Below are 61,307 nucleotides of genomic sequence, written 5' to 3' on the forward strand. Positions count from 1 at the left end.
GAGCGTGGGCATGGCCCAACTCCCAAAATTCGGTTATAGTATAACTTCAATTTGCTAGTATGGTCCACGCCCTATAGTTTGGAACGGGGGGGCGAACTCAGAGGAATTTGGGATGGAGTTCAGCACGGTTTTGAGCGTGTGTAGAACCAGGCCCCCAAAAGTTACAGGGAAGCAATACGTTGGTGAGCTTCGAAAAGATCACGGATATGGGTGCGGATGTATAAATGATGTGCTTGGGAGGTCCATCGGCCGAGTGTCTGAATGGTATGATCTGAAAGGCCTTGATGGTAAGCTGTAGAGGCAGCACTGATCCTGAAAGAGTGAGCGGAAAAATGTGATGGGTTAAGATTACTACGTGAAAAGGATTTGTCGTAAGTGGGACTGAAACCAGTGGCAAGTGGCGACCGAACCCGATTCGGTTGTAAACAATGGATCGGAATGGGAGGCACCTTGGGATAATCTAAGCTGGAGGTAGCGTGTAAGAGGTTCATAGGGGCATCCAGTCCAGTAAGTAGACAAGGTGTTTGGTGCCAGAGATTTCAGGATTAAATCCTGGGATCTTAGAGTCAGATTGCTGAGTGTGTGGGAAGATGGAAGATGAGGTCCGAAAATGGTGGAACGGGAGTAGGATGCAGGTCGGACTGTGGAGCCAATAGCTTGAACTTCTGAAATTGGAAATGAGACAGAGAGTCAGCAATAGGGTTAATGTGACCAGGAATGTAAACAGCTTTTAATAGAAATTGATGGACGACTGAGTGCCAAGTGAGGCGGCGGACGAATGGCATGAGACTGAGTGAACTGGAGCGTCCTTTATTAATAATATGAACGACTGATTCATTATCTGAATGGAGAAGGATAACTCGGCCAGTCCATTCATGTCCCCAAAGAACTGCAGCAATGACAGCCGGAAAGAGTTCGCGGAGCTCAATGGAGTCACCACAGTCTAGCGCTAGACGGGTGAATTGATCAGGCCAGGAGGATGCGAACCAGTGTCCCTTGTAAAAACCGCCACACCCCACGGACGGGGCTGCGTCAACGAACAAATCAACATCCTCTGGGTTAGCTAGTGCGTCGTTGTAAAATAAAGAGATGCCATTCCATCTGCGGAGGAGGAGCAACCAGAATTGTAGCTCTGAAGCGCAGGCTTGGTCCAGGGATATTAACTGAGAGAGAGAAGAGGCTGAAGAGGCTAGGTGCAGCAAATGAGAGATGAAGGAACGACCTTGTGGGACAACACTCATAGCGAAATTAAGATGCCCCAAAAGGGAGAGGAGTTGTTGTTTGGTGACACGTTGAAGAGAAAGAAATTCAGAGAGGAATTCAGTAATGCGGGCCAGCTTGTCGTGTGGGAGTGAAGCACGAAAAGAAACTGAATCCAGAAAGATGCCCAAGAACTCAAGTGAGGTGGCGGGGCCGATTGTTTTCTCGGAAGACAAAGGAATGCCCAGGCGATGGAAAGCAGCAGTGAGAGAAGTGATGCAGCGGGCCGGAGGGGAGGACGGCGAGTCAAGGACCAAGAAATCATCCAGGAGATGTATCACATACGGGACATCATAGACGTTAAGGAGGATCCATGAAAGAGCCTTGGCGAGTGTGTCAAATCTTGGGGCTGCTCTTACAGCCGAAGGTCAGTCGAACTGCGAAGTAGAACTGTCCCCGCCATTTCACCCCAAACAGGTGCCAGAAGTCAGGATGGAGGGGAATGATTTTGAAGGCGGAGACCACGTCCGCTTTTCCAGCCAAGTGCCGCGGCCAAGGAGCTTAATCAGTGATATGGCATCGTCGACCCGAGCATAGCAGAGGGAAAATTCCGAGCTGGGCACGGGACTGTTTATTGAGGGCACAGAAGAACCGCGCGGGGCTGATAAGTCGATGACGAGCTGCTTCTTGCTTGAGCGCAGTAGGTGCATACATGAAGGAACCTGCAGGAAGATGCAAAGCAGCCAGTGGAATTGAAATTATTGCAGATCATGGAGCCATTTAGAAAGAACAAGTGTCTACCGCGGGCATCACGGGAGCTAGGGATGAAAGTAAAGTTAGGGCCCGGAGTGGGCGCCGGGGTGACCTGGGAGCATGCAGAAGTGGGATGAGAAGGGTTGCCGCACAACCCACAGAAAAGTGCAGTTCGGCCAGCAAAAACGTGGCAGTAGAGCTCCAAGTCGAGTGCACCCCAGTAGGATGGAATATTCCACAGTTGCAAGCGGGCGGCGGCCCGTGCAGAGAAGAGCTGATGGTAATCATAAAAACAAGAGCCTCCAAAACGGACTGCGAGGTCGAGGACGATGGCGAGGTAATCGTCCAATTCCTGCCTGCGGGCAGGGAAGGAGGAGCACACCACGTCGCGATAGAGGAAAAATGCGAGTGCAAATTCGGAAGTTGTGAGGAGCTTAGAAGCTCTGTGCTCTGAAGTCTTCAATGAAAGGGTCACGTCCCCCACGTCAATGGAGCGGGGTGCTGTACAGAAAGCTGAGGGAAGCAATAGAGAGGACAGGTCAACGTCCGTACCTTGGAGAATCCGCTGACGAAGGGTGGGCTGCACCAGGGGTGGATTGAAGACACGAGCATTGGGAGGAGGAGGAGCTGGAGCAGTGGTGAAGAGAGAGAATGTGGCGTCGGGAGCTTGGGGCGCCGGAGCGAGAGGTTGACTTGCAAAACCTGCGGAGAGAGAATCGGTATGATAAAGAAAGGGATACTGCAAGCCCGTGAGAGGTAGGGGTTGGGATGATGAGGGAAAAACAGGGTAGGTGGAAGAATTAGTAGCAGGGAGAGAGAGAGCAGGAAGATCAGAAGCACGTAAAAGGGGGGACAAACGAGAAAAAACGGAAGTCGGGCCCAGTAGTGCAGACAGGAGCCAGATTTATGGCACCAGCAGGGGGCACTGAGCCGGGGAGGGAGGCCCTCGCGGGGCGTCCTCGGCGCCGCGTCGCAGGTGCAATGACGTCATGGCGCGATGGCGTAGGTTGAGCGGGAAAGGCCTCATCCTCCGGGGTAGGAGCCGAAAACAGGGAGAAAAGGGTCCTCTTGTTGGCTGAACGAGCGAAGGGGATACCGCGGTCTCGCAGCGCTCTCTGGAGGCCCGCCACGGTCCAGTCGGAGATGGAAGGAGAAGCCGGATCGGGCTGTACTCGTCCGGCGGTGAAGGAGGGCTGCCGAGCGCGCTGGTCGCGGCGATGAGGTCGCTGGGGAGGAGGCGTCCGCGCGCAGAACCCGTGAGTGTGGAGCGAGAATGACGAGAGCGTGCGGAGGAGCTTGGAGCAGCTGAAGTGGCAGGTGAGGCAGGCACGACGACTGCCGAACGCAGTCTCCTAGTGCTGATGACCGGGGTGGCGTTGGGCGATCGAGTAGGGGAAGGAGAGAAGAGCTCGTGGTCAGAAGTGAGCAGGTCGAGATCCATGGTAGCAGTTGGCAATTCAGTGACGCAAGCAGGAAGCGTGAGACTAGCGACTTGATTGTCACGGAGATTACGGGAGGTTGAAGGGTATAAATAGGCCTGGGGGGGGAGGAGCGTGGGCGTGGCCCAACTCCCAAAATTCTGTTATAGTATAACTTCAATTACACTAACAGTGTTATTTTACACTAGTAGATTTAACACTGGTGAATTGACTGTGCACCACTGCATTTTTATTTACATTTTGCACAACATTCCAGCTTTTATTATTATTATTAATAAACAATTAAATATATATGTAATATACTCTTTACTGTGCAACTTCTAAACCTCTAGGAACTGACTGGATGGTGCTTCATCACTCCAGAAAATGCTGCCCCATTTCTCTGCTGGCCAATACCCTGGTGGATTTATAGCCCTCTAGGCCACACCTGTCATTGAGCATATTGTCCTTATTTTCAGGAGCATCTGCCCCAGAGTGTCTTATTACATTGCATGTTTTTCTGTGGCAGTTTTACAAGCTGTGTGCGCACAGTAAAATATCTGTGTCCACACTAGGTGCATATTAAAGCAGCTATATTCACCAATTATAAAGAGGATGTGTCTACATATTTGTACATAGTATATAAATGAAGTAGACTACAACAATTTCTTGGCCTATGTTTTTGACCATTTATCTCTCTCTGGTCTCTTTTGAACTAGTTTACAAAGACTGTGGTCCCAGTACAGTTCAATAAATCAACAAGGGACCTAATCAGGCTATAAAATGCAGTGCCCTGGATGTTTATTTATAGAACACACACACACACACACACACACACACACACACACACAGTAGAGCCCTGTCCCAGTGTAGAAAGTGTAAGAGGATAAGTGTTGTGAAGCATACATGCACACAGAAGGAGAGAAGAAAAACAGATAGTTTTGTAGTTCAAAGCTTGTGAGCGAAGAGACTCCACATCCGCACTGTGATGTCAGAAGCCTGAAGGGCTCTTTACTGCACAAGGCCACAGCTCTCAGCCAAAGTGTAGAGAAATGTGCATCTGAAAACAAAACCTGCAAGAGCCCAAACACAGGAGAGATGATACAAACAAACATTTAAAAGATGCAAAGGCCATTGTAGTCTGGAAATGCAGACACTGACACAGGAGGTTATACTGTTATACAGCTGGAAATGGGCTGCTTAAAAACCCAGTAAAATGTGTTGATCCCCGCAGGGGGGTTGTATGTTTGTTATTCTGTACTCTCGTTTTAGTTATTTGCTTTGTATTGTATTGTATTGTATTGTGTGTTATTAACATGCAAATAATACTTGCAACAACAACACACAGACTCTAACTGAAAATGGTAATTTTGTCTTAAAATCTCTGTTCTGAGCCAGAGAGCCCAACTAGTTGTGATGTTTGATACCACAGATTTCCTTTTCCAATCCGATACTGAGTAAAACTCAGGCTGTTATCAGCAATACTGATCTGATACTGATACTTTGTGCAAATACACCTAATGTGTCTGGATTTCAAATCATAACTTCATAAAAAATGCAAGACATCAGAGTAATTATTTATTTCACTCTTAAGTATATTGAGGTAATTCACTTTAAATGATTAATTCTTTAGGAAACCTTACCTGAATAAATTATCTCAGTGATACACACATTATTACTCCAAACTGAACTCATGCAGCTATTTGTTGAAGCCTGTGTTTATTTTGTTACTTATTTCATAACCATATTTACTCATTTGAACAACTTCAACAGCAACAGTGCGTAGCGTCGCTTAAAGCTCCATATGTTCTCCCTCTGTACCTGGATAGTGCCTGCCTGCAGCACCAAAGGACTCAGCCAGAGACTGAAGAGAGACAGAGCTGGAATAGTTCCACATATGACTCCGTTCATGCTCTGTCATTGAGTCTGTGTCTGCAGACTGAGTGACTGACTGACTGAGCAGCGTGCCGCTGTGTTCGCGCATTACGCACTTACCCAGGCGGAAGAAAAAGTAGTTCCCACCAACCGCGTATTAGACAAGAGCTCAATAGTTTAGTTTCTTTCAACTGTGTTCCTGTTAATGATACACATTACTACAAATGACTGAAGTATCAAACGTATTGGTATTTTGATTTGATAATCAATTTTAGAGCATGAAGTTCCGGTAGCAGGTATCGATATTTCAGTATCGATCCGCACATTACTACCAGCTAGTCTCGACGTTTACTAGTTCAGGCCTGTTCCTACACATTTCTGCCCCTGGATATGCATTATTAGGGTGACCAGATCTGAGATGGTGAAAAAGAGGCAACGTTTCCCTGGGAGGGGGGACTACTGACGTGCAGACTGACCAATTAAATGTTTAGAGAGAAGGTTATCGACCAATAACGGTAGCTCTACAGTCAGACCGTCCAATCAGAAGATTTTAGGCCACTTCACCACTCCCCCTTCTCACTCAAGCGAACCAATCGGAGTAGGGGAGAGCGGGACTAGTTTGTGAACGAAACGCTTCTCGAAGTTCTATCCAAGCTAGAAAAACAAAATCCCGGACATTTGTGAAATTCCGCCCGGACTTTTTTTTAAGTCTAAAAAAGAGAACATGTCCGGGTAAAAGAGGACATCTGGTCACCCTATGCATTAATATTTTTATGCCATGACAATGCACCTAAAACATGATCAACAATAAACACTCCAATAGTTTTCTGAATGCTGGCTTGAAAGCTTTTCTAATAGTCTTAGAAAATATTGTGTAAGCTGTTTAAAATGTCACTAATTGTGTTTGCATTATGTAATTTAAATGTAATTGGTTGCATTACTTGTTAACAACAAAAGTAGTGGAAATACTTTGTGACTGAATTAGAAAGTCTTTTTTTGTGACCATGACTATGAACATAAGCTCAAAAACAGTCAGCTGCTCCTTCAATTGTTGGGATTTATAGCACCTGTACTGTCCTTTATATATGCTCATGTTGAGAGATTCATTTTACTTCCCAACTGCATAGCCCACACAACATTCCCTCCTATGAAAATAACTGAGCATAGCATACATTTTTGTTATTGCAAATCCATTCTAACGACCTTGGTAACCACCCATTTATAGCTACAGAAGCCCTGTATTCTACAGCCATGTGTGGTTGAGCAAGGTGATACAGCTACATCTCCATATTTACAACATATTTATCCACTACAACTTTTTTTTTTTTCAGAATTTGATTATGGGCAAAATAAAGCAGATTCTAGTGCTGACTGAAATGCTTGGCTCACAGGAAACTGCAGTGATTAAAATGCCTCATTATGAAACATGCAATCAATCATCTTTATTATTTAATTTTGGATTTAATTCTCCTTTCCTAGGAAAGTGTTTCACTTTATGAATACTTCTAAAAACAGCATTGGGCATACATTTTTTTAATTATAATTATTATTTTTTTAAACTAATATAAGGCTATTTTTTAAGTAATATAAGGCTGTTAGAAAAGCTTTCAAAAATGATTGGAGTGTTTATTGGTGATCATGTTTTATGTGAATCATCTTGTGTTCTGCTTGTTATTGAATTTATTGAATTATTAAATTTCTTTTTATTTCTCTCCTCTCTATCAATGGATTAAAAAAGGAAGTAGTATTAATTCTGCCTTTCTGTCTGACTCTCCTCTTAGGCTTATAGTTTGTGTGTGTATGTGTGTACATGCACAGTAGCTCTATGTTGTGTCTCTAACACCCCCTGTGTGTGACACTACATCTCAGAGAGCTGTGTGACCCCCATGACCCCTGATGCAAATGAGTGTAATCGAGGGTTTTAAATGCTCAGACAGGTGACATGGCTGACCTCATCACTGAGCTAGTGGACTGGGTCTGAAAAATTCATAAAAACTAACTGCAATACACAGCACCTAAACATAGCACACTGGTTGACTGTGTGTAACTCAGACTAACTGTGTGCTGGGATTGTTATTTTATGGTATATCTGTCTAACTTGTTTACAGTGCTATAGTGTATGTGTGCTTAGTGAGGAACCGTTTAAAATCATGGTTTTGTGAGTGTGTGTATGTATGTGCACTGGCAGTGTTTGTATTATGCACAATACATGTGTGCCGGTCTTTGCAATTACCTTTATATTTGTGATTTTTAACTGTACTGTCACTTTAAGAATTCAGCTTTAGAGTTGGGCTTGAACAGAATGTCGCTCTCAGATGTTGAGCAACACGGTTTTCTTACTATATTTTGTAGAGAAGAACTTGGCTTTGGATTTGCTTCTGTGAGGGAGAATCAGACAGTTTCTTTTGAGATATGCTTTAAATTGCATATTTTAAAAAACTTGTTTTATCCTTCTTTCACTGAGTGCGGTGGACAGGACATTATTCACTGAGCATTGATCAGCTCTCACCTCCTCTGTGTCTGGCAGTAAATACAATATTTGCACGTTGTGCTGTCATCCTTCAGATAGCCCCTCCACTTACAGCCAGTGAAATGCTAGCCTGACTAAACATCATCTCAAAAATAGAGCCTCTGGAAGGAATTATCCACTCCAAATATCAGTAGGGACTATGGTTTCCAGTCAAAAATATTGGTAGGTATATGTCCCTACTGTCCATATGCAAACCTATGCCCAAATGAGTTTGAAATCACAACATCTAGTCTAAATCCTTACCAAACTATCTGTTAATTATCTTTATTTCTGAAGAAGTGCTGAATGAGCATTCAAACTTTGAAACAATGGAATTGTCTTAACCAACTGTCAGTAGTGTGAGAGGATCCAGCTCTCTATTTTATGTTATACACTCACCCCAAGGAAGTGTGTTTGACTAATTATTACAGTGTGTGTGGGTGTGCAGGTGCTGTCAGACAGAACTCCACAACATTGCAACCGCACTATAGCATCAGCATCGTAGCTATCAAAGACACACAAATTGGATGTAGCATTGTGCTAATGGGGGAAAATATTTCTTGGCATAATTCATTTGCAAAAACTTAATTGCTATATTAAGGGCGGCTGTTCCCCACCGGCAAGTGCACTGGCCCTGATAAGAGATTTTTCATTAAGTTTACTTGTTTACAACACAATCAATTTAGCCTGGCCTATTGTCATGCAGGAGAGGCGGAGAAAACAGGAGGCGGCTGAGGCGGAGTTGCGCTTATCATTGCCTCAGCTCGCCCACAGATAAACAAAGCCCCCTTTTCTTATAAGCCACACGTAAGATTTCCTGCTGGGCTTGTGGCTCTGAGTTGTGTCATGTTGTTGATTTTTACAGTCAGTCTTTTGATGAGGACCAGCTCTGTGGCACTGCAGGGAGCTTGTGTTTAAGTGCAGCCATATATTCATGTCTTTCTGAGGACAAACATTTTGACCCTCTGGGAACCTTTGCTTCTTGCAAAGGAAAGATGGATATTTTTGAGTTGGAAATGCAGTATTTACTTGAGAGATGTAAGAGACAAAATATTGGTTAAGATATTTGGCTCTCTGTGTGTCCCCAGGATGAGGGAATACGTTTTATCCTTATGGACCGGACTCTAGAGCAGCACACTTCGTTAAAAATGCTTTTCTACAGAGATTATACAAAATGTGTGTGTGTGTGTGTGTGTGTGTGTGTGTGTGTGCGTGTGTTTGCAGAGTTCAACAGCTGTGCCCAAAATGGATGCACCTTAAATTCAGAAATTTTTAGAGAGGTGTCCAAAATCATTTATTTAGCTCTCTCACTATATATGCTTCTGGATTTATGATAGTTTGAAAAAGCTTGAATACCTCTGGTCTGGGTTGTTTACCAAACATCAGCAAAACAAACCTGTATGCATTTGTGTGCTTGAGTATTTTGATGAAGGTATCTGTGTGTCGTGACTGTTTGCTGGCTGGTATTGTGAGTGATGAGCCTCTATCTGTCGCTGATTCGCTCTGTCACGCTGACTGCTGAACACTAGAAGCTCTGTCAAACTTTATCTGTACTGGGCTAAAAAGAGCCAGACAGAAAACCAAGCAATTCAAACACCTTCACACACACACTTGCTGAGAAAAAGACAAAAGCATCTGGCAGGTATGTGTCAGCATATGTGCATGAGAGAGACGTAAACACTGATTTTATGGAGTTCTTTCATGATTTATTCTGCTGTTTACACACACTAGAAGAACTGATTTCTCTCTCTCTCTCTCTCTCTCTCTCTGTCGTTCATACATGTTTGAAAACTGATCAAATCTATATAATGGCCCTTTCATTGCAAACAAGCTGAATAAAGGCAGTATCTTCCCAAGTGGCAGGTTGAGCTATACCTTTAGATGAAGTGTCTCTAAAGATGACACTCCAACGTTGTGTGCTGAGAGCTCTTTGTGTCTGCTTGAAAGATGAAGTGAAGTTCAAAAGTAATTTGAGTGGCAAAGGGGCACTTCTATCATAATTATAAGAACATTGTATACCTTATACTACTACTACTATCAGTAGTGTTACAGTAGCTGCTGGTACTATCCAGATACTAAAGGTTTATTTTCCTTCAGCATAGGAGCAATATACATGTACCCTTAAAAAAAGAAAACTGTTTTATTGCCAATTGTGAGCATGAAATTATTTTTCCAGAGATAATATACTATAACGATCTATCATTAAAATGACCTCCTTGTTTCAACACTTACTGTCCATTTTATCACACAATACATTTTCACACAGAATACACACTTTAGTGGGGGGGGGGGGGGGGGGGTGGGCTGGGATGAGTGGATTTGGCACAACGGAGCTGCTAGAGGCTTTGGGTCCCTTAGTGTCACCCCCCCCCCCCCTTCCCATATTTTACTGTATCGTTTCTCTCTTTTCTTTGTCTAGTCTTTCATGCACTGCTTTTCTTTGTTTCTTTGTCGTTTCTGTCTTATCTTTTTTTCTCTCTCATTTTCTCTCTTTCACTAACTGTATTTTATTTATGGATGAATTATGGAGTGTGAACTGCAGAAGACTGTTTTAAGCCTAAACTGGTGATTGATGTCCTGCCTTTCAGCCCTTTTTAATGCTTTAAATGATAATAAATGACAGTGGTGTTGTAATTAGGAGCACATCTGGATTAAGTGTGATGAGAGCTTTTTTTTAATGTGTGAGAGAGAGAGAGAGAGAGAGAGAGAGAGAGAGGTGGGAGGGCAAGAGGGAGAGAACACACAGGGAGAAAGAGTAAGAAAGACAGAGTTGATGCTGCCTATCATGTATCTGCTACTAGGTGGGTGCATCAGGGTAAAGGCGCAGCATTCAGCGTTATACCTCGTGACAGTTATTTGTAGAGCGTATGTGACGTCCTTTAAAAAAGAAAAACAACACTGCCCTCCAGTGGCCTAGAGGATGGCTGCACCACTAGAGGTTTGGGTGTTGGTCTCTCTCTCTCTCTCTCTCTCTCTCTCTCTCTCTCTCTCTCTCTCTCTCTCTCTCTCTCTCTCTCTCTCTGTGTGTGTGTGTGTGTCTCACTCTCTCTTTCTCTCTCTCTCTGTCTCTCTGTCTCTCTCTCTCTCTCTCTCTCTCTCTCTCTCTCTCTCTCTCTCTCTCTCTCCATTAATCCATTTTTTCTGAGTTACCTCTCACACACACACACACACACACACACACACACACACACATACATGTGCACGTATTCAAGCATCCATTCCTCTCTCTCTTTTTCCTTTATATATATATATATGGACACAAACAATCAAAATCTTTATAAAAAATTAAACTAATCTTTAAAAAACACTATTTTCCTTTTTTTATCAAACACTAAAACAGAGAGCTAAGCTTTCATTGGAAGTTAATGCAGCTCCTATTGATTCAGATTCCTCATGAATTTTTAACACAATGCAAAGAGTTGCTGACTTTTTTCAAATAATGTCAAAAAATTAAAATAAAAAATGAAAACCAACGCAAACAGAGGGATGTCCACATCGTGATGAAAATCAGGAAACCCCTGCTGCTTTTTACGTAGCATTAAAGTTCCATAACTAACAGACCAATAGAACCTTGCATCATCTTTTGTTAAAAGCTCAAATGTTATTTCTCCTTTTTTCTGTAAAGGTTCTCAAATGTAAGGTTTCATTCAGAGAGTGACTTTATGTAGTATATTAAATCAACTATGCATCCAAAAGTGTGTGGACACTTATTATAATCTGTAAATTCACTTTTTTTTTTTGTCTTCAGCTGTTCTCATGCAGCTTGTAAAATCTCTATAGAACAGTATGAAATGAAATGAGAGGATATGGAGGAGCTGCACGTCATCCTAAATGCACTGTGCTTAGTGCCATGTGTAAGCTTGAGTGGTGTGTGTATATACTGTATATCCCCAGAGCATTGGGCTGTGGAGCAGTGGAATTGGAGCAGCAATGAGTACATTTGAGATGAGCTGGAGGATTGTTGGACAGAAAACAGGAGTAATAAAACGTCACTCTCTGTTGTCAGCTCGTATCTTCAGAATCAATGTTTAATAAAAGTTATGAACTTGCAGCTGGCCGTTGTAGTCCCCTACTGCAGGAGTGTCCATTTATGCCCTTGGAGGACCGCCGTCCAACACTGCATTTTAGTGGTGGGTAAAGCATAGTGAGGAACACTGCTGCCTTCCACACAGCAGGCTGAAGAATGAACAATGAATGATGAATGATACATAGCGGTTTTTTTAGACTCTCAAGGCATTTTATATTCTTTGGAACATTAGGGAGGATTTCAGCCACCCAAGCATTACTTGGCGGTCTCCCATATGGATGTGCATTCCAAATTTTTATATCTGAGTAACCGTAACTGGCAATGAACGGTTAAGCTGTGATTAGCTGTGATTATTTCAGAGTGTTTCAGAATTCGAATACTGACAGCTAAATGGTCGGAAGAGGTCTCTGCCTTCTGAGTATTAAGCCAATTTATGCTTCTGTGTTGAATCTACGCCATAGGCAGCACAGCCTGATGCACAACTGATGTAATATCTATGCAAACCACAATGACTGTGATTGGTCTGCAGTCAGACGAACATGATTCAAGTTGCTTAAGTTAAGAAGTACAGAAATAGTAACTCATCTACAATTAAATAAAAATAAAAATTAATACCACTGTACCCCTACATTGTGTACTACAATCTCTGTACTGATTTTTGGGTTTTGGAATATTTCTTCTGGTTTTGACCTTGCTTCACCTATTGTGTTTATTAAATTTCCAACTGACTCTCACCCTCGGTGAGTGATTTGTGACATCTATAGATATGTAAACCGTGTATATGAATGAAAATTAGTTACTGATAACTAAAACACAGACAATTACTAAACAGTACACATCATTTTGTTAAATCATAAAGGATCTAAGAACTAAAACCAAATACCAGGAAAGCCATGCTGCACCAATTAAAGTCCTTGGACAACTATCCTACCACTGCATTAGCCTGCAACATATTAACATATAAAATATGTCTGTAACATATTACAATCTTACCACACTAGATAACAGCATCCACCACATGAAATGAATTTACTTGTTGTAACCCCTACTCACCAGTTCTCAACCAGAAGCTCCAATCCAGTTCATCCCAGAAGTACTAGCTGGAGCTCAGTGATGCCAGAGAAGGTAATTCTACTGCTCCACAAACAAAAGCTGGTGGTAAATTCAAAGGTTTGTGGACACTCCCTGTAATCCGTGAATTCAGCTTTGTTGTGCTGACATGTTTAGCTATTCTCATGCAGCTTGTAATAACTATAGAACAGTAAGAAATGCAATGAGAGCATCTGGAAATCAACCCTGTAGTCCACAATTGGCTTTTACTTGACTTACTTGTCATTCACTCACTTGCATACTCACTCACATTCAGACACTGCTCCACAAAGGGTTAATATTCAGTATCTGTTCTGTTAGGTTGCCTTTGACAACATGTGAAAAATTCCAGATAAATAGAAAACTAGAAATGGTCCAAAGTCATTTTTCAAACTTTGAATTTTATATTCAAAATAAAGGGTTAACTGCTTAAAGTTTTAAGCAAATATGAGACACAGAGCCAAGATTTCATTTATCTACTCTGCTCAACACTCTCCACTGTATAATGAAAAAGATATTCATTCTTTTTTTCTCCAATCTGTTAGTGTTGCATCAATACTGATGCCGTATTGGTAACAGCACAAATACTGGGACTTAAACACAGTTTTGGTATCGACTACAGAGAGCACCAATACAATAGTTGTGTTGGAAATGGCCCACTATTCACCATCCCTACATATAGGACACGATACTTTTCAGGACACACCCAATGAAGCATATACCCACTATATGCTATATACCACTATAGTGGCATGCGCCACTAGTTGCAGCACAAATTTAAAGTTGGGGCATATAAACAGACTATGTATTTCACACTACACTATTGTTTATGTTGATTTTTACAGAGACTGGAAAAACACTACACAACACCAAACTCCCCATACAGACGTTCAGTTCGCTGTGGTTATTGTTTGCACTGCCAGTTGTGTAGATCCACCAATTAGAAAATTACAATACAGTTGCAATAAAGGCTCTAACAGGGTGTGGTGTGGGGCACCATGTTCTCCAACGGGTAACACTTGTTATTTGAGGACATGTGTATCAAGCACTATGTAATATATTGTTTATTGTATATTATGAACTCCACTGCACGCGCCTGTGTTGACTTTCTCATTGGCTGTTGAAGGGACTCCTTCAGCCTTGAGTATACTATGTGTTTTTTAATGTGCAGTTAATAAAGGAGTAAATGATGTTAATTCTTATTATATCTTATTAGCGATACAGAACACTGCTTTAACAAAATATAGCAATATAAATATCTGGATTTATAAGCACCTGTCTAGTAATTAAGATTCTTCTTCTATCTTCTATCTGTATCTCTTCTACCCCATCTCTCGCTCTTGCTCTCTCTCTCTCTCTCTCACACTCTCTCTTTCTCTCTCTCTCTCTCTCTCGCTCTCCCTCTCTCTCACGCTCTCTCTCTCTATCTCTCTCTCTCTCACGCTCTCTTTCTCTCTCTCTCTCTCTCTCTCTCTCTCTCTCTCTCTCTCTCTCTCTCTCTCTCTCTCTCTCTTCGTTTTGTCTCTCATGCCCTTTTTACCATATACAGCATTAAACGTGGTCTGGATGGTAAATTTTCCACTCCATACGCTTCCTAAGGGAGCTTTATCTGGAGGACTAAGAAATTAAAATCACGGAGAAAACTATCTTATTAAAGGCGTGAGTAAAACCTCAGCTACATGTTTGTCATTATTTACTAGTTTTAAGACACTAGTTGTCAGTTTCTTAAAAATCCATGTTAAAACAGCACTCAAAATAGAAACATGCTCGTCCAGTTGTCATTTTAATGCAGTCTGAATGTATGACTTTCAGCGCTGAGGAGACTTGTAAAATGCTTCATTACAAACATCCCCCTGATAAACTAATCCAATTCGAATAGAGCTTAAGTCTGATGCACACACACACACGTAAACATGAGCGAACATTTCTCTCTGAGTCTCAAAGCAATAAAAATGCTTGATAGTGTTTCTCTTTTAATAAGGCCCTTAGCCACTGTGAAAGTGCTTAGAGCATAAGAAACAAAGATTACCTCAAACAGCACGTGACTTCAGTCTTTTCCACTTGTCTCCATAGCCACACACTAAATTTAAAGAAATAATGTGCTGATTTATTTACTTATTTATGTATTTATTTTTTGCTTTGATCTGTCTTTAAATCACCTGGATTACAACATTATAAATGCAGCTATATCATATACGGCCCACATCTTACATTTGTCTTCTATTAATTTATTTTTTCAGGTGTGCATTTATGATGTTTGCGTGGGTTTAAGCACCAAAGCAAACATTTAATTTTTCTATGACCATATTACAGTCTCTCTTTATACCTTTAAAGAGGCTTGTTTTCTATTTGTGGTTTTTAAGGCAGCTCTGCTTAAGGCGAATCTGATTGGCAGCCTCATTGAAAAAGCTGATTGGAGTGAAACGCTCCTTATAACCTCAGTGCTAAGCAAGCTCTCATCCCCTGTTAGTAACTGAAGAGGAATTAAAGAAAGAGCACTGTAAACATTTGTGGGAGGACGTTACACAGAGGATGGCAAAATAAAATCTATAGGGTTAGGGTCAGGTTTGTTAAGGGTTAGGTTTGATTGCTCAATAACCATCGGAAATGAATGTGGACACCCACAGAAGGAAATCTTTGTTTTACACAGTGTGCAGATCTGAGAAAAATCTTTTAGTCAGGAATGTATGAAAGAATGTTAAAACCAGCCTGCCTGTTTTTGTTTTGTTTTTCTCTAAACCTGTTTAATCACTTCTTTACATTCTTTGTGTAAAGTACATTAAGTACATTCTAGGTTTGAGGTCTGCTGTATGTCCGCAAAAAAGTTGAGACAGGAGCACATTTAGCACTGTGTCAGCAGAGACAAACGGCACAGGCATTTGCAGAAATTGCATAAATTGGAGGTCAGAATACCAAGCAAGACTCCACAAATCAGGAGAAACTGAAATCAACAAACCAGGGGGCTAGGCAAAGGGCAAATCTGAATATACAGAGCCAAAATTTTGAAACACGAGTAAACAGGAATCCATAAAACTCTTCGTAATTAACAAACAATTCAGTGACAATACTATGTAAAGAGGTGTAGTGAAGACACTGTTAACATAGTCTGCGAGAAGTGCGCCATATCTGTACACAGACGAGGACCTCAAAAGCTGATCGGAAAGCCTGTCGTGGCATCGTCATGATCAGACAGGGTCTCCTGCTGGGAGCTGGAGTTGGCAGGAGGAACTGTGACAGGGAGTGAGACAGGTGTAACACTGTGCTGCATCACCTTTCTTTTGAACATTTAATCATCGTTTGAAGACTAAAAAAACATTATTTGATATAGTTTTGAGTGCTTTTTCTGTAATATGTCTTCAGCTTGGCTTTTGTCATTCTATTTTGGTTTGTGAACTTTATACACAGAGATCTCCCTGAATCTTTTGATAAGATTATGTTCTGTAGAGGGTGAAGTACCTGAAACCCCTGCAATCACTCACTGCACTTAAACTATTAGATTATACATATAGGCATTGTGTGAAGCCTTGACCCATTTTTGCTTACAAAACGCCAAGCCTTTCCAGGAAGCTGCTTTTATATCCAGACCTGAATATATCACCTGGTTAAGCTGGTTTTAGCCTAAAATCGGCAAATACTTGAAATGTGTAGTAGACATGAGTGTGTATGTATTAAACACAGATGTTGTTGCTGTTTTGGATTGTTTTCTTTGAAGCACTTTCCAAAGTGGAATTTCAGATTATTGCCGTTTGTGTTTATATTCATTTTCCCTTCTGTCACAACGTATTTGCATTGCATTCGTGAAGCTGTTTTCTCAAGACAGGAGCCCTTTAACAGTATCTGATTAGCTTGGCTATGTGGAAATGTGGTGTGATTGAAAGCAGTAATCTGGCGTGTTTGCATATATTCAGCGAGTAAAGCAGGAGCAGCGTGCATCATTGTGAGAGCTGTGGATGGAGGACATGGCGATAAACAGAGATTTATGGAGCGATTGCAGAGTGACACAAACACTTACTATAGCGCCCTGCTGAGCGGAGCACTTACATGCAAACATATTCCAACACATTCCCCATCCACATTCACTCTCACTCACACACATGCACTCTCTCTGTCTTCTGACTTTCATTCAAACTAACTGTGACTCACCAACAATGAGCCATAAACCTACCCAGCCAGTACAACACAAAACAATCAAACAAACAAGGGTTAAAAAAAAAATGAAAATATTTTCTGGCTGCAGTCTCATCTCGGAAGACAGACGGAGCATTTAGACACAGTTTAGCAGCTCACTCTGTCTCGCTCTTTAATGTCCCTCTCTCTGGAGAGGCGTAGAGCGGTTTTTAAAAATGCCTCTGATTTGCTTTAAGTTCTTAATGAGCCCCTTCGGGATTTAGAACACCTTCAAGAACAGCGTCTCTTCGGTCAAGATCCACTTTGTCAAATCAGTCGATGCATGATGCTTTGTTTCTGAAAAGCTTCTCTTTTAAAAACAATGCTTAAGAGGACCCTCAAAACTGTTTACTGTGTAAAATGTGCTTAAGCCATTAGGCAAATGGTTCCCAACACTGCTCCTCCCCTGGCCTGCCTACACATATAACACATGGCCAAAAGGTTTTAGATACCCCTTTAGAATAAGTGAAAGAGCTTAATTTAAAATGTAGATAGATACATACAAACATATATACTTTATTGATACTGATGATTGATACTCAATTACAATTCACATTATAAGGGTGTTCCAGAAGACTGGATAAAAAGAAAGTAACTGCACTCTACATAGCGATGGAAACAGTTTAATACAATGTTATGCAGAAATAAAAATGGTGTGTATACTGTAAATAAATGCAGCACTCTAATATATGCATAAATATGTGTAGACTACAAATGCTACAGAAACATCTAAAAATATAACTATGACTATAAATAGTACAATGATGACACCTCAGTAATGGGTTTAATTTCATCTAGGGTTGAGAATGCATTTGAGAAATAGAAAGGCTGAGTGTGTGTTGCCCTGTAAAGGACATATCCCTCTAGGGTGTGTTCATGCCTTGCTCCCAGTGATTCTGGGTAGGGTCCGGACCCACCCCAACCCTGAACTGGAGAAGCGGTTAGAGACAATGAATGAATGAATGAATGTGTATGTGGTGCTTTTCCAGTGCATGCCATTTTTTCTTGGACTGAACACCGCTCCACACCCTATTTCTCACAGCAGAGTTTTCCTTGAGGTATGTCCAGCTTTTGCTGGACTTTTTCATTGGTCACAAATCCAATGAGCATTTGAAGGTCTTTAAACCACCATGGGGTTATAATCAGGCTATGAGGTTAACAAAATATGTAATAGACAATTCCAATATTTAAAATAAACTTATATAATAAGGAATAAAACAGCTTTGTCACATGAAATCCTGAGTCTGTCTGTAGAGCAACTCTGTGACAGGACTGTGGTTTCTGACTGATCATTGTCTATTATACAAAGCAGTTGGCATACTGTCCTTTTCTCAGCTCCATGCTGACCACTGACCCTGCTTATCTGACCAGCTTGTCCTGTTGTGTCCCATTTTTAATGCTTCCTCCCCAGTACACCACCGCATTAAAAAAAGGCAGCTGGCAAGCACAGATTAATAGACTATCTGTAGGAGCTTCCTACAGATGTTGAAGGACCCCAGCCTCTTTAGGAAAAAGAGCCAGCTCTGCCCCTTCCAGTACAGGATGTCTGTGTTATCTGACCTGTACAGCTTGTCATCCAGTTGCATCCCAAGATACTTATGTCCTAACTACCTCCACTTCAACCCCCTCAAAGGAGATTAACTGTGGAATGCACTGGAGCATTTGTGCACGTACATTAAGATGAAAATGCTCAATGCCAAGCTATAAGAGCTAGAACGGTGTAAAGCCCCGCCAGCATCTGTGGAACTTCCAGAACAGAACTGGGCAGTTGGTGTTCTTTTAGCTTGTTTACTCTTTCTTGTTCTTACTCTGTCTATGTCCCACCCCATTTTATACACGCTCTCAGGTGCACAAAGTGCCTTTTCTTGGCTGTGGATATATTCTGTTTACTGGGTGTTTATCAGGTGAAAATGGGGAAGACATTCATTTGAAGAGAAAGAAACAGAGTTTTTAATAATTAATAAACATTGGGAGCTCACCCCAAACAATGAGAAAGTGAATCTCAAAAATCCAGGAGGGTTAAAACTATTAATTTTACTTTTCATAAACGTACCATGGGTTGCACGGTGGCGTGTTACTGCCTTGTGCCCAGTGATTCTGTGGGGGACCTGGTGCCATCACAGTCCTGAACTGGATAAGCAGTTACAGATAATGAGTGAAAGAATATTAATAATCATGATGGTAATAATTATTGCAAATATTTATTTAGAGAGTTAAATTATATTTACTGAGGAAAATGAAACATACATGAGTCTGTTTTGGTGCCTGTTTTACATTTCACACATACAAAGTAATAATAATTTCTGAAAAATAATTTCTGAAAAAGGCCACTTTTAAAAACAATATTTTGCAACTCATTCTCATTAAGGATTTACACTTTTTAAGCCTGAAAAAAAATAGAGCTTCATTCTTGGTCTATTTTGAGTTCATGAACTCAGGAACTTTCCTTTCTGTCTACTGCAGGTCAGAGAAGTTGTTCTGCTGTTCCTGAAGCTCTTGTTTCTTATTCTCTGTATTTCTTCTTCACACAAAGTGAAGTGGGCACAGAGGAGTGAGAGGTCATGTGTGATGAAACAGTGGAATGGTGATGATAAAAGCAGCCTCTTATAAACACAACATACAGGCTTCCTTCATATTAGCTGTGATTGTAATGTGTGTGTGTGTGGGGGGCACAGAATTGTGACATTAAGTGAAACGTATTGCTCATTATATTCAGTGCTATTGTGTAACAGTACAGGCAAATCAGTCTGAGAGAGATGGAGAGAGAGAACCAAGCCAAACCAAACTCATCTAAAGTCTCTTAGCACTACCATTTTATTGTCTGTGTATGTGTGTGTGTGTGTGTGTGTGTGTGTGTGTGTGTGTGTACTCCATCGAGGTAATCATGACATTCATGAGGTGTGACATTTGGAGCATTTTCATTTACTGGCATTTCCTGTGACATTTCAGCAGAAGCTTAGCACAGTCTGTTTGTGTTGTGTGTGTGTGTGTGTATGGGTGTATGTGTGTGTTACCTGAGGTATTTCTAACCGACCTCAGTGTTACTGGCCAGAGTTCAGTCAAGGCAGCACATAAAAGGCATCTCATTATCCCGCATTTATGAGTAATAACTGCCAACTCACTAGCAATGTGGTAGTTATTAACCAGGTAAGGTACACTGCATCATGTTCTGTCCTGTTCTTTGATATGTTCTTGCTTTGTCCTTGTTCTGTGTTTTGATCTGTTCTTGTTTGTCTTCTTACCATGCTCTGAGTGTGTGAGCAGTAGTGGGTCATGTGAAAAAGCTCACGGATGCTGCCTGTTGTCTGTATATATAGTATTCTTTATTGTCCGTACACACTGACATTTGTGTTGCATACAGTTTCCAAAATAAGACACATCTTCGGACATGTAAGAGGCAACACATTCACACACCAGGCATGCATATATAAGCTTTGCCTCTTCGTCTTAGTTTGTCTGTTATTTTCTGGTTATTTTGTGTTGGTTTGTTCATGTTGCTTAGAGTAGTTTCATCTTTGTACTTTTTTTTTTGCTTACCTCATGTTTTGTTGATCTGTGGTCTCCATTTTGTTTTATATACCTTCAGAATGGTGCTCCCTCTGGGGTGTGTCCACGCCTTGCGCCCTGTGGTTCCAGGTGGGTACCTGCTGCAACCCTGAACTGGAAGGGCAGTTGCATACAATGAATGAATTAATACCTTCACCTGCATATTTGCTTCTTTCTCCTCATCCCTCACACACCACTGTTTAAATATGACACATTTTTAATGAGTAATGTTATAGCTCCATTCAATACCTTTTAGTTGGAGTGGGCTTTGAGATGACTGATCCAAAACTGATCATCCAATATCAGTACTCACTGATGTTCTCATGGCTGAATTTCATTTCTGTCTACCTTTATAAATATTAAATGTTGTTGCTTTCCAAAGAAAAAATATTTAAACTATAGTAACTTTAAAGGAGAAGGGACAACGCATTGTAAATTTCAACAGAAAATGTAAAACAATTTATTTTATGTATTTTTTGAGAATTTCTATTGGTTCATTCATCATAACATTTTAACACAATGTGAAGGACAGTTGTTGTGTACAGATGATGTAGTATTAAAAAAATCAGCAAAATTGGAGATGGTTTTCCCTGGACAAAGACCATGAGAGTTTTAACTTAAGTGGGGATTTAGGCCTCTCTGATAATGTTGGAAATCCCATAGTGAAAGACCACCATGAGAAAAATAATCCAGTGTTATGTAACAAAATCCTGCATGTGATTTTTTTTTGGGGGGAAACAGGAATTATTATTTCCTGTCATTTTTGCTGAGGTTGCCTTCACTTCTGTCAGCAGTTTCTGAATGGCATCATGTGACCTGAGTCCTCCAATCAAAAGAGATCTGTCCAAGCTGTAAGAGTCCACTCTGATGGTCTGTGTCTTCATTTGAGTTTGAGTTAATAGTGAAGTCAGCATGGCTAGGGTAGCTATATTTTTAGCAGTCGTGGCTTTTACCTTTTTGTGTTTTGAAGAGGTCAATGGTGTGACCCAGCCAGGGTCCTGCAGGCTTGTGTGTGACCCTTTCCAGTCCCAGAGTGGAACCCATGACCTGGGGGCCAATGGTGTGGTCATCCCCCTTGGCGCATCTGGAGGGGGACCTCCAGGTCCAGCGGGACCCCCAGGGAAAGCTGGACCTCCTGGCCTTCCAGGCCCTAAAGGAGAGCCCTCTATAACCCGGGGTGCAGTGGCCTTCTATGCTGCTTTGAAAAATGACTTTAGTAAAGAGGATGTACTGAAGTTCAGTAACGTCGTAACAAATCTGGGCGGCCGATATGACTCCTCTACCGGCACTTTCACCTGCCAGTCAGCTGGAGTTTACCACTTCAGCTACAACATAGTGAAGACTGGAGTCAGCCTCAGGGCTGACCTGGTGCTTAATGACAACAAGGTAAGCAGAGGAACTGACCTCTAAAATTTCTTAGCCAACATGAGAATCAATAAAATGCATGAAGAAACTTGAGCATGAGAAGTGATATAAGAGCCAATAACTTTTTTGACTTTAATTCACAGAAGTGAATGCCAACCATATCATTTCATGTATTATAAACCTTAGAATATCTCTGCTTCTGAGCAAAGAGTGAGGAATAATAAAGAAAATACAACATGCTTTTGTAATGTTCATCAAAGATAATATAAAGATATTTGATTGCAATTGTTATAGATAAATTAATAAAAATTATGGACAGTAATATCTCTAAAACAGTTGTTAACCTTCCTTCAGAAGTCCTTCCTGCAGAGTTTCTTCTCCAACTTGAACCTAGCACTCCTTATTCAGTTAATCAAGGGCATTTAAAGGCAGTAATTAGGTGAGTCATGTTAGGTTGATTAGCTAGTTCTTATGTTTTTGAGTACGTACATTCATGGGCACTGGGAACACACCCACCTTTCAGGAATGTTGAACTGCAACCGCTAAAATTAATTTTAAAGAGAATAAAAAACTAACTGTTGTGAAGACATTTTGGGAGAACAGATGGCGTAACATATTGGGAAATATTGCTGTGTACTATGTTACACTGGGATTTTGTGCCCCGCTTGGGCAAGCACACAATGACAGAACAGTGGGAGTCTGCAGAAGGGTGATGAACAGCTACAGTGTTGGTGAGCAGTGTTTTTGACCACATTCAGATGGTTGTAAACAAAACACTTCGGGAAACGAATGCGTGGTTGATGGAGAGCAGGAATTAATGTTCTGAAGCAGTGAAATGTTGGCAAATTTGATAAACTGCAGCTCAAAGTGCCCAAGAATTACAATTAAAACAGAATAGAGACACAGTTAAGATATATATGTATAATAATAAAAAAGTAGAATTATTACTTAAAAAAAATTTCCAAAACTATCCAGTGACTATTATACATAATGAGATATTGTAAATGGCTGTGATTGTTGTGCTGATTTATAACAATTCTTTATCCAAAAAATGATTTGCTTTTGTTGGACATGAGGTAAATTTGTCCAGTTTTTTCCAGTGTGGTATTCTTGGGTTCAATGCTCCACACATATCTCCAGACTTTTCAGAAACAGTTCTAAAGGAAGAACTGGTTTAGTAACTGCATGTATGTGTGTGTGTGTATGTGTGTTTTTAGATTGTAGCCAGCGCAGTGGCAGTAGATGCGCTCCACACTGACACGGCTAGTAACAGTGCAGTGTTGCAGCTGAGAGCTGGAGACCGGGTTTACGTTCGTCTCAACAAAAGCGACAGCACCCTCAAAGACACACACAACCTATTCAGCACCTTCTCTGGACACCTGCTCTACGAGCTCTGAAACCTCCACCCACCCAGTCACCAAAATCACCACCAGACCACTGCTCTCCAGCTATAAATGTATCACACCGAAACCAGTAGGAATATTATCTGATATTGCAACACTGGGGTCTGTCACTGAATTGTCTTTTGTATTCTGCCTGTGCATCTGTCAATGAATAAAAGGAAAGCTCTGTTACCAAGTCCCTGACTAAGACATTTTGTTGCTGTGGTAAAATCAATTCTTCAATTTAGCCGTGAGGCCAAGACCTTGGCAACACATTTCATGTGGCGTTGGAAAAGATGTCACACATAGATTGCAATGCCAACACAGGAGATTTCTATCTATCCATCTCTTGCTCTCTCCCTTTCTCTGTCTCTCTCTCTCTCCCGCATACACAGAGTTGCTGAAGTGTTACTAATGCTTTCAAGCCTGATTCATTGATCAAGCTTCCTGCTCCATTTTTACACGGTGTAAGTAAAAGCACCAGGTCCATTCCAGGTCCTGAGCACAAGCCCAAAGGCATTAAAAGCACACATTAGACAATCCATTTATGGCAAGATTAGACAGTGCTAATCAAGAAATGGCTTCTTCACCAACCTTTGCTTGTAGTGGATAAAACTAATGCAATTCCATTTTCATAAAATGTAAGTAATGTACAGGTACAGCTTTTTAACACCATGTGTGCCCTCAAAAGAACTTCCTTGATCTTACGATACATTTGTTTCCTCATTTTGTATCGTGGGCAACACAAGTAAAAAAAATACAGTCACTGTCAGTACCAAACCTCATCTTCAAAAACACTGAAATACTCTTAGACGTCTTCTCTTGATTGGTTAGATGTAAAATTTTGACAGAGCAATCATATTCAGAGGTATGCCATTTCATTTTTTGCCTTTCAGTGGATATCATGACATTTCTGCTTGCATCACTGACCAAAATGGGTGGACCCAAAGTAGCTGAACTTCCTAATTATGAGGACATTCTCTGTATCTATGACATCTGAGGTTAACCATGGTTAAAAATATCTTTGCTTTTCTCCAGTCTTAATAAGCTCTTCTGGGATTCTTGGTTTCAGCCCCAAAAATAGGGCTCTAACCTGTATTAATGTAAAAGCTTATTCCTGGAATCTAATCCACCTCAAGTCTGAGGTGGTGTCATCTTCCATTCCATACTTGATATAAAAACAGCACTATAAACCAAAGGCATGGCTTACAACACCAGCAGTGGGCCGGAATTTGCACAGAGTGGACATTTCTTCGATAAACAGCGTTGTTTAAACCTCCATTAGTGTGTGGAATTATATTGTGCACCAGCTTAGATGTAGCTGGAGAACAATGCTACACAGTCTGTCTATACACTACCTGTTGCAATCATCAGTTCCATTAAAAAACACCAACTACCATACGTTTGCACAACATTCCTGTAAGTGATGATAAAACACAGGAAATGGACTCAGATTTTTCTGGATTTCATAAGAGTTTTTTTTTATTTCACACTTTAAAAAGCTGCAAAATTTGAACATAAAACAGGTGAACAAAGCTGTGACTTTAACAGTCTGCAAAGATTTGGAAGTTTTTGGTGCGACTATTTGGTGACTTCCATTGATTGCAATTTAATTGTACCATAACTTGAACCAAGAGTCCCTACATTATTATTATAAAAGATATAACATCCAGGTTTTCCCCTTTTTTAGCAGTCATTTCATGAAAAATGAATGTCTAAGAAAGCATCCTAATAGACACCAGCACCAGATTTCCCAAAAGACAAGCCAAAGGATTGCAAAATATTTCTAAAGCCTGTCTCTCGAGTTTTACATTCATCCCAGATATTTTATTAAAAAAAACATACATGCATATTTCCTTACAAAAACATCTAAAAACTTACAATCTACAGTAGAAATGCATCATCAGTAAAGGAATTACAGTGATTTAGAGGCCAGATAGTTTCAGCTTGGCATAAGTAGTGCTTTGATGCCCAGTACTAAAAAGCAGCATTCACATTATCCCTTAACAAAAGAATTTGCTTGGGTTTGGACCAGTCACTGTAGTTCAGATTTACAGACTGTGACACCATCATGCACTGACCAGCAAACTATTTCCTTACCTCCTGCTGCCATTTCAAAATGAAAATAGTAAAAACAGTAAGGCCTTTATTATGATGAGTTCCTTTGATGAGTGGCTGAAACAGTTGTTTAATCTGTCTGCTGGGCAAAGCAGTATGAATTTTTCTGAATGCTGCTTAGGTTTGTAACACTGTCAAGGCCTGATCGGGGCTGTGCCGTCTTCTTGGTTAGGGTACTTACTGTTCTGCAGGTCATTTTACAGGAGAAAAATGATCATGTGAGAAACATATATTTTTGAACGGACTAAAGTATATGTACTGCTTTGAAATTGAAAGAGCCATAGTTATATGTAAGAAGCTAAACATATACAAGTCAAGAAATGGGTAAAAATCATTACCATTTTTAGTCTGGCAAGTACATGATAATTACAAGCAATAATTTAGTGTCCTAACCTGTCAGTACACACTCGCTATCGGTGGGCTTCATTCATTCTTAGCTTACTGAAATGAAGCATAGTAGGTACCACGACTGCACCAATGAGTCTGGAAATAATACTGAGAACAGCCCATGGGCTAGACTCTGAATCTACTATTTAAAAAGAATCTCGCAATTAGTTTCTACAAACTAATGTAAAATATTTAGATTAATGTTAATGCTTACAAAGGGTTGTGATCACAAATGTTTTGTCCTTGTTATCTGAAAATTAATAGTTATAATATTAATGTAACATCAGTATTACTAATTAATATTGCTGTCCAAAACCTCAAAAAAAAAAAAAATATAGAAAAAACTTGCACACACACACACACACACACACATTCACTCTCACACATATGAATTTTAACACAACAGCTCTTTTTCTTGAGTCCTCTCATAGAAAAAGCATGGATAGAAAGCTCCAAGCTGTAGAGTGCTGGTGACATTTTCCAGTGACTGCCGATTGCAACATCCAGTGTTTCTGCTTCTCTCCTTATCTTCTCCTTTTTCTCAGTTTCTCTCTTTCATTTTTCCCAAAAGCCCGCTGGCCATCCTGTCACACTTCTCACTGTTTGCTCGTACACACATCTGCAAGTGTTCTGAATTTGGGTCCAAGTGAATCAAGGAAATCCAGTGTGTCCTGCTCACTGAGGACACTGCAGCACCCAACAGACCCTGCAGGAGAACCCACTCCCTCGTACCCATACACCCTCAGGAGATCCGCTGCAAACCTCCCATCTTCCTCCTCACCAAGAAAGGTCAGTTTCTGCCACACAGAAGAAAGGAAAGAGTCAGAGTTTAAGAACCTGATAGCATCACTCAGTCAGGACAGAGAAAACTTTGAAAAATACTGCAGAGATGTGCTTCAAGCTGCAGAAGAGAGCACTCACTAGAAAATGAAAAGTGTAGGGAAAGTGGCCATTTATATGAAGTTTTAATATTAAATTCTATATGGAGCTTTTCCTTTAAAACAAAACTCTAGGCTAGGACTAGGCTTAATCCATGTCCAGGAAATGGATCCATGGAGATCATCTGTGGAAAATAAGCTTTAAAAATAACACAAAAAAAGATTTTTCAAACATCTACCAGTGTACCACTTTAACATGTGTCGATGCTATAAGAATTGTTTGTGCCCAAGCTGGTTTTAGGGCTTTTGCAGTATAGAACACAAGTATAGTATATGGCCTCTATCTGTATTTCTTAGAGTGATCCCAAAGTGTTATCCCTCAGAGCAGAGAAGTGGCGAACAGAAGAAACAGGAATTGATCTAAAAGAGGGCATACAAGCCACAAAGTCACCGGCTCCACTTACATTGTCCAGGTACAGCTCATTGGTTCTCCATGTTTCCAGGTTAGACATGTCAGAGAATTTGTTGTACGAGGAGGTGCTATAATGGCCTCCGCCGAACTGACCAGAGGCCAACGTGCTCTGGTTGGTCATGTAGCCCATTGTGCCACTCTGATATGTGCCTGCTCCATGGACGGCTTTCTGTCCATAGACACCTCCAGCTGACGCAGACATAAACTGGCGCTCCAGGGTGGCTCCACCTTTAAAGCTGTCCACTGTATCTAACCCACTGCCAGGCATCATCAGCAGAGGATCTTTCTGTTGGAGGAAATTTTATAATTATATTTATATCATTCATCGCTGTGCCTACAGCAGATTTTCTGGAGGCTTGGAGGAGAAACGTGAGGCAAAATGGATACTGTGTGTCATGCTTTTGCCCTGTATAGTGTATTTCTGCTCTGTCTGTCTCTTGTTTCCTTGTTATCGTTTTGTTCCTGTCTCCGCCTTAGCTCCACCCTCTTGTGTTGCCTCTTTTGTGGTCGTGCCCCCTCATCATCTATCCCAGGTGTTCCTTGTCTGTGGTGTGTATTTAAGTTTCTTTGTTTCACTGTTTGGTTGTTGGACATTTTCCTTTTGGGTCTGTCTGCTTCTTACTCTTCTCTCAAGTCTGTCAGTTCCTGTTTGTACTTTTGTTCTACCGTTTCTACCGTCATACCAGTCTGTTTGTATCTCTCTCTAGTCTGTGTGTATCTCAGTAGCTGTGTGTATCTGTCTGGGTTGTTCATACCTTTGTTCTCCTCTGTTCTGTTTATGCCTAACTGTGTCTTGTTCTACCTGGTTAGTCTCTCTATCTTAGTCTGTGTGTCCAGGTCTCTGTTTAAGTATCTCTGTCTAAGTCTTTGTCTAAGTATCTCTGTTTTGTTAAAATAAATGAGATGTGTTATAGCGTTTGCGCCCGCATTTGTCAAACCACCCAGTCGTGACACTGCGATGAGCAAGAACAATTATGAAGATCTTTTATTTCCAATTAAAACCTTGAAAACCAGTCAACTATTCTTTGAAATGGCCATTCTTAATCTCTAATTGCATTGTTTAATCATTCATCTACTTCTGCAATAATGTTTGATTATTCTGCAGAAAAAACAAGCATCACTAGTGCAAACATATCAGCTAAAGTTTTAAAAACTGCAGTATGCTTTCCCTGTAGAAATTGCTAATTTATACTGTGCATATTTATGAGGTTAAAGCACAAACTCCACTCCTTACATTAACCAAATATTAATTTGCTAGAGTAATCTGGAGTGAAAGCAACCCTCTGACTAACAGTAGAGATTTTTATATAATTGATCTGGGATTGAAAGTCTCTGGCCAAGACCAATTACAGCCTATAAACATTGCAGCTCTTAATTCACACTGGGTCACACACTGGAGAATAAGAAAGAAATCTTTCTAAATGAGGTGAATTCATTTTAAGGTCTGGAATCAGATTAAGTCATTCCATTCCCACAAACATTAAACTCTGTATGCTATTTAGGGAAGCCAAGTAGAATACAAAGGCTGCAATAAATAGAGAATAATAATGAAATGAGAATAAACCAACACCCCTAAACCTTTATGTTTTTGTTCCTGAACACATTAAGCCAGACCACTGCTTTGTTTTATTCAACCTCCTAACACTGCTGATCCAGTGCTGACTGTGTTTATTTAGGTGCATTGGAACAGGAACAGAACAAAAATGTGACCTAGCTGGGGTTACTGAGCATGTTACTGCCACAGGCGAAAAACGGACTTTAAATACTTTCTAACAATAGACGTTTAAGACCTAGCATATTTATTACACTGTTCTTTGTCTGCTAAAAGATAAGGTTTAAAAACACATTCTTACCACTTCCTCCCCAGGAGCTTCTGTGTTAAATTTGAGCAGCATTCCGCCAGTTCCATCATAATCATCAGTCATTGGCAGTTTCTCTCCCTTTGTGCTGCACACTAAGACAAACAGCAGACCTGCCACAGCGAGAAAGCACATCGTACAAGCACTCCGTTAAAAAAACCTGTGCATGTCTTTAAGAGCCTGGTCATGCATATTCTAACTAATCCTGAAAAATATGATTTTGTTAGACTTTATTATTCCGGCACATATATATTAGGGTTATCACTATTTATTTTAGAAAATCAATTATTATTTTTCAGTATCACCTTGACTGACCAAATAATAATAAATTAACACAAATATAAATAAAATATTATTAATACCAAACCATACATATGGTTTCAAATATTTAAAAATATATATTTGAAAAAGATACTAGGGAGCCTTTTAAAAGTATTTTTTATATAAATAAACATTACATGATAAAAATACATCAGGGGGGATGCGCTCTTTCTCACTCTACGGCCAGCAGAAAAATGAAAACATGCAGTACCATCACTGCATGTCAAATAATTACTTAGGATTCTTTGAGATCGGTTTTAATTCAGATTATATTTTTAAACAAGTAATGAAGTGGAACTGATAAAATGTGACAGCCATAATAAAAATAACACTCATTAATATTAATAATAAAAATGTAAACTTGGCAAGCTTCTTACTTTTGGCAAATCAAGTATTTTTGAAATTTTAACTCAGAAATCATTTGAATGGCAAAAATACTGACCTGAGAAAGACACGTACATAAATCTGTGCTAAAACTGTAAAGATGCATATCCCCAAAGACTTTCATCAGTGTACTAGAGCAATAGCAGAGTAACGGTATTATTAATTCAGGACATGGCCAGCAGAGGGCACTCACAGAGCAATAGGAGCAGCAGCAGGGCAAGCAGCATGGCGAGGATGGCCCACACTCCCAGTTTAGAAGAAATCTTCTGAGGCACACACACTCCATCGCTCACACAATCGCACACTTGGACAGTCACAGTCTGCTCTTCCCCTTTACCCTGGAGGTCCTTCACTAGCAGAGGGACCTTGTACACACCATTGGGCAAGTCCTCAGCCTGCTCCAGGACCACTGAGTTACCTTAAAAATATATGAAAAATTCCTTAGCGCAGAAAGTGAAATTCTCTACTTTTCCTTTCTAAACGTAAATATAACTCCTGTTATATGAGAAACTTCCCCACCCATTTTTTTGCCTATTTGGCCATTAAAAAATTACAGCAGCACTTTACACTGTGTGAAACATTTCATGACACAACCACAACAGCAGAGTAACTACAAGACTTAATTTGTGTAAGCACTGGGTCCTTTGAACATACCTGGCTTGAGATTTTTTAGCTTCCATTTCCCTTCTGCTCCTTTGCCTAATTCAAAGGAAAACGGTCCAGAATATGGAGTCTCATCATAATCCACAGCTTCAACCACAGTGGAACCACGTATACCATCTTTTGCACACACCACCAGGTTCGACGGTGGGATCACTGGCACGTTATCATTCACATCTTCAATCAGGATCAACACTGTACCAGTACCAGTCTTCTGACCTAGGAAGAGGACAGCATTAAATGTGTGGCACCATTTCTACTGTTACATGCAATATTGATGCAGTATCTTTTAGCTATGTATATAAACATGGTTAAGACACACGTAACCACAGTACTTCAAGACATTTACAGGATAGACAATGTGCATCACAGCCTTTGGCTTGTGAAAACACTGGAAACAGTTATTTAAAAACAATGTAATTTATTCAAATGTTTACACACAGGATTTATTTGTTGGAGAAAGTGTGGCTCAGATAATGCTAACCGTTTTCATAAACTTCTGGGAGTGTACTATTTTGTTTAATTATTGGAAGGATATCTATCAGTCTGTATTGTAATGCAGATGGACATAACATGTAACTTTGATTCTCTCTGTTTGGGTAATCTCCCCTTGGACTTGGACCAAAAGGCCTTGCTAGCTGCAAGTAGGAAAGGAATCACTAGAAAATTATTGTCTACTGACCCCGCTAAATTACAAGACTGGCATGACATTGTACACAATATTTATATAATGAAAAACTAACATACTGAGGATTTACTGAGGATTCAGAGTGACAGCTGTACCAGATTTGGTCAAAATGGTGAACTGATATAAGACCCCGGCGACCTGATTTTGTGCAATGTGTTGTTTTTTTGTTTTTTCCCCTCTTGATAGGTTAAGCTTCCCCTGTTGAATTGTAAATAGTTATTAATTAAAACTGATCATCTAATTATAAGGGAAATGTCAAACACTGTTGCTTAATTATGTATGGAAAATGTATCTTAATATTGTATTCTATGTACAAAAGGAGACATACTTTTTTTTTCCTACATTTACTCACTGTATCAAAATGGTTAATGGATGTAATATTACAGCTGACCTGGATGTAATGTGAATTTTGTAACTTAAAGGAGCAATCTGTAGGATATTTACTGTACTTAGTCGTAAAACGTCCAGGGCGCGTGATCTTTGATTAAGGAAACAGTCAAAGCTAAAACACCGATGCTTCTCACAGCATTGCTAAAGCAGTATATTCCCCTTGAGAAGTGCCCGGTCCGGAGCGGAGCTCCTATGATCCCAGCCTCTGTACAATTATTTTACAGTCAGATAGCTCTCTCCACTGTTTTGAAACTGTATTCCGTTGTTCCGATATTAAACGCTTGGTGTTAGCATTAAATATTGCTCCTTTAAAAAAAAAATTATGTAATGTAACTGTACTTGTAATGTAACACACAGGTAGTGTTCTTTAAGTACTGATGATATTACATTTAGATAATTTAACATAATTAAGATAAATACTCTGCCTTGCGACCAGAGACTCCAGGTTAGCTCCGGACCCACTGCGCCCCTGAACGGGATAAGCAGTAACAGACAATTAAAGAACGAAAGAAAGGATAAATACTGCCCATCCCTAGACATTCGTATGATAAATACGCCCAACAGCTCTTTGAACCTAAACATTAGCCTGTTTAGAACAGATTCTTTCCACACAGACTGAATGTTTCTTTCCTTACCCACTGAAATTTCAAATGAATTGCTACAGTATCATAAATTAACATCAGGTGAAAGTGAGCAGCACACTACCATAGCCCAAAGCACTTCTAATCTCCATCTACCCATTGAGGAAGGTAAACTAAACAAAAGCCAAAATCTCTTCAAGAATGTCATCCTACAACTATGTGACACTTAAGTTTCAGTGAGAGCTATTTGTCAAACATGTAACACATTAGTAGTGCTCAAACCAAAGCAATGTTTGGAACACAGTGAATCCAAAGAAACCATACCAGATTCCTCAGGTGTGCTAAGATGTTGCAACAGCACACTAGCAGTGATTCCACAATATTTAGCACTAACAAGGCCTCATAAACTTACAAAATACTTGGCTCATTTCTCTTTTTTTGCACAGATTAAATCTTTTAGGGGTATATATGTGGGTATATTACTCATATCTGTCATTGATTCTTGTAGTTTAAAAGAGCAATGGATTACGTACTGCAAAGGGAATGAGGAGGGGTGGATTTGTTTGGGCTTTCACCTCACACACATCTGTCTCAAATGATCTCTTTAGCTGTATAACCAGCTGTGTGAAAAATGAAACTTGACTAGATAACTTATCTTTGTTGTGAATTGCCTCGTGAAAATACTCCACCAGATATCTTTAAGAAGAACTAAGTGGAGATCAACGGTATTACAATACTTCTCAAGAAAAGCCTCGCACTGAAATGTAGTTTATGTTTCAGCTTGTGATGTTATGCTGACATACTCACTCTCATCCACCGCTTTGACAGTGATGTTGTATGTGTTATTGTACACAAATGATGACTCTCTGTCAATGATGTTTGTTGTCTTCAGACCACCAGTAGTCTCGACCACACTGATCCAGGAAGCTGGGTCTGTCAACTCGTAGTATCTAACAGTGGAAAATTGCAATGGGTTTCTTTCTCCTCTTAATATACACAGTGGCCTCAAAAGTATTGATCATAGTATTCCAGTATTTTAACTTTGATATAAGTTAACATGAGGACTAATAAAGTGGCCTAATGTATACCAGGTTCACACAAGATTTGACCCATTTGTGCAATTTATTTACATTATTACAGTGAATACATGTGTAACACATGTTCTGATATCTTGTACACCAAGCTTAATTTCAATGTGATGAATATAATCACTTTATTAGGACTTGCTTAACTGTAGTATCTGATGTTGGTAGAGTAAGAGCCAAATTGATGGATCAATTGTGTTAAAATAACTTATACTATATGAAAATGTACATACTATCCTCTGCTTTCTCACACCTGCTGCTACCATCTCCAAAAAACACTTCTGGATATCTGAGCTACAGGCAAAAGTGCTCATAATTTTTCTGTTACTGAAGGCTGTGTCACATTCACTTTACCAAAATTCAAAGTGGATTATTCAGTGGCTTCACTTAATAGTTTACTAATTTTGTTCTTTCTTACTTTATGCCCTTGCTGCTCTTAGTCTCTGGATCTATAGCCGTATATGTTCCGATGAGAGTTCCATTGGCTATGTTCTCCTTGACTTTGAGCTTCAGTATAGGAACTGAGAACTCTGGTCCCTCGTCCACGTCTTTCACACTGAGCTCCACAGGGATCTTCATCCAGGAGGAGGTGCTGCGTACTAGAGGAGCCTCGTTACGAGCCATCACCTCCAGGTTTATCTTATTCTGCTTCTCCCGATCCAGAGGCTGTGGAATAGAGTAGAGTTGAAGCAAAATATGCAGCTTGTGGAAAACAGCATGGAGACTGGATGAAACACACAACAAATTAAAAAATAAAAAAAGAGTGACACATTAAACTGTCAAATTTTATTCGGATCCATACACTACTGATGTAACTGCAATCCCTTTTCCTTTTATACCTGTGGTCTTTGTAAAGTTCACTCCGTGTAATGGTAACTTTTAGTCTTTTCTTCATATTTGAATATGCCCATAAGAGGACTCAACAAGTCAGCCAGCAATCAGAAGTCAAGGCTGATTTATGTGTCATTAAACCCTTTCAGTTTCTAGTCCAGTGCTTTGTTATACTCCACTTACTTGAGCAGCAGAGAGAGAGTTAAATATTTTTCAGGCCCAAGATAGATGAGACTGCTCTCACAACAATGAATCACTCTTCTCAGAGCTCTACCTGTGTTAGCTTGTGGGTTTTAGGGCAGGGTGTGCCTGCAGTCACTGCATATGAGGCACACAATACGTCATAGGAACTAGCACTCAGTCTCTCACACCATGTTCATAGATACCAGGCTAACAGTTACGCTGCTATAAATAAGATATGCAGAGGTTTACCACCGATAAAACTCCACTGCAATTTCAGGACAACACCACTCCACGTAAAAATACTAAACCACTGCTAAAAATACACTTCCATTTAAAACTAATATTTTCAATGATTAAAAACAAGTTATTTTGGTGTTTGAGTGTGTATAAAATGTTATATTGCTAGTGATGTGTAAGTTGATGATTTTTTAATAATTGGAGCCCTTAGACTTAAGGGAACAATAAACAGAGCTGTAGATTCTTATGGTACAATAAAATAACTAAAAAGAAAATCTTTTATATACTAAGGACATTACATCTGGTTTCACTTTAAACTTATTTGAACTAACTGAGGAGTGGAAGAGTGCTGAATCTTGAGCTCAAATGTGCCTTTTTTATAGGATAAGGAGGAGTCAGAGGTGAGGTCAGCTCAGAAGTCTTTCAAACCTACTCTGCCTTCTTTCTAAAAACCATGTCTTACAGCACACATTTTTTACCCCATCATTTTTTCTGCACCTCCTGTTTCCTGTTGTATTACCTTTGAGACATAAAGCAGTCCATCATTGGTAGCGGGGTCTGTCTTGATCCAGAAGTTTCCACTCTCATTGCCCTTGGTGATCTCATACACTGCTTTCCAGTTTGGGGTTCCCTTTTGGTCTTTATCTTCCACTGGAATCCTGAGAACCAGCACATTTGCCTCGTTCTCCAGCACCTCAGCCTTGTACTGTCCCATAAACATAACACATGGTTATAAATGATAGAATCTCACACTTAAAGAGCAATTATAGGTAGATACAGGCAAAAAAGCCCTGGGGCAATACTGTTGAAACTGAGGGTGCTGCTTTAGAAGGTTGAGTTAAGGTCACACAAACAACTCTTTCAGTTTTTTGTAACTTGAGCAGATAAAAATTTTAACTAGACTTTGACATACAAGAAACTTGCTGTTATGAGTTCTTTTAAAAGCCTTAAACTGCAATTCTGCCCACATAAGCATACAATTTACAAACTAGAGGTCTGCATTTCCAGGAGGAAACGCGAGATGTTGCGCCGCCTAAACCCCCGTCCCCCGATCCGCGTCTTTACCGCTTAAAGCGAGGTCCTCGGTACGGTAAACCCGCGTGGGTCACTAGGCGACGCTTATGGTGAAGGAGTTTACTGCTAAGCTGTTGGTAGGTGGATGTTAAGAGAGCACTCTCCCACAGCAGTTTACATTGGACTCTATGGAGCTCAGTAGGGTGTGAATAGAAAACGATACATTCTGAATTCCACCTTTAAAAACAATTCCACCTTAAGAAACCCAGAATTGTATTGAAATGTCCACATCACAGGCCAAAAGAGTCTTAAAAGCAAAAAAAGATGGCCAATACATTTTAAATACCACCTTAATAAAAATTCCACCTTAAGAAACCCACAGTTGTATTGACACGTCCACCTTTAAAAATGACCACTTGAAATAAAGCTTAAAATGTCGAAAAGACAGGCAGTATATTGTGAATGAGGTATTCTTAAAAAATTCCACCTTAAGAAACCCTGGATAATTAAGACGTCCCCCTTAAAAATGACCTTTAAAGTGTTACAGACTGCCTGTGTATTTCTGTGGCCCTCACAGCTCTTCCCCTCAGTCTCTGCTTCTGCCCCTCCCCCTCCCCCCTCTGTCTCTCTCACACGCACGCTCACAGAATACAACTGACAGACTCATGATTCAATGAATTTCGACCGGGGAGCACCCTCCAAAAAATCACCCGTAGCTCGAAAACTTTTCCCAACCAAAATTGAACGAAGCATACCGTAGCGACAAGGAGAGTCTTGTGCTCGAGATGGTGTAAAAATTTTTTCAGTTTGAGCGAGAATTGATGGTGTAAAGATGAGTTAAAAAAGGGCAAATTTGAGAAAATTTGGCTTTCTGAAAATACATTGAACTCTATGGGAGCCGAAACGTCCTACTGCCAAACAAATCTTCATAACTCCAGAACCGTATCTTCAAATGATTTAAAATCTACATATTTTAGAAAGGGGAAGTTTCTCTACCATTTGAAAGTAAAATGAAGTCTGTAGGTGAAAGTATAAGGAAGTTATGGCAAAATTTTGTTAGTTATGGCTAAAAGTTGAATATCGAAAAAGGACAGGCATATTCATTTCAATGTATTCCTATGGGAGCGTACCCACCCTCCGAACAAATGCTTATAGCTCAGAAAAGATATCCCAAATGGCTAAACTGCATATACCGTTGCGACAAGGAGAGTCCAAGGAAGAAGCTGGTATAAAAAATTAGCAGTTTGAGCGAGAATTGACCATGTTATGACGAGTTAAAAACAGGAGAAAAATTTAGAAACCGCACTCTGAGCCGCTCCAAAAATACATTGAACTCTATGGGAGCCAAAACCCTCCCTAGTGCCGAACAAAAATTCATAACTCAAAAACCGTATTATCGATTACGTTCAAATTTACAAATGCTAGAAAGGACAAGTTTCTCTATCATTTAAAATTTAAATGAAGTTTTTAGGTGAAAGTATGAGAACGTTATGGTGAATTGTTCGGGTGAAAAGTGAAAAAACGGTTTTGGCCAGTGAACCCAGAGTGTCTATGATGTCACCCACTCTAAATGTCTTCCATACAAGTGAATGGAGGGATATTCAAGGAGGAATAGAAAGAGAGGGATGAGTGCGAGAGGTCCGAAAACGGAAGTTACGGGTCACGGTGCGCCCGGGTCCGACCGTCTGAAATCTCGTGTCCGTAGCTTGAAAATTGACCGAGTTAGAGCAGTTCGAAAATTAATTCCATAGAAATGACTGGGGAAAAACAGAGCGAAAAACGAGTGTAGCGGACGAACGAGTGCGGGTATCGGAAAGCTGTATACAAGCCCACATCGTCGCTATAGGACGCACGAATTCCAGGTGGAACGGAGTCGATAGCTCGAAAGCTGCGGGACTAGTTAGGCGGACAAGGAAACGCGGAATAATAAAAATAATAATAAAAATAATAATAATAATAATATGACTTAAGAAGAACAATATATTGCGCGCTGCTGCTTAAAGCAGCAGGCGCAACATAATAACTTCATAATATTTACCAAAAGATTCACAAGTTATTAGGCTGAATGATCCTTGATTAAATAAATCAAAGCTTAGAATCTATAATAAAAGTTTTGCTTTTATTTGTCCGTTTTAAACACTAGAAGTTGTAACTTGCAGGTTGTCTATAATAACAGATTATATATTGCATATAAAAAGCGTTGACCAGAAACAGACAAGCTTGAAAGCACTCTCACATTAATGACTATGTAAAACTAATAACACAATTAATAAAAGTTACTATATGAGGACTGGAAGTGCAGGAAATATAAGTAGCACAGTACACTACTGCTTGTGGAGTTGAAAGGCAAAAAAAAAGAAAAGTCATACCAATTGTTCTTTGAAGGTGGGTGGATTGTCGTTGATATCTTTCAGGACGACAGTGGCCAATCCCTGGTTTGAAAGCCCATTAGCCTGTCCATTCATGTCTCTGGCCTCTACTCTAACAAAGTACTTTTCCTGAGTCTGAGACAAAAGTGTACATTCAGCAATTACAAAATGTATACAAAACATGTAAGACTCAGAAGGGCTCTGCCAGGGATCTCTATTTCCTGTTAACCGAAGCCACAAGATAGGTGGTCTTCTTCACAAAAAACCCCAACAACTAGTACTAGTATTATGACATACTTATTCCCAGAAAAGTTGGACATTGTGTAAAATGCAAATAAAGCATGGACATGTGATTTGTTAATTCTCAAGCTTTTTCTTTGTTTTTTTAAATATAACAAAAAGAAATATTAGCAATGTTTTCATTAACCAACTTAATAATGCTTTGTAAATATAAACAATTTTATAATGTGATGCCTGCAAAACACTCAACATGAGACATAGATCAAATATAAGTGAAAAATTTATAAAATATTCAAGTTACACTTTTCTGAAACATTCCAGTCTACAGCAACTGAATAAAATAAGTATAAAAGAATCATCCACTAATGGGGTCATGGCTCACCACACTGTGCCAAATCTGTGAATTGAGAAGAATTGCCAAAGATAAAATGATAAAAGACAGCAAAGTATTCAGGTCTTTCAACAACTACTGTACATAATACTGTAAAAGCCTTAGGAAACATCACTGCATAGGGCAAGGTCGAACACCACTTTTGAATAAGCATGATCTTCCAGTCCAAGAAGGCACTGCACAAGGAACGGCCTTGCATGATGCAACTGTTATATTTATAACATTATTGACTAAGGAGATCACTATATACAGTTTTATCAAAAAATGCAAGCAGAAAACAGATCGTCAGATGTTCTGTGTGGTTTGATCTGATAGGTCCATGTTTCAGCTTGTTTTTGGGAGAGGAAAAGAAAAAGAGTCTTCTGTGCCAAAGAGGAAATGAATCATTTTGAAAGGCGCAAAAGCCAGCATCCATCATGATTTGGTGATTTGGGGTAAATAAGTGATTTGCATATGTGTAAAGGTCCTGTTGATTTGAATAAGTATATTCAGATTTTAAAGACATATTTGCTGGTACCAAGGCTACATCTTTTCCTAGTTTTCCATGGTTATGGCACCATTGTGCACATGCTATAAGAGCAGGGCTCTGCAGATGCAATATGAATATTATTGACTGGCCTTATTGCAGTTCAGACGTCTTACTGAAAATGTATGGTGCATCATGAAGAAGAGAATCCACAGATGGTTGAGCAATTGACATTTTGTGTCAAGCAAAATGGGCAAAAATTCCACTTGCAAACTGCAATAACTTCATATTCTTAGTTCCCAAGGATTTTTAAAAGTAGAATTAACAGGAAAGGTAATGTAACATAGCAGCAAATATGCCACGATCCCAGCTTCTTCAGAGTGTGTTGCAGAAATCAGATTATGAATTTGTTCATATATAGAAAATATACAGGTTGCTTAGTAAACCATTGGAAATATTTATTTAGCATATCTGACATATTAACCTTCAAGAGAATTAACAGATCAGGTGTTTATTTTAATTGTATTTTGCAAAATATATACACTTTTCTGGATATAGGGCTGAATTAGTAGTAGTAGTTGTAAAGGCAGTATAAACACTGAAATGATATATTACTGTGTAAGAAACATATCTACAAACCCATTTTCAGAAAAGTGGGGACACACTAAAAATGCATTAAAAACTGAAATCTGTATTGTGTTAATTCATTTGAACTTTATTTAACTTTTATTTGTTTACCAGTGAGTACATTTCTGAGGAGATTTTACAAATGGCTAGGTTCTCTCTATCCAGTCAGCTTTCTGCAAGATTTACATGTCTCATTTTATTTGCAATGCATAAAAATTTGTGGAGATTAGATTTAAGGAAAATTAGTTATTGTGATGGGCCACTAATTTTAGACCCCTGCTTTGCCATAAATAAAACACACACACAAACGCGCGCACACACACGCACGCACACACGCATGCGCACACGCACGCACACACACACGCACACACACACACGCGCACATAAATGGTTGAACTGAATTTACCTGATTAAATTCCATACATTTCTATGTACTTAAAACATACTACAGAAACACAGTTTCTAATTTTATTTGCTTATTACTTAATAAATAGATTTTATTAATAGGAAAATGTGTACACATTTGGAGCATATTGATGCATTGCTTTATTCTACCGTGCTGAGTAAGACTTGGTAAACAAGGCAAGCATGGTGTTTCTGTGCATACCTCTCTATCCAATGTGTTGGTTCTGGTGGTTATAACTCCAGTTATACCATTGATAAAAAACAGGTCTGTGCCGTTTAGTAGACTGTACTTGATTGCGGTGTGATCGGTGTTGGGCTCATCTCTATCTGTAGCATTCACTGTTCCTACAATAGTGCCTAAACATGGCACAAAAATATATATACTACATTTTCATGAAATGCTCAATGTAAATTACTGAATGTACGTATATTCAGAGACCAGAGTTAGACTATTTTTTGATGCCTAACACACCAACAGACTATTCAAGACCTCATGCTCTAGCTTTCACATCTAAAACACAACCAAACAGTTAAATTAATCAGTTATGACATGTTCTGTATCCAAAGAATGCTTTTTTACTGACTCAGTAACAATGAGTCACATTTTTATCTAATCTCATATGACATCTCTCATCTATAATCTCTAACACAGTATTTGGAATGTACCTGACTTGTCTACATACACTGATACTTGATCAAAATACAGATGTCCGTTTTGTATTGTTTTAAGCAATTTGCATGTTAACATGTGCATAACATCAAATCAACTCACCTTGGTCACACTGTTCGTCCACAATATAGAACAGACGGCTGGAGAATTGGGGAGCATTATCATTCTCATCCTTAATATTCACAGTGATAGGCAGAGGCTTGTCTGTCTCAGTATTGGTGTATTTGTTAAATGCATGAACTGTGAACTGAGGAAAAAAGAGAAATTGGTAAAAGTAAAAAAAAAAAAAAAAAAAACAGTAGGCAATCTTTCTATTTGACGTGCTGAAGGACATACATGCTTTTGTTCAAGTGCTAAACACACACTCACCTGAAGTCACTAAACAATGGTGTAAGACTAAGGTCATGTTGATCTAATGTTTGTAACACTAATTTCAGTTACCGTTGTAAGAACTTTTCACTGTAATGTAGTAAAATTCAATTCTATCTTTTTTTTTTTTTTTTTTAGAATAAACTGCGTATAGATTTACTGGGTAGAGTAGTACAGAACAGAAGTTTAACTTACTATAATCTGAGGATACTGCTCACGGTCAATGGGGTAGTGGACCCTCAATAAGCCAGAGTTGGGGACGACCGAGAACAGGCCGATAGGCTCAGTGGTAACGCCAGGCCCATCAATCACGTAATAAATGGAGAAATTTACGGAGCTATCAGATGAAATCTACAAGAAAACAGACTTGGTGTGAAAAACTGATTCACAGGCAAAACATTAAAAAAAAGTGTCTGGTGTTCATGAAGTGCAAGTACAACAAACCAAAAAGATGACAGTGAGAGGATGGTTAAAGAAGGAGCGTAACAGTAGATGAAATAAGGCTAGATCAGCCACTAGAGGAATAAGACAACCATAACCTTAAGACAATAATATCAGACTGTATCAAGCTTAAAAAGGTTTAAAAAAAAGAAGACACTCAGAACTCATGTGGTCAAAAACTGGTACAACGTAGTGTGTAATGTGTGATATAGTTTTCTGTAGTTTTTTTTCTTTAATAGTTGTTTGTTATAAAGAATACTGGACAACACACAGGAGTATAACATGACAAATTGAATCATAATGTTCCATATTATCTTATAGATACAATACACACAGGTTCTCATCTAAGTACAATAAAAATTTAACTAGAAAGCTCACAATGATGGCAGATCCTTCTTCTGGCAATATCATTCCCCTTTTACCTCAAATTGAGAGCAGAGTTTAAAAGCAAGAGGCCCTAATTTGAGTAAGTATGTGTATGAATGAGTGAATGATCAAGTTGCAAAAGAGGCCGTTTGTGTCTTTAAAAAAAAACACCAAAGTGAGATAATGTGAAAATATTAGATAAAGTATTTTTTGCACTGAAATCTAGATTTGTTTTGTACAGTGATACCCACTTCTAGATATTAAAAATGAAATAGTGTAAGAATCTTACCATTTCCACATCCTTGGGAAAAGGAGGCTGCTGATTCTCCATGACACTGAGTGGGGGAGGACTCCATCTCCTCTTAGTACGTCTGAGAACTGCATTGCTGGACTTCTGAGACATTAACAAACATGAATAGAAGAAATACTTTGTGCTTAAAGAGAAGAAACAATTTTCTAACAATTTTAAAACTTCTTATATCAGACCTCTGTGAAGAAAATGGATCTTGAATATATTTAAACCTTTAACAGCCACAATGCATTAGTCATTGAGTGGAATTACCTGATCAACAGGGGAAAGGTTGACATCCACTTTCCATTTATGACCCCTCTGATCCTGCACCCAAACCCAAAATGTCTTGCCATCTTCTGGTACATTAGTGTCATCCACAGTGTGGACGGTGCCATCAGTGTTCACAGTGAAATCTGGGTCACTGGAGGACAAATACACATGTCTGGGCCCACAAGCGTCCAGATTCACTATGAAAAGATCAAGAGAATAAGCCAACAGAGACTAGTAAACCTCTCAAATCAATAAATACAATTATTATAGAACATATATATATACACACACACATACACACACACATACTAATCAACAGCTAAATGTACCTTTACAGATGGTATAACCTGCTGGAAGTTTCTCAGGAACCTGTGCTTGTACATATCTCTGAACACACGTCTCCCCTGAATAACACAACACCTGAGAGAGGGGGTAAAAACAGAAGGCTCATTCCCAGCTGACAACTGATTTCGTAAGACGTGTCTCTACTAAAACATGATGTATCCACAATATAATTATGTACAATGTTTTAGATTTTCAGATTATTTTTTTAGCATTATTTGTGCAGAACATATAACAATATATGCGTGCCAAAAGGGTGTAGTTATTTACGAAAGAAGAAGAGTTACTTTATTAATGCCCTTTGGGAAATTGATTCTCTACATTTAGGCCATCTGTAGCAGTGCACACACAAACACACACTAGAGAGCAATATTTAGCCACATACACTAAGGGCAGTGAGTGCACACACACAACTGGAGCAGCGTGTAGCCAGCCATAGCACCCAGAGAGCAGTTGGAAGTTTGGTGCCTTGCTCAAGGGCACTTCAACTGTGGATGAATTATTTTTGCCGGAATGCATAACCTCCCTAACCTCAAGGCCACAGCTTGACCAAAGACCAAAGTACCTTGTTGTGAATCTGTGCTCATTATTCAAATATTGCACTAGCAACAGTACAATTCTCTCTCTGGTTATTAACCAGCCACACAAATCTTTCATTAAACTCTTAATCAGACCAGAATCTGCTACTGCACACTAGTTTCAGAATTATTACCTCAACTTTCTTAGCATTAAGGTGAAAAACAGAATAATACAGCAACAATTCAAGATGTAAACAAATGCTGTAAACAAATGCTGACATAAATATAACGTAAAACCTCATTAAAGTGACAATATTTTTTAAAGCAGTGCTGAAATGATTCTGAAAACACTGTACATATCTTTAGGATTATCATGATTTGTTTCTATTCTATTCCCATGTTTTGTTGTTGTATTGCGTGCAAGTGCTTCTGCTTTAGCTCACTGTGAATTGTGTGCTTTAGTATCTGTTTCTACACGTGTGTTGTTTTTTTAAAGAATAACCCTTACTTTTCTCTACATATGCTTCTCCCACCTTCCTCATGCCTTGCATGACAAAATAAAAAGAACACACAAAGCAGACAGGATTCACACGGAAGCAAAAGCATTTTCACATTATGAAATGCAACAAAACATAGGTACTGCATTTTAGCAATATTAACCCCGCATTGCCTAGATATTGCCAGAAAACAGCTATAAAATCTATTAATAAACCATTTTCTGACGATACCAGTATGACTCCAGTATCATTCAGCATTCCTAGCATAGTGTAGGAATGAAGCGTTGATGAAAAGCTACAGATACTGGGTTAAAAGTGGGAGAGGTTTCAAGAGTTAAGAGAGCATGCTTTTATAAGGAGGGACTTTCTCTCTTTTGTTTTCCATTTCACTTTCTGTGGCTCTAAATCCTGCAAACATACTGTGGTCTGGAGGCGTTACAATGAATGTGCTAGGGATTTTTTTTTTCTTTTCTTTTCTTTTTTTTTAAATTATAATAAGAAACAGATGTTGAAAATGAGCAGAAGCACCCCACCCAATGTGAGCACAACTCCATTCACCACTCCCTTCTCCTTTCCCACACACCCTATCATAACATTCTCTCTGTAGGAGCTTTGCAGGATGGCGCAAGCTTTTAGCTCAGTAGGATAATGATGGGAAATACACTCAGAACATGAGACACTTTTAGACATCCGACTTATCATGAAATATGTGTCATCAAGTTTTTTTTTTGGCTATGTAAGACTACAAGAGAACATTTCACTTAATGCATAAACACACTTCTCTCTATTGTGCCCTAAGCCTTTAAGAAAACAATGATTCTTTTCGGGGGGTGGCACGGTGGCGCAGCAGGCAGTCACACACGACCTGGAGGTTGTGGGTTCAAGTCCCACACCGGGTGACTGTCTGTGAGGAGTTTGGTGTATTCTCCATGTGTCCGCGTGGGTTTCCTCCTGGTGCTCCGGTTTCCTCCCACGGTCCAAAAACACATGTCGGTAGGTGGATTGGCGACTCAAAAGTGTCCACAAGTGTGAGTGAATGTGCGTGGGTGTATCGCCCTGTGAAGGAATGGAGCCCCCTCCAGAGTGTAGTCCTGCCTTTTGCCCAATGATTCCAGGTAGGCTCTGGACCCAACTGGATAAGCAGTTACAGATAATTAATGAATGAACGAACGAACGAACGATTCCTTTTCTTATAGATCTTATAGGTTTTTTTTATAGATATCCACAAAAAATATTTTTTCTTTCTGGCCTAGGTCCTGTTGTTGATCTAGGTGTGAAAAAAGCATCAAACCATAAATGAAAGCAAACAGAGTAAATGACAGGCCACTAAGGAAAGCCTTTGTAAAATCGTAACAACACCAACAGGTAGTTCAGCAGACATAAACTCCTAAGTGATTTAGCTTACAAATGCACTACATGGAATACCCTGATGCTACAATTTGGAGTGAAAGTGACAAAACTGTTAAGTTCTGGGCCTGTGAACTGTGAAGTGTTCTGCTCATTCCAACACACCAGTCATGGCCTCCACATTTTGAGTATGAGCTACTTTGTAATACTTGATTTTTCTTCATTATTACATTCCTTTTCTGGGCAATGAGATGCCATTTATTGCTGTAATTTATGTTGCAGAATGCATTTCTGTTAATTTTGTGGATTTGGTGAAATCTTAAATATATAACATGTTTCATTACAAAGACAGCATAATTAGGCATGTTTAAACATTATAATATAATTTAAATATCGACTTTCATCCAGCCCGTCAATCAGTTATTTATTATTGGAGTGTTGTACACATCTGAAGCCACAGGCAGTTACTGCAACTCAAGTGTATACAGTTGTATAAATAACGGAAGCTCGTTTGCATATTGCAATACTGCAAGGTGATAATGACTGAGTAATTAATACACAAGTCGTACTGTGTTTACAAACAAAAAAATGTAAATGAAACAGGTATTGATGATAATAACACTGTTTTATGAACATAGTTTTAATAGTCTTTTATGCCATTGTCCGTTGACACCACATATACCAATTATTTATTTTTCTTCTAGCACTATTTGGGCATAACCCCAGTCAGAACAAGCCCAGATTAAAAAGTGATTCCTCCAAAACAATGATTACTGCAGGAAACTTTGATACATTAAAAGAGACTGGGTTTCAGCACTGGGCTTATGGCCCATTACTATCAAACATATTACCAGCGTTTTTGCTCTGTAATATGGATGAAACCTGAAATGTGTGTAAGCATTAAGAAAAATTCAAAATGAAATCACAGATACTGTTCTTCAAACGTTACACTGCCGTCCTGTAATTTGCACCACCGCCTGAAAACTGATTTTTTTTTCTGGTGAACAGAATAGTGTCTTTGCTCCCTTTGCTCCCTGGCACTGCTTTAAAGAACAATAAAATGTTCTATCAAACCGCTTCTGGCGTCCTTTGGTAGTTATTAACCTGAACAGGATCGAGGTATGTCTGCAGAGAGAAGCCGTGGAGGATACTCGTGTGAGTAAACCAAAGATAACCTCAGTTTTAATCCCCTACAACGGCTGCAAATTCATGGAAAAAAGCACATCTCCTTCATATTCCACTGCCACATTCCTCAAGTGGACCTGGCAGCTTCAGAAACCCCTACACCCACCAGAAAACCCGGATATCCCTCACAAAACAAGAATGCGATTGTCGTCGTCTTTTTTTCTTTTTTTAACAAACACTGTAAAACGGTTGCGCATTTTTCATAACGTTACGGTTACTTTCCTTTCCCTGTTTCGCGATAAAGCAATCCACTGTCGACCACTTTTCGACAGAAAATAGAAGAAATCGCCAAATACGTAATAAAAAACGTTTAATGAGGTACACTTACCGAAAACAGCAGTCCGGAGAAAATCCTCAGCCGCGACATGCTGTGGAAGAAGCAGTAGTTTGTTTGGAGCAGATCGCAGCAGAAAGTGTTAACGGTGGCTAAAGGCTAAAGTTCTCCGGTGAGGTGTTGGATAGGAGGAAGGGTGTGGAGGGTGTGTCTGGGCGTTAGCAGTCTGGAAGCCTTACGTCTGTCTACCTACCAATGATATATTTGTGTTGCAATTACATGAGTAATATTAGTGAAACTTCAGAGCTATTGTGTGTGTGTGAGTGAGAGAGTGAGAGAGAGAGAGAGAGAGAAAGAGAGAGAGAGAGAGAGAACCAGAAAGAGAGATATCCCAACTATGTTATGGTCACATTAGGTGTAAGTCCCCTCCCGTCAGTGTGAGTAATATCTGTGTGTGTGTGTGTGTGTGTGTGTGTGTGTGAGAGAGAGAGAGAGAGAGAGAGAGAGAGAGAGAGACAGACAGACAGTGAGAACAAAGACAGAGAGGGAGGGAGATTAAGAGAGAGAGAGAGAGAGAGAGAGAGCTGTAGCTGTATGAGCAGAGTGAACTTTGTCCTGTACAGGAAGTGCAGTAGTGCATGTTTCTGTTTTTTGGCAGTGAGTTGATAATCTCAGAGATAGTGCTGAAGACCGTTTTTCCCAAAAGCTGAAAAGTGAAACTCCTAGTCTATTTCAAAACGTCTCTTTTGAAACTGTTAACACCCAAGAAAATGAGATTTAAATTATATTACAGTTTTAAAATGTGACAGATATTGCCATATACATTGAGTCTAACATAACTGAAGGTGACATATTGAAATGTTACCAGAATGGGGAGTCTCCTTTGAAAAATTCTGATTTTAAATAAATAAATACAATACAATCAATAAATAAATAATCTAGATGGACTGGATTTACTGAGAATACTTGTTGAGTACGTAGCTTGTAAGATGTAAGTACAGTCATAAAACAGATGTGCTCTGATACTTTCCATCATTGGGCATAATTACAGGTCTAAACCAGTTACATAGTACTTGTCACTAAAGCTTCAGAATTATTTAAGCTACAGTCTGTGAGATTAGAAAGAATTGGAATTTAGATTTACATGATCTGCTCAGTTGCTGTAGCATCTGAATTTCCAGCTGTTTGATACAATATACTGTCAGTCTCTCTTAAAGTAATGAGTGCAGACAAGTCATTGATAATCATCTAGTCATCACAGCCAGTCATCATCATCTGATCAGGTTTTTGCTAAGACCTGTTTTCAAATAAGCATTCAGTATTATTCATATATTTATAGAAATTCTGAGCAAACATAGATTTAAACAATTAGCCTTTCATAACACTTGACCTCATTCATCAGCACTATAAGGCTCAGGAACAGAGTGAAGGCAGGGTCAATGGGAGAGTTTTTTTAAAAGATGGGAATATGATGCAATCATTAATTCTACAGTAAAATATCACATACTGCTGATGGCTCGACCAGAGGAGTGAAGCAGTAGGTGTTAAAATACGCTAAGTATTTAACAGTGTCATGCTCGGTCAGATGGAGAGAATGTGGTCAGAAAGCAGGGCAGGAATTTGGGACTTTACTGTGAGTGACTATAAACTCTCTGCCCCTGAGCTCTTGTTCTTCTGGTCAAACGGTTTAAAGGACAAGGATCTGCAGAGCACTGAAAACAAATACAGGGCCTCGGCATGTCCAGCTCATCTCCAGCAAAAGACCATGGGGATAAAATTAATTAAGATATAAAAAAGGGAATTAAAGGAGCTTTTCAGTGGTGTGTATACTTATGAGGAGAAAGCAAAGGAGCTGTGGCTGCAATGAGATATTCCAACAGTGAGTAAGATAGAATGGCAAATGGATGTGAGCCCAGCAAAACGGAGTGAGGTTTAAGATGTGGTGTGTCATAAAAAGGCAGGCTCTGCTCCAGGGCCTTAGTGGGTGCTGTATTAGGTGTACAAATACACACCTGACATCCTGAAGTTTTTGTGAAGCACGATGGTTGTAGTTTGGAAAAAAGAGATCTATTCAAATGTGTAGGGGACAGCAGGGGTACCCCAAAGGAGAAGGATGCTGTGGGTATACATCGGTTTAGACCTATAAGTCTTATTAATGTGGAAGGTATAATTTCTTTTAATGTGTCATAGCCCAGAGGCTGACTGCATACTTAAATGTTTTCAATACATCAGTACAAAAGGCAGGGGTTTCTGGCTTTGCAGATTGTTTGGGACATAGCAATATTATCTGTCATCAGATTCAGACAGCAAAGAAAGAGGGTAGGGATCTACATATTGATTTTCTAAATTTGGCTAATGCATTTAACTTAGCGCCTCATAACCTTATGTAGAAAGGTTGATGATATTCAGTTTTTTTACAGGAGATTTTATTGCGCCATGGCAGCAATTCGAAATGGGTATGATGACTGGATGTACCATTTCACCATTAGTGTTTACGATGGTCATTGATTGTGGATAAGAAGAACATAGACTAGTTGGGGAAATGCACGGAATGCAAATGGAATGGCTGAGGACTGTGGTGTTTTAGGTACATGAATTACAGGGAAGGTGAGTGGGTTGCTGTGTTACAGCTTGGCAGATATAAATTATATATATATCTCAGATCACTTCTTCCATGGCCACAGGTGTATTTCACCAAGCACATAGGCGTGCAAACTGCATCCAAGCTTTACAATGTGCAATGCAAAGTGCCAGGATGGGCTGTTTTTCAGAATTTGGGCTCCATTGCTACGTTCCAGCAAGAGGAACTCTTAATGCCTTAGCATGCCAAGAGATTTTGGACAATTTCATGCCTCCAAATTTGTGGGAACAGTTTGGGGATTGCCCCTCCCTGTTCCAACATGACTGCGCACCAGTGCATAAAGCAAGGTCTATATAGAGTGAGTTTGGTGTGGAAGAACTTGACTAGCCTGCAAAGAGTCCTGACCTTAACCCGATAAACCACTTTTGGGATGAATTATAGCTGAGACTGCAGGCCAGGCCTTCTTGTCCAACATCAGTGTCTGACCTCACAAATGTGCTTCTAGAAATTGGTCAGAAATTCCCATAAACACACTCCTAAACCTTGTGAAAAAGCTACATGGAGCTATACATAGTTCTTTGCATATTGACTATGATTATGAACTACCTACCCTGTATCTTCCTACCTCATCCATTTTATCAGCTCCACTGATCATACAGAGCACATTGAAGTTCTACAATTACAGACTGTAGTCCACCTGTTTCTCTGCAAAATTTCTTATCCTCATTTAATCCTGATCAGGTGGTAGATCACTCTCAGCCCTGAAGTGACACTGTCATTAATACAGGAGATGGGAAATGACATGTTCTGCATGAACCTGTTTAGCTACATAAAAAAACCTATGACATGTTGTGTCCTGTAGTGTTCCTTATGATTATCATTTTACATTGCTTACATAAACACAGGACAAAACAGCTCGTGATTACAGGTGACAAGTATATGACACCTAACCTAGGTGTTCCAGAACTGAACTTTTGGCACACCTGTTAACACCCAAAAAAACCCTGAGGTTCCATGTGTCCTACTGCAGTAATCACAGCTCATTCAGACTGGATGATTTGGCTATGATGTGGCTGTGGGTGTGAGTGCTGGGGTGTGTGTGTGTGTGTGAGATTTCAACCACATAGTGAGAGTGAAGTATTGCACAATACAGCCTGGAGCTACATCCTGATTTCATTGTTCCTGTTCAGTCTGTATCTGCCCTCTAGAGTTGAGATCTTAACATTTCTACTTAAAAGAGCATGTAAAACGAAAACACTAATATACAGGTGTTTCCTTTACCACATTAATCTCTATATTGATATTATATATTGATTTTTACATACAGTAACACTGCTTAAAATTCTGAAAGGTGTGTTTCATTTTTAACTTTATGCCTTTTGGATATAATTTAATCTTCAAATGGTTTAACGGTTAATAATAATAATAATAATAATAATAATAATAATAATAATAATAATATATATTTTGACCTGGGGTGCCCAAATACACACACACATTTATACATAGATTTGTACATTTATATACATATATAAATAGTAGGTGACTTACTGTTCTGTGAAGGCATCTTTAATGCTGAAAATTACATCAAGATTTGCCCTGTGAAAATGTGACAACCAAGACTATGTTTTGTTGTACATCTTAAGATTTGTTTGCAGAAAGAATGGAACAAACATGGCAGGCTGGGTCACTAGATGTCTTTATTCTCTAAACATCCTTTATCTATTGTGAAAGAAAATGAACATTACAGATTGGTAAATGCTTTACTTTCCCAACTAATATTTAAAAATGATTTGCAAATATTCAAATATAAATAATTGTTTGTTTGTTTGTTTGTTTTAAATACAATTAAATGCATTCACAAATCACTGTTCATGCTTTTTAGTTTAATATATATTATGCAGTGAACTGATTTGATAGTTTGACACCCTGTTTTTAAAAGCTTCTGATATTTTCTGGTAACTCTAGAATTGTGACCTCAGTGCTTGCTTTCTCTTCCACTGTCTCTCTGTCCTTGTTCTCTCACCAGCCTCCAACTGGGCTCAGGTAACCAAGGCTGCATGCATGACTGGTTTTGCCTCGATTAATGCCTGCCTTTCTCTCTCTCTCTCTCTCTCTCTCTCTCTCTCTCACACACACACACACACACACACACACTGTGTGTGTGTGAATTTCTCAGTAAAATCTTTTCTTTGTTTGAGTAGTCTGGGCATCAAGTCAAAACTGAGTCAGAAGTAAAAAGTCCACGCTAATCCATTATTTTCTGTCTTGTTGAAATGTAAGCTGTGAAGTTTATTTGTAGTTGTTTTGGATAAAGTTGTAGTTTGAGCCAGCAAACTCCAGTAGCTAATGCACATAGTAATGGTAGATTAATAGTGTTATTATTAAATACTTTTTAAAGAACTTCCCCAGAATATAGAGAATAAATACCAACAAATCCAGACCATGGAGTTATTTTAAAAGTGTAGGATTGTACTACACATGAATAACAACAAGCACGGCAAGGCAGCTATCTTTTAGAATGTTGGGTGTGATGAAATGTTGTCATGGAGCTGTGTTTGTGTGTGAGAGAGAGAGCGAACAGGTGTGTTGATAGACAGGTATACCCTGCAGGTGTATGATAAACATCACAGAAGTTCATGTGCTCATCATCACATGCATTTAAACAATGTTCTCTGTGACTAATTCACACAATGACACATTGTCTGAATTGTCTGGTATAAAGTGGTTTGTCCCTAAAATGTATGTGTAATATGTTTTTGTCTGTACAGGTTTCAGCAGGAGACACCTGTGAACTTACACTAATCACATCTGTGATTAACTGTGCCTTTACAGCTTTCATTTCTCATTTTAAAATCAACCATTCTATGTCCCAAGAGAAATAAATTATATCTCAGTAGTGGATGCTATTAAAGGACAGCAGATTTCTAAAACCTTTGCTAAGTCTTGAGATGTGTTAGAAAATGTTCATTAATAATTAGTGTAACTTATAAAACCCCCATACATTGTCATATTTCCATTAACACTGATACTTTTACCTGCCTCAAGCATGTTCTCACTTTTGACTATCACAACATTCGAGGGAAAAGTATCATATTAACCAACAGTCTTGTTTTACTAATCCCTCCACCAATTAATATTAAACTAAAATCCTGCAGTAGCTCAATGTATTAAAGAATATTAGTGTCATTAATATGTTTATTAACTTTATCACATTTAAACCTATCTATCTATCAAATGTTTTTTTAATTTTCTATTTATATTATACATTTAGCATATGGTTCCAGTCTTATGTTGTATTGTGCTGAAAGTTTTGGAAGATTTTCTTCTGTCCCCTATAAAGTCACATTTTTGGAGATAGGAGATGTTCAGACAACAACCAAATATATTCACAGTCTATCGCCATTGTGTCATGTTAATCCATCTGTAAATGATTCACTTTAATAAAACACTGCTGAACCACTTAAAGTCTGCCTTTAAAAAAAATAGCATTTGAAATTTAAATTCAGTGTGCAAAAGTACATGTTTGTAATCTACTTGTTACTATATACCTCATAAAAAATTCACTACACCCCCCCTCTCTCTCCCTCTCTCTCTCTCTCTCTCTCTCTCCCCCACTCTTATCTCTGAGCTCAAGTTTCACTCCCAGTTGTTGCTATGGTGAGCTGGTGTTGTTAAAGAGACACACACAGAACATCGGAGGGAGAGAGTTGAGAGAGAGAGAGAGAGAGAGGTTGAAGAGAGGCTGTGAGAGAATGGGGAGAGAGAGAGAGAGAGAGAGAGAAAGGCTATGTTGAGATTTATTGCTCATTTTGGAAAAGAAGCCAAAAAGAAAGACACAAAAATGTTAAGCGAGGGAGCACTGTGGCAGTGAGGGCGTAACTAGGGAGGTCAAAGAGACCAATAAACACACTACAGCTTGAGAACAACACCTAATCATCTTCAAGCAGGAACATGTGGACAAACTAGACACAAACATAGCACAATCAGACTTTGCATGTACATGCATTAAGTTTTAAACAAAGGATAAGCATTTTATAATTTTTTTTCCTAAAATGTTTTTGAAGCAGTCAGATATTTATTTATTTTTTTTTTGTGATTGTGTTGCATTACTAAAGCAGAATTTGGTGGTTTTATATTTTCCTCAGTACAGACAATAAACACAGGGTAAAATCAAATTTATGCTATTAGGATATTTTTTGTTTAGAAAACATAAAAAAATAAATACATTTGTACATTGCTGCAGATTTGACAATGAACAAAATAGCATATCTGTTTTTTTGTTTTTATTTTTTTTTTATTTCATTTGAGCTCCTCTCTTGGTAATTTGCTATATATTACTCCTTTTTATCATTCTCAGTGTACAGTGGGGCCCAAATGCTCAAATAAAATATTTGCATAAAGGTACAATAAAAGGTGAATTAGTGTGTGTGGCACTGGTATGAGTGGATCAGACAGAGAGTTTTTCAACACTTGTACACTTACTTTCCACTCTTTTAGACACACCTAACGTCCTTTAGTTTTACCTCAGTAGACACAGGACAAATTTCTGGCCGGTGGACTACTCTCACTGAGGGCCTTAAAAACTCTAGCATCACTGCTGTTTCTGATCCACTCAGACCAACACAACACACACTAACACATCACCACGTCAGTGTCACTGCAGCGCTAAGAATGATCCCCCATCCAAATCATAGCTGTTCTGTGATGGCAGTATGCAACGGGGATAAGAATGTATACAGAGAAACAGGTGGACTACAATCTTTAGAACTAAAAAGTTATTTTACCTAGCAGATCCAGCAGTACTGCTGTGTCTGATCCAGTTGTATCATCACAAAGCACACTAACATACCACCACCTCAGTGTAACTGCAGCACTCTGAATGATTCACCAGTTCTGATAATACCTGTTCCATGGTGGTCCTGTGTGTGAAATGTGGCTAGCAAAGAATGCAGAGCAAAAGATGTGTGCCAAGGAATGTACAATGTCTAATTTGTTCTACATCAGGTAATTCCTATAAAAAGAAAGCAAGCCCTGGTCTCAATACTGACACATTATACAACATGCAGAGCTGAATCAGCAGATGGCAGCAATAAACAAAGAAATAAATAATTGACCAAGCCACATTGACTACATTTAGGCCATGGGTGTCAAATTCTGTTCCAGGAGTAGATCAGCTCTAACAAAAAAGACTGTAACTCAAGATGTGCTTGTATTGAGTGAAGTTGATGGTGTGTTGGAGCAGAAAACACAGAAGTGCCTACTGCAGAACTTCTCAGGGCTCTATAAAGTAAAAGATGACAAAGGGTTCTTTAAGCAGTGTCAGAGAGAAAAAAAGAAAGACGCTTGTGATTCCTTGAAGAACCTTGTTTGAAAAAGATCTACAAATATAAAGAACATTTTAATGTCTTAAAGAACCTTCACATATTCACATAAAAGTTATTTTTGCACTTGAAGGATTATTCTAAAGGCATTACCTGATGCAGAGGTTATTTAGACTTAAACATTTTCATTTTCAAACTAACACAGCTCGAATAACCTTTCATTTGAAGTTTTTTAGGGAAAAAAAGCTGTTGTGGCTATACAGAAAATGTCTATAAGTTCTGGCATAAGCTAAATCATCTCCTATGGCATTACTGGTAGTGAATCTAAAACAACTTTAAAATCTTATCTCAAACCCAATCTTCACTGTGCACAGCTGACACTGTAAAAAACTCCAGCGATGTTGGTGTAATGGATAAATGTATCAAACAACGCTATTCGAAGAAACTCTTCCATCTCAGTTTGTTTTCCAATTTTTGTATTCTACATGGCGACACTTCATACTGTGTACATTTCATAATAGACAGGTGACAGGAAAATGCTCCAACGTGACTTGGAATAAATGTTTTTCCTTCTCCTGTAAAACTGCCAGTTTGAAGGTACTTGAGGCAATTTTGGTAAGTGACACAATACTTGACTTCCATGGCACTAGGCAGTGAAAAACAGACTGTGAAACTAGGTGACTGACATGAGCCACAGGGAAAAGGGTGCAGTCTGGTTTGAACATGATTATAGCCCCACCCTTGGACACACAGAAGGAAAAAAAAATCAACTGCCACACCCTTCTTCCTTGCTTCGAGTTCTGTTCCATTCTTTCAGCTCATAATCTCACTGAGTCACCACTGATCGCTGATGAAAGGCGTGTTTGTACTCTCACAGCAACAGCAGACCAAAGAGTATTTGTGTGTGTTTACAGCTCGATCAAGGGAGTTTCCTGCAAGACTGGTTTTTTGCGATGCTGCCACTTCGTGATTATTTCTTCTTTAATTTCCCTTTTTTCAACCCTGCCGAAAAGTTTTGGGAAGTCTTGGGAGCTGATTTATTGTGGTTAGTTGTATAAGCCTAATTAACATGCAGGGCACATTTACGATGACCTCCCCATGTAGGCCCCCAAGTGGGCTATAACACTGTGTTTGGCAAATGGCTTTAAACGTTGTAGGTTTTTTTTTTACTTTGAGTGCATTCATTTTTCTAGTTTGATACTAATTTGTTGCATTTGTAGCACATGACTGACTATCACAGACCGCTATTTCAGTATGTGTCTCTGTACAAAACCATACATGTTCAGCTTACAAACATATGTAAAAGTACCATTGATTCAGCTAAAGAACTGAGCATGCATCACTGGTTTTGTACAGGAACATGTGGAAATCTCTGTCTGTGATAATCTGTCAGGCGTTACAGATGAAGCAGATAGGGTTTAAACTTGAAGAAAAAAAACCCTGAAGCACTCTTCAAGTAGCAAACTATAACCTTTACAAACCTCTCAACAGAAAATCAGACTCTAAATCCCATTTCTAGGCAGGTTGGGAAATTTGTTAAAATGCGATAAAAACATGAATGTGTGGTAAAAAAAAAATGAGTATCTGTGATGACTGCATTCTCTGGAGCAATGGAGTACCATTCAAAACATTTGTCATGAGTTGAAGGAACGTGATCTGCAAATAATCATTCAACACAAATGCCTGACCTCACTAATGTCTTTGAGGCTACATGCCATCAAATCATGAGAGAATTGTTTTCACAGTCCAAAGTTTTCACAGAAGAGACTGGGTAGAAAGTGTTGCACAATGGGTGCCAACTACAAACTATATTAATACTCTTGATAGCAAAAAGAATGCTGAATAAGCTGGAGAATTATTCCATGTAGTAATCAACCATATGTTGCAGATGCAGACAAATAGGACGGGAAAATGTTGGTGTATTTCTTTAAAGAATGTACGACCTCCAAGAGCTTGTGTGTTCTACTAAGCCTGGCGAGGTTAAACAAGGTAGAGAGAGAGAGAGAGCAGGGAATGCAAAGTGGAATAAAATGTCTGTCTCAGCATGCCTAAAAGTGGTTGACTCATTACTTCTCTCTCCCTCTCTCTCTCTCTCTCTCTCTCTCTCTCTCTCTCTCTCTCTCTTTCTGTATTTTCTCATCTTGCTTTCTTCTAAACCAAGCCGTACATCAGACAGACACACCCAGTCTCACTCTCTCACTCTCTCTTTCACTCTCTTTGTCACACGCACACAATTTGTGGCCTTTTAAGAACCAAACTCATAAAGTTAGTATGATAAGACTTATGTGTAGGGCTGGGTTATTACATGATACCTATATAGTTCGTCATGACAACTGACATGAACACAGTGTACACTCGTTTTCAAGACACGGTCAGACAGTTAGAAGGATAAAACTTTATTTTAGAGGTGTGATCATACAGTCTTATTTGTCATGCTACATTTTTGGGTAAAGTGGTATTGATTATGTGACAAAAACCCAAAGGTTTTTAAAGACACCTGATCATCTAAGTTGTCTGCTCAGATCAATGCTTAATTAGGAGTTTGTTCTTCCTGGTTTGCTGTAACAGCGTCTGTTTTTCTGGGAAGGCTTTACACCAAATGTAGGAACATTGGAATGAGGATTTGATAGGTTGAATGACAGATAGTTCTGGATCACAAATGTCACTCCATTCATTCATTGTCTGTAACCACTTATACAGTTCAGGGTCGTGGTGGGTCTGAAGCTTACCTGAAATCACTGGGCACAAGGCAGGAATATACCCTGGAGGAGGTGCCAGTCCTTCACAGGGCGACACATACACACATTCACTCACACACTCACACCTACGGACACTTTTGAGTCGCCAAACCACCTACAAAGGTGTGTTTTTGGACCGTGGGAAGAAACCAGAGCACCTGGTGGAAACCCATGCAGACACAGGGAGAACACACCAAACTCCTCACAGACAGTCACCCGGAATGAGACTTGAATCCACAACCTCCAGGTCCCTGGTGCTGTGTGACTGTGACACTACCTGCTGTGGTACCGTGCTGCTCTAAATGTCACTCCAGCTCATTCTTAATACTGTCAGTGTCCAGTGAAAAAATGTATCTCCTCTTTTGTCTGTTTTTAGTTTACTACATCAAATGAACCCAGCAGCTGTCCTTCACATTTTGTAAAAAATCCATGGTGAATGGACCAATAGAAATGCTCCAAAATGACTTGAAATAAAATTATTTTACGTCGACTTCCACTGAGAGTTAAGAAGTTTTTTTCCCTCTTGTTAAGTTGCTATTTTTTGGGAAATATGAGTTTTTCATCAGATATTAATGATATATTTAATAGGTTGAAAAGAGGTCCACTGCTTTACTGCACAATGTTGGAGGGGTTTGTACTTTTCTAGCAGTCATTTGGCATTGGGCATGGTGACCTTAGGCTCATGGGTGGCAAGTGTCACTGAGCACGGAGAACAATCCACCCCCAAATCATACCTGCTTTGTGGTGGTCCTGACCATTGATGAACAAAGTTAAACAAAGTATGCAGTGCAACGGCTGTAATTGTAGAACTTGTTGAGTGTTTCCCTTTAAATCATCCGTGATAACACTCATGCGTTTGTTTTCTCTGGGATGCAGGAATAAGGACCCGGAACATCAAAGGTTTACCAAAAATAAAAAGTTTATTTGCAAAGAGCTGTCTGGGTATGATACCCACTCACTAGGAGTTCAAAAGACAAAGTTTGAAGAATATGTCACATACACTAGATTATATACACAAACCCCATCCTGTGCAGAGGCACTGCTTTCAAACCACAGAACTGGTTTGAACCAGGCGTGGTTTTAATATCTCATTTTTTAGTCTGCTTTCTGCACTTATGTCCCCTGTTTACAAATTAACCTGTGGGGCTTCTAAGAACTGTTAACACTTTCTGTGCCTTTGCCGTGTTCATTTCCTGTTGCCCTCAGTCACTTGGTTCTGAGTTTTCGTTCCCTGTTTGGATGCATCTGCCTCTGCACTTTATTCACTCCAAATCTTTTCCCTTAATACTGCTAGTAATCACAGACTCTTATTCTACTATCATTTGCAAGCTTTTGAATATAATTCTTAATACTGCTGCAACGCTACTAATTGTTAATGCAAGTTTTGAATACATCCTTAATTACTGCTGGTGTGTTGCTGATTATTAATGCAAACTTTCTCACAAACTACAGAGTGTTCCTGTGTGGTGATTGAAGCTGAGAGAATCAACATTGTAATTTATAAGTAATTTATAATATTTTTATATGACTGTGTACATTTAGACATTTATGGAAATGAAGCCTGTTTGAATCAGCATTTAAATATTTAAGTAGGTCTTTGTCAGTTGTCATGCGGCTTTATGAACATATTCCAACAGTAAAATATTATCATACATTTACAGTTTTAACAATTTCTCTCCTAACAAGACAGAAGTCAGTAAATTTTAATGTAATACTACCCATCAAAATGTGTCCGGTATCAGTTGAGGATCAAGGCATTATAGATTTCATGAATCATTAAAGGAGTAATGATTAAATATTACAGCATTGCTTTGAACATTTTATACAACCTTACTGTTCTTCTTGTTAGACATTTCTAGGAAAATGTTTTTGCAAATACCTGTCTGTAAAACACGCAATGCCCTGGGAGTTATTTTGAACTGTGTAGCTCTTAGCCTCCTAGCTACAGAGGCATGGGAACAAAAATCATACTTGCAGGCAGCATAAAGTTCAGGCCTACAGGATCCTTACTGTCACCAACATAGTAATTCACATGTGTGCATGTGCTAACAGGGCTGTCTCCTGAAATAATAAAATATTACATTTGCTCATAACAGCCGTATCCAGTAGTCATGTACCACCTTTCTAGTAATGGATTATTCAGTAGATATTTTTGAAGTAATCTGACATAAAAAATCATTTAAACATGTCGTACAATTACTGATATGTCTATACTTCCACTGTGAAAACACAACTTAAAGGATGAGTAGCTATCTAGGAGACATTACCAAGAAAAGAAAAAATAAATAAATAATAAATTGAAAAATACGTAAATAAATAAAAACTATTAATGAAAATAATAAATAAATGAAAAGAGTTTAAAAACTGATTTACAAATAATCACTGCACAAAGACAAATGTATCTTCAAAATAGTACATTTACAGGGGATGGAAAACCTTATTTCTCAATGGACGTCAGTGTAAAAAAAAGTTTCCAAGTAATTCTGGAGCATTCCTATTGGTCCATTCATGAGGATATTTTCTCATAATATGAAAGACAGCTGCTGTGTTCATATACAGCAAAATCGACAAAAATGCAGATTAATGTTTTTGTTTGTTTGTTTGTTTTTTGGATGGCAATTAAATCTCTGACCATTTTTGAGTCTAGACCTGTTTTTTTGTGCTATATAGAGTATATTGTCTAGATATCTATATAATAACCATTTACCATGTATCTCCTTTCTGTTTTTTCTTTTTTTTTTTTTTGATTTTCTGGTGACACCTACCCTTTGGAGTTTAGAGATACAAGGTTTTGTTCTGTTATACAGATAATGACAATGTGTTTTCCACAGAGAGGTACTTTTACTCCAAACCATCAATCAGCCATCTGTTAGTTATTATTAAGTTGAACTGTCTCAGAATTTAATGATACTCTCACACTGTTGCAATATCTAAACTTAAAATGTCATAGGAAAAATCTACAGAAAAAACACCAATCACTCTTTTTCTGTAAAGAAATTTGAACCAACTCTAAAATGTTCCAATCAATGCAACCTGAGTTCACCAAAGGAAGTGTAAAGTGTGGAAATATAATAATGTGTTTGCCTGTGAAAGATATTAAAATCCCCAGACAAACAACATGCAGTGAAAATGAAACAATTCTTAGGCAAAGCAAGACATGACTTTTAGGTTTGGGTCGCGTCCAGATTTGTCAACGTATAGCTTATTCCTGTTCTAATTAATTGGCTTGTTATGCATCACTGCCAAAGACAGCTCACCTGAAATATGCATGAAAATATTGGTGGTTCATTTTGTACTTTCCCAATCAGAAAAACAAATCCATATTCAGTAGTGATTTCTCAAAAGAATGGGCAGCTTGTTCAATAAAGGTTCTGGGTCACTTGTTATCTGATGTTTTTATAGATTCTATATTTACAGTCATGATATTTGGAATAAGCTCTTATACAGGGCAACATCAGTTTTAATTAGTGAACTAGGAAGTGAACCGGAGTCTTAAAACAAAAGCATTTTTGTTGTTGTTATTATAAATATTACTACTACTAATATTATTATTATTATTATTATTAGTAGTAGTAGTAGTAGTAGTATTATAATTATTACTATTATTATTACTACTACTATGCAATTAAATTCCCAAAATTAAATTTAAAAAGAAATATAACAATTTAACTTCTTGGCAGGCCAAATCAAATATCCAGCTATGGCCACAGTTTTGGGCAGAATTCTGGTTCACAGAAATATAGCCCATTAATCTTTATCATTAATATTTTTATTTATTTATTTTGTAATAGCCTATTAATCTTAGGTCCTCTGACTATACGTTAAAGTACCTATGAATAATATAGACATCAGCTAGGCTGTTATTTACTGAAAGCCTTTGCCCCACAAACTGACAGGATTGGTTTCTAGGGTTTATGATGTAAGTAACCTAGGCTGTCTGAATTCATGCGTTTGAGACAGTTATAGAAACACTGTTTCAAAGCAGAAAAACTCAGCCATGGCACGGACTGTTTGTTTCTCTCATAAAAAACACCACACAAACATGTTACCCCTGACAGCAAGGAGAGGTTGGAGGTTCACTGTCGTTTTGCACAGCGTTTTCTAAATAGACCACTGGTGATTAAACAGAATGACACATTTCATAACTTTTCCATTCACAGTCCAATTTACCCATTT

General features: G+C 39.0%; 2 protein-coding genes and 1 pseudogene across 2 annotated transcripts; 1 reads left to right on the forward strand and 2 right to left on the reverse strand.

Moving 5' to 3' along the window:
• Positions 1-482: 482 nt before the first annotated feature.
• LOC136702697 (uncharacterized) lies at positions 483-3,394 on the reverse strand (annotated as a pseudogene).
• Positions 3,395-20,648: 17,254 nt separating this feature from the next.
• c1ql1 (complement C1q like 1) lies at positions 20,649-23,522 on the forward strand. Its single transcript, XM_066677720.1, has 3 exons — positions 20,649-20,674; positions 21,379-21,970; positions 23,167-23,522. Exons 2-3 carry the CDS (start codon positions 21,497-21,499, stop codon positions 23,344-23,346), a joined length of 654 nt encoding a protein of 217 aa, XP_066533817.1. The 5' UTR covers positions 20,649-20,674; positions 21,379-21,496; the 3' UTR covers positions 23,347-23,522.
• A 1,821-nt stretch (positions 23,523-25,343) lies between these two features.
• Positions 25,344-46,813, reverse strand: dsc2l (desmocollin 2 like). Its single transcript, XM_066677560.1, has 16 exons — positions 46,543-46,813; positions 42,655-42,745; positions 42,326-42,522; positions 42,053-42,157; positions 41,152-41,307; positions 40,690-40,834; positions 40,120-40,274; positions 37,789-37,923; positions 34,926-35,111; positions 33,573-33,820; positions 32,877-33,019; positions 30,405-30,629; positions 29,944-30,168; positions 29,040-29,158; positions 27,179-27,472; positions 25,344-26,633 (listed from the first exon to the last, which is right to left on the reverse strand). The coding sequence occupies exons 1-16, from the start codon at positions 46,579-46,581 to the stop codon at positions 26,433-26,435; spliced, it is 2,664 nt and encodes an 887-aa protein (XP_066533657.1). The 5' UTR covers positions 46,582-46,813; the 3' UTR covers positions 25,344-26,432.
• Between the last annotated feature and the right edge of the window lie 14,494 nt (positions 46,814-61,307).

The sequence above is a fragment of the Hoplias malabaricus genome, chromosome 7 (assembly GCF_029633855.1).
Source record: "Hoplias malabaricus isolate fHopMal1 chromosome 7, fHopMal1.hap1, whole genome shotgun sequence".
NCBI lineage: Eukaryota > Metazoa > Chordata > Actinopteri > Characiformes > Erythrinidae > Hoplias > Hoplias malabaricus.

Coding starts and splice junctions, on each gene's coding strand:
- c1ql1 (XM_066677720.1), top strand. CDS start 21,497: ATGGCTAGGGTAGCTATATTTTTAGCAGTCGTGGCTTTTACCTTTTTG. Junction 21,971..23,166: donor TGGTGCTTAATGACAACAAG/GTAAGCAGAGGA, acceptor GTGTGTTTTTAG/ATTGTAGCCAGCGCAGTGGC.
- dsc2l (XM_066677560.1), bottom strand. CDS start 46,581: ATGTCGCGGCTGAGGATTTTCTCCGGACTGCTGTTTTCG. Junction 33,020..33,572: donor AAGAGCAGCAAGGGCATAAA/GTAAGAAAGAAC, acceptor TTCCACTGTTAG/ATACTACGAGTTGACAGACC. Junction 26,634..27,178: donor ATGAGCTGTACCTGGACAAT/GTAAGTGGAGCC, acceptor TCTGTGTGGCAG/AAACTGACCTTTCTTGGTGA.